Genomic DNA, 72,089 nt, shown 5'->3' with positions numbered 1-72,089 from the left:
CAGACATCTTAGCTTCTTAGCTTCTTAGCTTCTCAGTTCTTTGGTTTTCTTTCTCAGTCTCTTAATTAGTTAGTAAATTTGTAGGATTAAAAAGTGCCAAATACTTGACGCATAGGGTGTTTCCTAAGCATATTAAACCCTGCAGCAGCAACAGGGGTTACTTACTGAAAAATAGCTTTCCAATAGCTTTCCATGTCTCCTTTAGAGCACTGGAGCTTTTATGTGGGTGCCATGTAAACCTGTCGATATGTAACTTATGCCAATGAGCGCTCTAAACAGTCCATATGCACCTTAAAACATACCCCATCCCCTGCTCCTCACCTGCAGTACATACTGTACATACTGTCATATGTCTTAAAGGAGTCACAAAACTCTCACTTTGGCAGCATTGAAACCCCTCCTGTCCCCTCCTGCCAGGATCCAATTCCTGCTTACAGGTTCAGGGGTTTAAGTAAACTCCTTCAGGGAAGATCTTAGCGCCACGCCACTCCTTGCTACCACCGTGCAGCGCTTCTCTAGGTGGTTCTAACTCATCCGCTGCTATAGCGTCCTTCTCCCCTCCACGTCAGTGTCTTTAGGAGGCCGCGGTGTGGAGCTTTGTGGTTTAAACGCCACACTGCAGTTCTCACATTACCGGCGTCCTCACCCGTCTCCTGGCTCCGCTCGAAGGAGGGAGAGAAAAACTGGAGCCATTCGGGAATGGTCACGGGCGAGTAGATGCCACCAGGCAAAGCTCTACAGCTTGCTTCAGAAGTTCAGGGGCAGGCAGCGATTTTAGGGATACTTTAGATGGAGTTGGTGCTGGTCTCAGCACCCATCGCACAGCAGCAGCTCCTTTTATGGGCGGGGCTTAGCAAGCCAGGGAACGCTGCGGCGGCGTGTGTGGGTCACGTTTGCCGCATTCCTCCTTATGTGATAAAAGATGTAAAGAGTGATGTAATATTTGGGGTAATTAGCAATGCATGGCAAGGGCGTGAGTTATGGTTACCATAGGGATGAGCTATAGTTACTTTAGATAACTATAACTATAACTGCTGAATTTCTCTGGTTTTGTTTGTGTAAAATCTGAACCTAACTAAAATGCCACTGTAACTTTTGGCTTTTTTGTGAATTTCACAGTTCCTTTTAAAATAAATTGCAGTACGATTTGACCCATAAGTTCAATTTACTAATATACATTTTCACAAGTTTATAAAAAAACTTTATTTGCACTATCATTCTAATTATAGATTTACAATTTTTTTTAATTAAGCTAAGGTAACTTATGTAGCCTTTCTATAAATGCAATGCACCAAGTTTTTCTTTCTTTAAATTCATTCATGTGGATTTGTAGTGAATCATCGGTCAAATAAGGGGTCTACTGGTTATATTGCACACATTCAGTACTAAAGTAACAATACATTTAATACGAACATATGCAATTGAAATTTCTTTAAGCGTATCTATCCCTGCGTGGGGGGTGTGACCGCCTGTGTGAGTGTGTAAGTGAGTGCAAGAGTGGCTGTGTAGGTGTGTGAATAGATGTGCCTTTTCTGTTGTGTTTCTGTGAGTGGGTGTGTGAGGGAGTGGCAGTATGGGTATGTGAGATAGTGTGTTAGTGGTTGTGTGTGTATGTAAGTGAGTGTGTGAGTATGTAAGTGCATGTGTGAGTGGCTGTGTGAGTAGGTGTGTGAGTCTGTGAGAGGGTGTTTGAGTTGTTTTGTGGGTGTTTGAGTGGGTATGTGAGTGGCTGTATGGGTGTGTGAGTGGGTTTGTGAGTAGTTCTGTGGATATGCAAGTGGCTGCTTGGGAATAGATATTGAGGGCTTTGTGGGTCTCTGAATGGGTGTGTGAGTAGTTTTGTGGGTCTAAAAGTGGCTGAGTGAGTGGCTGTATGGGTACATAGGTGTGTGAGAGATTATGTGGGTGTGTCAGTGGGTGTGTGAGTGTGGCTGTGAGTGGGTATATTTTTTTAATTGGGGTCTGAATCCATGGATCCACCCAAATCTGTGAGGATCCAGGAGAATCCAGATGGTCCCTCTGACAAATCCTTGCCCAAGCAGGGTTTACCACAGACTCCCCCATCAGTCCCATTGGGTCAGGGTAACTCTATCCTGACCCCTTCTATCACTTTTACATTTTATTTACCGCCCCGGGAACCATGTCCTGATGCACAAAATGGTGGCTGCAACTTTCCTCACAGGTCTTGCCTAGCCAATAACAACATTACTGTTGGCACGTGGATCCGTAAACGGCCCATATCCGTGGAGGATCTGCGGCAGATCTGCATCTCTAGATACACATGCACATAGGAAAAATTCCAGCCAAATAAAGCATTGCTGTTGTTGTGTGTATCCACGAATCGAACCATATCCATGAACTGGGACCGCAGGGGCCCTGAAAATCCCCCAGCATTCCCAGGGATACCAACAAGCAGAAAGAGGCAGAATGAAGGTCAGCAATGAGCAGTAAGAGCAAGATAAAGGTCCGAAAAGACCAAAAAGAAGCAAAACTGGGGTCAGAAATGAACAGCAAAAGGCAGAATAGAGTTCAGAAACTAGCAGAATAAAGGTCAGAAATTAACAGAAAGAAGCAAAATATACATCAGAAACCAGCAGCAAGAGGCAAAATAAAGGTTAGAAACAAGCTGAAAAAAGCAAAATAAATGACAGCAGTGAGCAAAAAGAGACAAAATAAAGAAGAGAAACAAGCACAAAGAGGCAAAATAAAGGTCAGCTACAAGCAGAAAGAGGCCAATTAGAGGTCAGAAACGAGCAGCAAGAGGCAGAATAGAGGTCGCAAACCAGCAGAAGGAGGCAAAATAGAGGTCACAAACAAGTAGAAAGAGGAAGAATAAAGGTTAGGCGTAAGCAGAAAGAGGCAAAATATCAGGCAGAACCAAGAGAGACTCACAACACTCAGTGGCCCACTCAGAGACTCACACACCTACTCACATACTCATGCACCTACTCAGAGGTTCACATACCCACTCACACACTCACTCAGACACTCATTACCCATTCACAGACCCACTCAGAGACTCATGCACACACTCACTGATCCACCGATAGACTCATGCACCCACTCACAGTCCCACTCAAGCGTGTAAGGGCCCACTTACAGACCCACTCTGAGACTCACACAATCACTCACAGGCTCACTCAGACACTCACCCACCTGCCCACTCAGAGAATCACACACCCACTAACCTACCTAAAAAGCCACTCATACATTCACTCTCAAAGGTTACACGTTACAGTTAGGTAATAACATTAAAAAGACTGTGGGCATTCACTGAAAAACACAAAGGTTACTGAGACTTTATAGTTAGGAAATAGAATTTACAAAACCTTAGTGGGGGAGGGCAGTATTAAAAACCCAAACGATTTCCCCATCTAATTATTTACTCTGACCCCTCTGATAACACATTCACAGTGTAGGTACAGATAGAGGAAATAACTGCACTGTCTCACAGCACACTTTAGTCCTTCTCTTTTAGTGAGTCGAGTTGCACACCTACTCACGACCAAGACTCAGCACCTTTCCACTGCTAGACTGTCTGAATACAAGATCCTACTGTTATTCATCTCTTATATTTCCTTGAGTCTATGCCCACCTAAAATCTTGCTCTCTAATACCCACCAGCAAGGAGGGAGAACCTTATTATTGTCATGTGATAACCTAACATGTGACAAACCCATGTATTGTTCTTATACCAAATTATGAATTAATCTACTGATTGGTCATGTCTTAGAAATGACAAGGTTGACCTTATTGCCAGATACACTGTATGTACTGTATTTCAAGTTGTGAAGAGCTGCCATTTACCCAATGTAAGTCTGCCCAGTTTGCTGAGCTCATTGCCCTAACAAGAGCTTGTTTGCTTGCTGAGAATTTTTTTTAACTGTATTCACATTCTCACAGTATGTGTTCAAATTCACATATGACTTTGTCCTTCTCAGGATACAGAGGGATTTTCTAACTTTTGCAGGCAGCCGATCAAAAATGGCCTGTAAAGAGTATGCAGTGTGCTTTGCGTTTATCTCTTAAAATTGCAGTTCTCAAATTGAATAATGAAATTAATATGTATGTTGTACAGACCACTTTGTGTCCTGTTCCCTCTCTAAAGGATATCTCTTTGTTACAGAAGCAATCCTCAAAATTGAGAAATAATAGTATACAAAGTAGAATTGTACAAGAGACCTGAAAGGAGTGTGGAGAGATAGCTCAGTCCCTGTTATCGCACCAAAGTTTCTGCTCCCGACCTCGCTTGGTTGTATCATGAAGCTGCCCAGTTTTTGTAGGAATGGTATGATTCATGCTGCATCAACTCACTGGTATGTGCCCTTCTTTCATTCCTATTGTCACTTCTAGGTCATCTGCTATTCTCATAACATTTAGAAAGGTATCAAAACCAACCCCATTAACACACATTTTAAATATACTGTTATACTATTTTTCAGCATTGCACACTTAGCATCACTGTAGACAAGTGAAAAACTGCCAATTTAGTGGCAGCTTTTTCACATTCTTTCAACAAGAAGGGCTAGGCACATAATCGTTACCAGCTATCTCGAGTAACTTGTGCGTTGTGTTCTATCCCCCTCTTGCTGTTTTATAGAAAATATATAAAAGAAAGTCAAAATGAACTTGAACTTAGCATTGTATGTTCCAATGGCTTAGGCTGCAAAGTCCTGCTCCATTGAAATAGCAAATTCACTTTTATAGTATTTTTGCTGCTTGCTACATGTTTACATTAAATACGTACTGTACTTCAGTGGGTTTCTTTTCTTCCACAAGTTAACATAGTTGATTGATCGTCTTTGAGAGCAATAAAAAGACAACAATTACCTTTTAAACACACTTAATAATCTAAATCAATAAATCATGACAACTTTCAACTTTATGATCAAGTGATATGTAAAGCATAATACCACCTGTGTGATCCCTACCTGAAAGTAATGCTGCGCACTTCTGATCAGGTGTGGAAAATTGTGTTAATGTTTCCTAGCATAATTTTCCATGAGAATTTGAAATACAGTCTTTAATCATATTTTATTTGGCAAATAATTCACATGAAAACAGAGACGTTCATGATCCTTTTCTATGTTATGTTATATTATGAGTATTTGTATGTTGCACTGTCATTCATGAGGGCATCCTACCACGGAGCTGGTGTGTGAGGCTAGCATTGTGCATGGGAGGTAGGACTAGTCAAAGAGCCAGGTCTTTAACTTCTTGCAGAATTCAAGAAGAGAAGAGGAAGTTCCAATGTGTAGTGAGAGGACACACATTAGTGGCGATGAAAGAGAAGACTCAATCTCCTGTTCTACTTTTGTGAATGCTTGTAATTTGTGCTAATGAGAGTCCAGCGGATAAAAGGTGTTAGGAGAGTTGATGGAAGTGCAAGCACTTGCTTAAGCATGCTGGGCCTATGTAATGCAGTGCTTTGTGTGAGTGGGTGAGGAGTTTGCATGCCTTTGTGTATCAGAAGTCAGTGGAGTTTCACTCAGGTGTGTTGTCATGTGTGACCGGGGGGGGGGGGGGGGGGTTGTTGAGAATACTTCTGGCTTCTGAATTCTGGATGGTCTACAGTCTCTTTGTTAGATGGTTTATGATTCCATTCCTGGATAGAGAGAGTTTCCATTGTCCAACCTGCTGGAGATGAGAGCTTGGGTGGCGGTCTTTCAGATGTTGTACAGAACCCAAGTGTAGATCTTTTTCAGCATCTTCAGTGTGTAAAAGGAGGAGGAGGTTGCAGCGTGACTTGGGTGGACATGTCCAGCTTGTTATCTATGATGATCCTGAGGTTTCTTGCTTGTGAGGATGTGGTGGAGCTAAGATCGTGGTTTGCAGGCCACCAGGTGGCATTTCATGGTGAGGCATCCTTTATGAAGATCATCACTTCTGTCTTGTCAGTGTACTGCTCAAGACAGTTAGATTTTATCCAGGTGCTCACTTAAATCATGGTAGCAGTGAGATTTTTGCATGTTTTAGGGAGTTCTCCAAAAGGGTCAGTATAAGTTGCCTCTAGTTTGCTTAGAAGAGGATTTTGAGCTGTGGGCATGGATGATGTCGGTCAGTGGGGCTAAGGTGGATGTTGAAGAGTGTAGGGTTAAGTGAGGAGTCGTACGGGTCTCCATAGAGGAGTGGCTGGCTTCCAGATAAGTAAATATAATCAAAAGGAACTAGCCAATGTAAAGGAAGCATCAAAATCTGTGTTTTGCAAGGAAAAGAAATACTATTTCTTATGAAAGCCCTCACCCGCCAACCTAGTTGGTGCCATGCTTCATCATCGGGCCCCACCCATTGGCACCGAGCGTGCCCCAGGTGTGCTACGACGCCTGTTTACAGCAGAGCGGGTAGGTTGGTGATTGAGTGTGCAGTGATGGTGTGTGAGTGTAAATTAAAAACTGTCCTCGGGTCCCACTACCCACAAGGGTTATTTTATTGGTGGGCCTTTGGCAGTATTAAAAGCAAGGTGACGGATGTGTGCGCAGTTAACTATGGTCTACCACATCCATTGTGGTCAACATGTTTCAGCCAGGCCTTGGATATGATCTGGCTTTCTTCAGGACCTTTATGTGTAAAAAGTGATTATAGTGAGGTCAACTAGAAGTGTAAGTGACCCGATATGTGCTGCATTCATTAAGGTGCAATATGGGTAAGAGGTGGGTTCCCTCTAAGGTTTTATACCTGTAGTGAGATAAAAAACACAAAAACAGAAGGAACAAACACACAATTAACAAGTTTAGCTTCAATAAATGCACATATGACTTATGTGCTTCTATGCCATCGTGTCCGTGCTATAACTGGAAAATTATGCAGCGGTGGTGTACGAAATGTGATGGGATAGTTGTTTGGCTTTGTCAGCAATATGCGCTATTATGTACAAAAGTTCAATAGCAGAATCATAACATGCTTCAGTTGACAATTGTGCAAAGAAAGCGTAAGACTCTTACTCTTGTAAATATCAGAGAAAACCTCATGAGTATCAGGCAAAGGGGTCTGGCTTATAGTCACACTCTATTATGCAAAAGAGAGACACATAAAGTATGGTAGTATCACCTTTAAGTCTACGAGAGGTTCCCCGTGGTCTCGAGGTTTCTAATCCCCACTATCCCCACTTACTTCGTCAATGCTCAGGACCCTCATCAAGACCTACTAGGTTGCATCGGATCTCCGTTGTTATGAGCCCTCGATCGTCTCGAACCTTAAATACCAACCACGTCTGCCGTCTGCTCAGAATGATGTGATTCTTGTCTAATGCGTGTAGCGTCTGTGGATAGAAGTAGACAGAGAAGATAGACAGGAAAGCCCTCGCTGTGTGTATACGTGGGCTGGTTGTGCCCGTAAGGAGCGAGCGTGTCCCCCATCCGAAGTGAAAGATATGTGGCCATCTGTAAAATTGACTGTGTGGAAATTATGTATAATTAATTGCGGATTTGCATGTGCCCTGTTGGGAGTGTTTGCAAATGTTTAATAAAAAATAAAAAGAGTAGCAGACTATGGGTTTGTAACTTCATAAAAACGAGTGTACAACCTACGAGGTTTAGTTTGTAATGTTTGCAGACTGAGAGAGCAGAGAAGAAAGCACTTGGTGTGTATAGTTTGTGTCTGTAATTGTCACAATCACCACCTATCAGTAGGTGTTGTATTAACTGGCAGTGTTGCTTGTCACGCTGTCTATGTTTCTTCACTGTATTTAAATTAAAGGGGGCATTGTGCCACTGGGGACAGTTATGTTATCGTTTTGCCATTGGTGTACATGTATTCAGGCTATGTGTGTGAAATGTATGCCTGTAATTGTGCCAACCACAATCTACCAGTAGGTGTTGTATTCATTGGTAGTGTTGCTCGGCTGTCTGTGTATCTGTACTCTATTTAAAGCATAGGAGGCATTGTGCCAATGAAAATAGTGATGTTATCCGTTTGCCCTTGGTGTTCTGCTACGACTATAGATTTATTTGTTCAGGCTATGCCAGGGAATATTATCGTTCAGTCTATGAGACTGGGCTGATAGACGGTATATCTACCAATGTACTTTGTTGAGTAGAAATGTATCACTACTGGTGTTATTGCACTCAAAATGTTCTACCATTGTCCAAGATATGTCGTTGGGGTGTGTCCTTGTTGTAGGTAATGGTTCATCAGTTTGCTGATGTTCTTCTTGCACTGAATAGTACTACTTGGGTTCCACGCTTCTGGTTCTTACTTTGCGTGTTGTCATGCCATTGTAGCGAAGTCCCCAAGGACATTCAATCAGGTAAACTACATTGGCTGAGTTGCAATTAGTGTGCTTCAATTGCATCCATGTCATGCTGGGTTCCAGGTCAAGTGTCTTGGTAGGTTGTGTCAGATGACAGACACTACAATTATCACACGGGTAATGTCTGATTATGATTGGTAGGCTCCAGGCATTGAGGATTGAGTTTGTAGTTGTATTCTTGAATAACCTTGGTTGTGTGGATACTAGTTGGTCTTTGAGGCTCCTGGCTCTCTTGTATGCAAACAGAGGTTGATCCCAGTTCATTGTTCCTGAATTCAAGATGCATCAGTTTTTGCGTATTATTTTGGACACCATGTTAGAGGCCTCATTGCAGGTTGTAACACATGTTAGGGGGGCTGTTGAGTCCTCACATGTTTGTCCTCCTGGAGAGCATCCCTGTTCTGGTTTCGGGCCCTCCAGATAAGTAAGGCAGTAATATGTAGATCCTTTTGTTTCTACCCATTATGAATGTGGAAATCCATGGGGGGCAGGTCCCTGAGTGCCAGCCCTATACAGGAGTCTGGTGGTGGACAGCTGCATGCTTCTAGTGTTCGCATATTGTAGCTGTGTCAATGGAGGTGTTGCAAATGCTGGTGAGACTTTGCCAAATGAGATGAGTCCTTGCTGAATGTGTAGTGCGGGCAAGTGTCTGATGGAACTCTGGAGCAGATGGACTTCATTTTTGTGGTAGGTTATCTGGGGAGATGGTGTTTGGGAAGATGTTGTTCCCTGTGGTGATGGTTTATTCTTTGTCTGAGATTAGCAGAGTGTCTGCAAGGTTGCTGAGGCTAGGTTGAGGGGAGAGGTTGTCGATTTCATTCCAGAAGATTTCTGAGAGGTTATTGTATAGTTTTTGAGTGGGGTAATGCTAATGACGGTTGTTGTAGGCGTGGTGAAATATTAGGCAATTAGGAAGATTTCTTTGTGGCTATTGCCACTGGTGTAAATGTAAATGTAAATGTAAATGTATTGGCATTTATATAGCGCACTACTTACCCGTAGGGTCCCAAGGCGCTTCGACCGCTGCGAAACCCTTCCTGGCTTCCCTGAGAGATGGTCCCTTAATGGATATCTCCAGGGTGAGACCAGGCATCCCCGGCGGTCTGGTGGGGCCGTTAGTGAAGATGAGGCAAGCTAATGCCCAGAGTTGCCGAGTGTGATCGCTGATCAGAGTGGGCACCGAGGCGAGAGAATTATCGAGTCCGCTGACCCTGGTCCAGAAACCTGCCGCGCCGGGAATCGAACCCTGGTCCCGGGCCGTCCTCTGCTCTCGGGTCTGCCGCCTCTAACCAGTGAGCCACACTACTTCACTAATATGGTGTCAATGTGGTCTGCTAGGACCTTTCGTTTGGTCTGGATTTATAGGAGGATTTTAAGGTGACACTATCTGTGGCTTTTTGGCTTAATTTCCACCTGTGTTCTAGTTGCTTGCAGTGCTGCTTGGTCATCCTGAGATCTTCTGTGTACCAGATGGCTTTGGAACGTGTTATTGCTATTTGGCTTTGTTTTTGAGGTCCCACAGCATCGGCACAGTAAGTGATCTAGTGATTGAAGTTCTTGATATCAACTGATAGGTTGCTTGTATGTTCGGGTGGTTCTAAGAGAAGGCAGATGCCATGTTCTTCCTGCTACATTTGCCTGGGCCTTTAGTCATAGATATTCTGCGGTGCAGTATGTTGATTTTGAAGCTGACAAGGGTGTGATCAGTCCACGTGATGGTGGTTTCTTTGTTGATCGTGATGTTGGTAAATGAAGTATTGTATTGTATTGTATCTGTGCTTATATAGCGCGGCTGCCACCCTACGGGTATCCTGGCGCTCAGATATAATAGCACCCAAATCAGCAAGATGATGAGAGAGCACAGAGCGTACTAGTCAGAGGTAGGAGCATACTGATCAGACTTTCGGGAAAAGCCAGGTTTTCAGGCTCCTCCTGAATTCAATCAGCAAGGTAGCCTGTCTGATCCTCTGCGGCAGCTCATTCCACAGCTGAGCTCCTACCATCCTGAAGGCCCTCCCTCCCATCCATGAGCGTTTACATTTCGTGGTTGCTAATAAGCTAGCACCAGAAGACCGAAGCTGTCTCCGCGGAAGGTACCAAGAGAACCTTTCTTGTAAAGGTCTCCGCCGGCTGTTTTGGTGCAGAACCCGCAGCGTTTGCCGACCTCCGACGCTGCCCCTGAAACCCACGCCGATCACTGCCGCTGAACACTGCTGGACGTTGCCGGTAGGGCGAGCTGGGGAGGTGTTGCTGTCTGTGGGAGCGCGATCGATTACGGAGGTTGACGGGGCTGACCCTTTCCTTCATACTGGACCTCCCTTTGGCGAAGGAGTGTGTATTTGTGAGGCTAGTACTTCGAGCGGCGCTTCCCCCTGCTACGCTGATCGTAACCTGGGCGGACTCCATCTTGTGACGCCTTCCTAGCCGTTGACCACCCGCATCAATAGGAGGTGAGGGGGCTCTCATTCTGCGCGGCCCCCTGACTGTGGGCCGCATTTTTTACGGTGACTCGAACGTTCATGCTTCCTGGTAACGAGATCGCCCCCCTCCCTCCCCTGTGGACTCACTGAAGAGGTGGTGAAGGCGCTTGCTTTCCAGGACGGAGTGATAGCTGCCCCGCTATCCCTAGTATGTGCTGCCCTGCCTGTCCTCGAGCGGGATACTACACCGAGGGTATCGCTGCGCAGTACAGACCGGCTGAGAATGCAGGGGCACCCGACTTGTGATGATGTTCTGGTTGCCCTTGCGGATCTACGGGCAACATGGCGGCGAAACGTCCGAGAGCTGACATGGAAGATTGAGGGAGCTGCGCCTGGAATAAAGCGACCGTGGCTGGCTGGCCCCCTGGTGCCGCTACCTACTCCCGCATTGGATACAATGTTACAGAATGAGACTGCGGAGGAGCGACGTGTCCCTGGTAACAATGTTGAGAGTTTATTTATCGAAGAGACTTCAGATACAAAGTCTCCCTCCACTCCAAACACTGTGACTCTGCCTGCGCAATTGATGTCAGGGGCTCGCTTTTCTATCCTTCAGCTGCTGACCCCCTCAGATACTTCTGCCTCTAGAGCCTCTTTTCTGCATTGGTGGAGTGTGTATCATCCTGCGATGAAAGGGGAGTTCGTCACTTTGGAAACTGTACTAGTTGATGACTTGAGACTCTCATCTCCTCCTCCTCTGCTTCTTCTTTGTCGAGAGCGGCCATCTTGCTCCTTTGTTCTGCCTGAGGCAGGCTCGCAGCGGTGGACATACTTGGAGGGTTTTCAGCGTTCGGGCCAGGGATGAAGGGGTCCTCCTCATTGGTATAGATTGATCGGCTGGCGGAGACCCGGACTGAACTTCATTTTGGCTATGTTTATTGCGTTGTATGTCCTGCTTTTCCCACATCATACTGCAGTTGCTATGTCCTGCTGTCTACTCTTGCTGATGGGGTGGCGGTTTTGTGATGGCTCCGGTATCTGGGTGTTATTGATTCTGGGTTTTTTGGGTCCAATGTCTTCCGAATTTATTGCTGCACACGGCGTAGGAGCTAGTCACGGCTGGGGAGTCCGGGAGTTCTGATATTGGGTGGGCTCCTCCTCACCTTCCTTTTCCTGGGAGTCGTAGATTAGTTTATTCTTTTCTCACTCCCTATATTCTAAGTGTTATAAACTCTTCTTTCTTCTCTCTTTACATACCCTTTTTTCTTTTCTTCCTTTTCTTGGTCTATATTTCGGATTCTTTAGTGGGCGACAGACACACTGCCGGGGGGGGGGGGGGGGGGGGGTAGGCCGTAGCCTCCGCATTAGTGTAGGGTGGGGGGGGGGGGGGATTTCATTTTCTACATTTAGTTTTCTATGGGCCTTATTTTTTCCTTCTCTGCGCTTTTCTTAACTTGCTTCTGTTCTGGGTCTGCGATAGGGGTTAGTAGGGAGTGGGTGACGCTGTAAGTGGTGCGCAAAAACTGACTGAAGATGTTGTTGTTTTACCTTGCACCGCCATGCTATCTGGGATGTTCGGTTACACTGTTGGTTCCAGGTGATGATGCTGCCTGCTCATGTTGTGAAGCTAATGTACGGACTCAGTTTTCCTTAGTTCCTATTCTTCACCGATTATATTTAGGGGGGGTAAAATTTTAAAAATTAACCTTAACTGCTCCTTCTCCTCGGCGACACGATTTATTCAGTCTAACGTCAATTGCTTATTGTTATGTCGCCTGCTGCCGCTGGGGAACTGTATTGCTCGCACTTGTGCCTCAAAAGTATCGTGGCCGGCCTGACGGTTGTGGGCCATATTTGTTCTCTTCTTCATGCACAATAAAGGTTTATAAAAATTCAAAAAAAAAAAAAAAAGAATCATTAGGAAACAAAAAATGTAGGGGCATCTACGGAAGGATGAACATAATGGGTCTTTATAAGAGAGAAGTTTCAACACAAAGCTCTAAAAATCAAAAGACAATATGAAGAAAAACAAAATATGAGATGATACATATTAATGTCTATGTGAATTCACATAGTAGACTACTGCCAAAATGAAAGGATATTTTCTATTTTCTTTAAACGTTTTGTTTCACTAGTGAAACCAACTCAATTTGCACCAAGATATTCTAAAAACATTTGCTTTCTTAACAGTATGGTCTTTATTTGTATGAGCTCTGTGGTGGATGGGCTCCTAGTCAAAGGCTGCCAATGGCAGTGCTACCCAAGAGTCTGCTATCAACAATAGAGCAGTTTATCCATGTCTAAAATGATGTGGGAAATGGAGGTTTGGCAGGAAAATAGTGCATCAAATTTTTAGTAGATGTATCACCTTTACCATAAATGAAATCCTAAGTCTTAATACTTCACTTTCTCTAGACCCCCCCTGATTTTCCAACTTACTTCACCTACAACTTAGACAATCTTGTTGCTTCATTACCCCAGGTTTCAATGTCCATACTCTGTTCAGTCTATCAAAGCCCTTCTGAACCATCATCGTTATCAAATAACTCTAACTATAAACTCCTTCAGTGCTGTATGGCCACTATGAATGACCCCTATCCTCCACCTTAATTATAGCTAACTTTTCATTTCTAATATTCCTGCATTCAATATGCCTCTTTCTAACGGAATGGCCTCAGTCTCCCTGAAACATGCAACTCCTCACTTTATAATTAAAACTACATTTGGCACAGCCTCTCTCTTGAACATTCATCCATTCTTTTCAATTGTCTACCCCATATTAGCTCCTTGAGTCAGCAGTTTACAATCAACTATCTCAAAATCTTAGTTAATACTCTTTCGCCTCTTCATTCTAAATCTTTCAGGACCAGTACACTTCTCAAAAGGAGCAGGGCAGAGGCGTACCTCTGGGTGACTTTATGTAGAAAGCCAACAGTTATCTAAGAGACTGAGGAACACACCTGGAAACCATCATGTTGTTTTGATATTCCCCACTTGCCATCAGTATAGTCAGTGGTCTCTTTCCCCCATGGTTGTTTTGATTCCTCTTTGTTTCAGATCCTAACACTTATTGGGATTTTGTTGTCGCAAGTTCTGTTTCAGTGGTCTTCTTCTTGTACCTCATTCCTGATACTCCTAGAAGCCTTCCAGTGGCCCTATACATGGAGTAAGTTCCTGGTTTACTCAGGGTTCCTCAGGAGCCTCCTACTGTCATCCACTGATGAGTGAATAAATGGGTTGTGAGTTTCCATTACCTAGGGTTGCTGATCAGTCAAGTTTTTTTAATTAGGCATTATGCGAGAGTTCCTTATTTTTAATCCCCTTTTAGACAAAAAAGAGATATATGAACATTTGCAAATTGATGAAAATGCATCATGTCATGTGTACTAGATATGTATGTGTTTTGATTGAGGAATATAGCATTGTCTGAAGTAGCCTGAAATATAGTGGGAGTCACTCGGGACCTGATTCACAAAGGGCAAAGTGATCATTCTGGGCAGGTGGGAGAGGCTGTGGCAGCACAACAGATGACACAGGGAAGGAGCAGTGGCAGACCAATGGACCATGAAGGGCAGGTGGCAGCGGTTGCAAGCCAGCCATGCTGCAGGAAAGGCGAGCAATGGTGAACATGGAGTACTGGAAGATTGGAGTAGGAGCACAGACTCAGACAATGGAGGGCAGGAGGTAAGTGGAAGGGGCAGCAAGCTGACCACACATGTCAGGCAGCAGGGGTAGTGGCAGCACAATGAATCACGCAGGGCAGGCAGAAAGGCAGTGGCAGCGCAACGGATAATGGGGACAAGGAAAGAGGGGACATAGGCATGCACACAGACAATGTAGGGCGAGGAAGAAAGTAAGGCCAGCAAGACGACCTCACAGGGCAGGCAGAAGGGCCAGTGGCAGTACAACAGATCATGGACAGCAGGAGGGAGAGGGTAGGGGCATTCCAATTAGACATGGTGGACAGGACGGAGACGATAGGGGCATGGACTCTGACAACAGAGGACAGGGCTAGGGTGAGCCTATGAAGTGGCAGGGGCATCATAATGACCATGCAGGACAGTCAGAGAGTCAGTGGCATCACAAAGGTCCATAGAGGGCAAGAGTGTTGGGCTGTGTCAACACAATTGACCATGGAGGGCAGGATAGACTATAGGGTACAGACTTGGAAAATGGAGTGCAGGGGGAGGGGAGAGGAGCTGGAAGCTGACAGCACACAAAACGTGGAAGGGATAGTGTCAGCTCAACGAACCACACAGGGCAGGTGGGAAATCAATCAATCAGGGAATTTGTGTAGCGCGCTACTCACCCGTTAGGGTCTCAAGGCGCTGTGGCTGTGGCTGCACAACAGAGCATGGAGAGCAGGAGGGAGGGGGCAAGGGCATGCACACAGACAATGGAGAGCAGGGGGAGGGAGCAAGGGGCAGCAAGTCAGAGCACACAGTCAGGGCAGACAGATGACAGAAGCAGTAATTCGATCATGCAGGGCAGACGGAAGGGTCCCTGGGACTCTCCACACCAAGCCTAGCAGTCTGACTGAGTACCTGAGTACTAAGATTGCTGCTGCCACATCCTTGTTGATATAGGGGTAGCCAGTCAGATCTTACCTTTAGACCTGTTGGATCCATAGATCATTTGTCGTGCGAAAAATACATACATTTTTAACATTCATTTCTCAAACCCTACTGCACAGATTTATACCAAATCACAAAAAGCACGCTTCCTAGAACAAAGATCTAGCTTTCTGCTAAATTTGGTGTATTTCTGTTCACCACTTCTGGTTGTAGCAGTGTTTAATTTGCCATAAAAGTATTGGGGGTAATTCACATGTAAATCTGTCTAGCGAAACACACTGAATTGCGTGCAAATTCTGCAGAATTACAATAACAGTATAATTCTGGATTTAGTTCTATTTTCTTAGTGCTAAAATACCCCCTTGCCCCCCAAATGGACATGAGGGTACATTTTGCTCCACAAAATAGCATTAAATGCAATTGAACACAAATAGCAGCATCAGCAACCGCTTGTGCATGCGAAATGTTTTCACTTGTGGGAGGATTTTCCTCCCAACTTACTCCTAGCATTTAGCACTAGTTTCTAAGTGAAACAATGCACCTTTAGGTTCAAAATGGATGCGAGTATGCATTTTGTGCAAAGACATTAGCGCCAATCGCAAAACAATATAAACAGCAGTGTGAGGAGCTGCTCATGCTTGCTAAATTTATTGTTTCTGTGCTAATTCCTTCCCCAAGCTACTCTTAATTACAACACTGGGCATAATCACATAATTATCTGTAATTCTGCATCAAAGAGTAATGTAGAATTACCAAAATTACTCCAACCCCTCTGGCATAATTAAAATGACTCCAAGGCCTAGGCCATATCAGCTGTCTTGAGCACTTTAGAGTGATCCATGGTTGAAGAATGTCCGGCAATGGAAGAACATAACTTGTTTTAGTGTACAATGTATTTTGTTACTCAGTTCATTTTGAAGAGTTGTCCATTTTTAATCATCTTTAATCAAAAATAGGACATTTATAAAAATCTGTAAAGTGGCTTAGATGAATTGCATGCCCCAAAGTGGTGCCTGGAAGTGGGGAGCTAAAGTTGTGAAATTGTGAAGGTCCTGTTCCTTTCCTTCACAATTGAGGCACCCACAGCCGAGCATAACTTTGAGCTCATAGGTTCTTTAATCTGCAAAAAACATTTAAAGGAAGATTGGCTTAGGATGATGTGCCACTGGAGGGGGTGGACTCCTTTGTGTACCTGGGAGTCACTCTTGCTGACTCCATGTCCTGGAAACCTCAAGTTAGTAATGCAACTAAATTGCACAAACAAATAGCGGGGGCTATTTTGAAAGTGCATAGTCATTTTCAAAGGAAATTTCCAGTAAACCAATAGCCTCGGCCCTCCAGATATATGAATCAAAAGCATTGGGGTCTGCTTATAAGGGGCTGAACTCTGGGGGATTTGTAAACATCAATGAGCTCTCTAGGTCAAAGAATTCCTGTTTTAGAAATATTGCCCATCTTCCACCTAGCACCCCCTTATGCCCCTTGACATTGGACAGGGGCATAAAGATGGGTGGAGGATAAGTGCAGATTGCACCTGTTGTTGTTTTGGAGGTGCCTCTGGTCTATGCCAGAGTTGGCACACTATATTGCTGCTCTGCAGGATGTAATAAAAATCTGACAGCTCCCATAAAATAAAATGGTTTGACAATATCCAACTGTCACTTTGCTCTAATGGGCACGGTGACCTGTGGGAAAGCCCCTCTGCAGCTCTCATTCCCTTAAAGGAAGTATTAAAAAATATATACTGGGCAAAAGTAGAAGCTGACTAATTTCAAAAGCGGTAAATGCCCCCTGACAAATGATTTACAGATTTTAAGTCCCTCATGGTGTATGAACAGTTAGGGACTACATTACAGTATCACTGGACAAAACGTTATACATCCAGTTTAGAGTAGGCACATTGCCGCTTAAAGCCTTTACCTAAAAAAATTGATGTACTGTAGCAAATATTTTGGGAGCAATGTGGCTGACCTGCAGGAGGGCCCTCTTTCACGTATGTGATTAATTGCTTCTACCTATACTTATTCCCAAATGTAATATACTTTTAATTCTTGATGATCATACACCTGTTAAAATTGTTATATGGCAACATTATGAACTGTTAAACTTGAATTTTCTGCATTGGGTAGTGTCTAAAATATTCTACAATTGCAATTGCAGGGGACACAGTGGTTTAACAGATGAGTGAGTAAAAAAGAATAGAAGTTGAGACTAATCAGCATCCTGTAGCATGTACAAAACCATGGACAGAATTGATTGCAATTATTCAAGTGATCTGGCGAGGCGTTGACTTTCCTTGAGCAGTTAAAGTAATCACTGGCTGAAGAGTGACTGACTATAGAAGGACATCACTTGACTCTGTAATAGCTTATGTATCAATATACAATAATAGTTGGCAGCTTATGCTTTATTTTTGTTAATCTTCAAATACTGGTAATACTCATTGATTAACATACATATATAGAGAGGCTAACATTTGCATTGATTACATAGCCAAACCTCTTAAATCTTTTGATTAGCTTAATGCCTCTGCCCTACCTTACTCTTGCAGTTTGGTTCTAAGCTTCTGTATTTGGCAGCAGTTGTGTTTTGTTTGCATTTATTATGACAGAAACCCAGCACACCTCTGTGTTCAGAAGCGGGGCTCATAAACAAAAATGTAGTGTTATCAGAGTCTGAACATGTCTTTCTGTGTAATAATTAGCTTCCATTAATTCAAGAGGTAAATCCATTGGGCTATCCCAAACCAAGGGATTTGAATGCTAATCCTAAATTCCCGCTGTTGTGCCAGTGGGCTACATTACCTACCTATTTTTTCCTGGAGGTGTTTTCAGAAAATAATTGAAAAATTGGCAGCAATGCCATGCCTATTACCAACCAGGTCATTACAGAACAATCTGTGCGATCCTTATTATATAGTCATTTAACTCCCTTTCCTGATCTTTTGTGGTTTCCTAGGCTATATAGAAAATTGAAGTGTTTAATCTTTTCACCTAATAATATTATTCATGCAAACGATATGCTATGAATTTATGTGTTATGTGTGACATTCTAATTGAATGTACAGCTCCCTGTACAAAGAAAGAGTAATATTTATCTATTTTTCAAAAATCATTGGTAAATTAATAAATATGTGTGCCTCATGCTATGAATTTTTTTTAAATCATGCTGCCTCCACCTCCAAAAGAAAACAATAAATGTTTTTGCACATGCTTTGAATATAAGAGCAAAAACAGTATCCAAGTGATTGCAAAAAATTCAGAAAAGTTTCTTTCATAAGCAAACCATTTACACTCGCAGTGAAACATAGGAATCATTTCACAAACTTTGAAAAGACACTATGCAAAATATAATCCACACAAAGGGCAACACAAATGGGCTGATTCACAAAGGTACATATAGGCATGTAGATTTTATGGGTAGGTTAATCCAGGTAATTAAGTGTATCATACTCACACATAAATACCTAGGAATTCTGCGGGATTCTGCATAATTATGCAAGAAGAGTATTTCTGGATTGAATGCAAATTTTTAGCACAAAAATGCCATTCATGTCCAAAATGGGCACAAGAAAGCATTTTTCTATATAAAATATCACTAAGGGGCTGATTCTGATGATGGTTGGAAATGCTTCCCGACCGAATCGGGTTGGAAATGGTTTCTGACCCACTCGGATCGGGAGAGTCCGACCGACCAAGTACGATGCATCCGGATGCTTCCAGATACGATTTGGTTGGACTCCCATTGACTTCAATGGGAGCACATGTTCCTAAAAGCATCATAATTGGGCACTTGGTCACTCCCGATCCTATTTGGAAGGAGCAAATGCCATTAGGAGGCCTTCCTAACCGCATCAGAATCAGGCCCTGGGTGGGAATGCTTTCCAACCCGCATCAGAATCGGGCCCATAATGTGACAGAACATGAACAGAGAGCATCAGCGCCTGCTTCCACTCGTTATAGGTGCTATTTCGGTAGGATTTTCATAACTTAGTGGAAAATACCCCCTTATGTCCAAAACGGGTGCAAGATGTATTTTTCACTGCGAAATAGCACCAAATGTGCTCTTGGGGTAGGATTTTCCCTTGTGTTCAAAAAGGACGTGAGTATGCATTTTGTACTAAGAAATAGCACTAAATGCAGGAGAATGTGAATACTGAGCTCTTGTGGCAGGATTTTACCTCAAATTACCCTTAATTACACATGCAGGAGTAATCACACTATTATCAGTAATTACGTGTCAAAGAGTAACATGGAATTACTCTGATTACTCCAGCATAATTGAAATTCCGTCAGGGCCTATTAGATTTACTCATATGTAGATCTACTCCCACTCCCAAATGTAACTCTCTACTTTTTTCATTCACCCTTTCAACAGATTTAAACCAGGGTGTAGACTTTATGTATCCATCCTTCTAATAAAGTAAAGATACTACCAGTAGCTTGTCAACTGTTGGAGGAGCTCTGCACCACTGGGGTAAAGATTTTTAGAAAAATAGGTTTAAATAAGTTTTAATGTAAAATATATATATATATATATAATAATTTAGGAAAACTATTATTAACCTGGAATTAATATAATATACAATGCATTAAGTCCTCAAATTTAATTTGTATTAAATTACAAACTAATTTAAATATATAGGAAGAATTTTAAAAGACCACTTTCACAATGTTCCTGAAGAAGTCATGCTACAGTTAACTTCACTGCAATACAATACTGTTGCTTTCATATCAATCATTAATTATGAAAAAACTTGCAAAAATCCATCTCAAGCAAAAACACATGCTTTGCATATAAAATAAAAAAAGCCATTTGCCCTAGCATATGTAAAGCAAAACACACAAGCTACATTCTACATATTGAAATGCACTATTAATGAACAACTAAAAGGAAAACCACAAAAGTAGAGTATAATTTCAACTGACTTAAAATATAAATTGTAATATACCATGCTGAATAAAATATATTTCAAAGGACTACACACTAAATAAAATATCTGAATGATATACGTTCATTCAAATTGTGTAACGTTTGATATATATCCTGAATTTTACAATCAAATTGAAAGAGTTGTAACATTGTTTCTACTACTAATACTGCATAACAAATTCCATGATTAAATAAATTAGCAATACAACTGACCATTACATTTTAAATATAATATTTTCATTAACAGCAGTAATAATCATTCAAAAACAATACACCAAATAAAGGTCCAAATAATAAAACAAATATACATTAAGCTTTTCATTTTACAATTAAACTATATCCCATGCTACATGACAAAAAATTACATAAAATGAAAACATACTTGCAGTTCGGAGGCTAGAGATCCATTGAAGTTAAATCCCAAATCCTCTAATACAAATACCCCGTAGATAAATGATTTTTTATCAACAAGAGGTTTGGTTGTAGGGGAGAGCATGGCGGCGGCTGGTTGAGCCGCGGCAGCGCTCTGTGTATGGGCCTCCGGCGTTGGTTGATATCCGGTGAAATATACCTGTAATATCGGTGAAGCTACTTACAATTTTCCTGCATAGTGCGGAGCTGCTATTCTGCTAATGGGATTGCGGTAACAGAAACTGTAACTGTTCGGGCTTTTTTTCTTTGGTGTCCGGCGGCGTTTCTTCGCCATTTCCACCGAGCCTAATGTGTTTAGGGGAGGAGCCTGTGAAATCTGTAGCGTCTGTGGCGGCCGATCCGGGCGAGTGTGCACAGGAACCTGTGTGGCCTGAAGCTGCAACCCGGCAGTCGGCAGTGCAGAAATCCCCGCTTTTTCCGGCGGGGGGGGTGGATTTGGTTGCAGGCCGCCCTGGAGCTTAGGAGGGGTCGCCACACCCGTGCTGTTTTACTCGAGCGGCGTTCTCCAGCAACAGCAACAGCCTCAGCAACGGCACAGGTGGGGCAGTGCGAGGTGGGAGAGACCTTCGGGGAGCAATCTCTCGCCCAGCAGTCTGTCACCCAGCAGCAATGTCATCACAAACATCACAATGAGAGCAACGAGGGCAATATCAGTGGTAACAGGGGAAACAGGGGAAACAGGGTTGATGGTAGTAACAGTGGTGGGGGTGAATCTGAGAGTTTAAGATTGGCTGGGTCACCTGCATCAACATCAGCACCTACATCAGCACCTACTGGGGAGGTCACCCGGAGAGGCAGAGGGAGAGGGAGCACAAGAGGAAAAGGGAAATATGTTTAAAAAAATAATAATAAAGGCATTGACAAAGCTATTGAGTCCCTAGAGGGTATTCCAGTTCAAAATCTTGTACTTAAAGGCGCAAACGCAAGTAAGGTAAGGGACTGTTAATAGTGAGGAGGGGGGGTCGTCCTCAGGGGCTCCTGCAGGCATTAACACTAACACTAACACAGGAACATCTGACAATAAAAAATTGTCGACATACTTAACTGGTCAAGTTAAAGCGAAGCGGGCATATACCCCCAAGCTAGCAAAAAAAGCTAAATCAAAAAATTCGGCCACTGTGTCTAGAATAACTCCCTCACTGCGTTCCTATTTTAAAGTGGTGCCCCAATTGGTACTGTTGGGCAATAATTCTCCCCTTGCTTCTCAGAGTCAGGGTGGTGGAGAGCTTATCTCGGAAATACCGATGACCACTACCGAAGTTGAAAAAAACTTATCCATGGAGAATACAGTCAGCTCGGCGAGCACAGATGATCCTATTTCAGATCTTACACTAGAAGGAGTGGTGGACTCTAATGATTACAGTACTTCTGCTATTGTCAAGGGTAACATTGTCAGTATTAAGGATATGGGAAAGAATTCTTCATTGGTTCTGGCTCCTCCACTGGCTCCTCCACTGGCTCCTCCACTATCTTTTGCTCCACCCAGTGTTGCATCTGCGTTGAGTTTGCAGTCAGTCAGCCAAGATGTTGGTGCGACAGCACATGTAAGGGATGGGGGAGACTCTGATATTCCCCTTGATGCAACTCAGGGTTCGAATACTGACCTGGTCACCACACTCCAGGCCTCTTTTCAGGCAATGTTTTCAACTCTGGCCGCAGACATCAAAAAGGGCTTTGAGACCTCTGCCTCAAACCAAGCTGACATCCGTTGCTTTTGTCAATCTCTGGATAGTAAGCTTGGCGCTCTCACTACCAGGACAGAAGTTCTGGAAGATTCAGTCACAGAAGTTAACATTAATCTAGGTGCGACAAAAGCGGAAATTGTGAATCTTAGGCAGGAGAATCAGAGCTTGTCAGACAGGATGGAGACCTTGGAAAATCATGCCCGGAGGAATAATCTGCGGATTTTGAATTTACCGGAGGATAAAGAGGGATCAGATATCAAACAATTTATGGTTTCTCTGTTAAAAGAAGCACTGCGGTTAGACCTGACTGAACAGGAAATAGCCGTAGATATTCAGCGTATTCATAGAGAGCCTTTTTGAAGGAACCCCCAGAGAGTAAAACCCAGAAAGATTTTGGTTAATTTTCTCACCTATTCAGTCAAAGAAACAATTTTGAACACTGCGCTAAAACTGAAGGTGGTTAATGCCAAGGGTTTCAATTTTCAGATTAGATCCGATTTATCCAGAATCACTCTCGATAAACAATGGGAACTGGGTAAGAGGTTGGAAGCCTTTAGAAGCCAGGGAGCTGTTGCTCAGTTGGTATTTCCGGCAGCATTGCGAGTTATGTACAAAAATACTATGCATAACATAAGATCAGTGCAGGCTGCAGATGAGTTTTTGCTGACTATGGGAAGGGGGGAGAAGTCTGCTGAGTAATTCGTGATCTCTACATGCTCCCTAGGTCTCTTTCTAGTAGGTCTTTTTTGCTCCTCTCTCTGGTTCAAACAGATGTATTAATAGTTAACTTAGTTAACCTAAGTCTCTGCTAAATAGCACAGACCGTTCGCTGATCTTTATATAATAAAATAGAAAATAGTAAAGAAGAACTAGGAGATTCCTAGATTTATAGAATAGTATAGAATAAATGGTGGTGGGAAATAAAAAAAGAAAAAAAAAAGAAGAGAAAAGAAGAAATAAATAAATAAATAAATAAATAATAAAAAAAAGGGGCTTTATTAATGTTTATCACATCTTTGTTCTACCTGATGACAGGCCTGATTACTATATCTCACCACATTCACTTAAGGGGCATATTGAAGGGTGCAATTTCACGGAAGATAGAGTAATATCTGTTAGGGTCTTAAGTTTTGTCCTGTTGATATCACTTTCTTTCTTGGTTATCGTCCCCAAAAATTGTGTGGGTTGGCTACGGCGGGGGTCCATAGCAGGGTTCTATCTTTCTGGATTTCCAGATAGATAGAGTGGGGGTTCTCCGAGGGAGGGGGGTATGGAGGGGGTGGGGGGTCAGGGGGGGTGAAAAAATTAAAAACTGTCCTCTAAAACGTCCCTAAAATATCCTAGAGAGGTGAATGATAGATGTAGGGTAATACACAACTTATATATGGGAGTATGGCAGGAATGGCCTTTTGTCTTCATAATCATTTTGATTAGGCAGGAAATTCTTTACAATGAATAAACTCCATATTTTATCCTGGAACACTAATGGACTTCGAACCTGCCCAAGAAGAAACAACATTATGCAATATCTACGAGACTCTCCTGCACAAATAATAGTGCTCCAGGAGACACATTTGGCAGAAACTGAAATAGAGAATCTGTTGGCAAAGAATAAGTGGGTAGACTTTGGTGTTGTCACTTCACAATCATCACATATTAGGGGGGTGGCCATCCTCTTTAAAAAATCTATAAGAGCAAGGCTGGTTTCTAAGCAGGTGGACCCATACGGAAGATGGGCCATAGCTTCAATTATTATTTCTGGTGCACCATTTACTATAGTAGGATACTATGGCCCGAATCAGGATGATCCATCTGTCTTAGCCACACTTTTTTCACAATTATACCTATTCCCAGAGCCGGTCATCTTGGCAGGTGATTATAACGTAGTCTTGGATCCTGTATTGGATAAATCGCCTTCCAATAGGGCCATAACTTTATCTAAGACTAGGACTTTCTTGTTGGATAATATGAAAGCTCTAAACTATAATGACATATGGAGGACACTCCATGGGTCTCAAAGGGGGGTCACATTCAGGAATTATAAATTTCACCATCAGTCTCGAATCGATTTTATTTTGATCAGTTATATTTTGGTTAAACAGGTTAAAGCAGTGTCTCATCTACCTTTCCATCTTTCTGATCATACAGCTATTCTGCTTGAGCTCGAGGCTGGATCTACGGTCCCCTTGAGAAATTGGTCTTTTGACAGATCAATCCTTGCCTCTTCTGATATTATTGACGCGTTAAATTGTGAAGTTAAGCTTTTTTGGGAAATTAATCAGGGCTCAGCCCCACCTGGCATTGCATGGGATGCATTTAAAGCTACACTAAGGGGTTATCTAACTAACAAAACTGCATATAAAAACAAGATGCACAGGGAATCTGTAGCCTCGCTCGAATTGGAGATTGCGGGTATCCAAGCAGAGATTGATAGGTACCCAGCAACATCAGGGGCGTCATTAGATGACTTACAGGACAAGTTGACAGCTATAAAAGGAAATCTTTCCTCAGTCCTGAATGCACGGGTCCTGGAGAGATGGGAGGCTAGCAAACTGGCCCATTTTGAATACGGAGAAGGAGCGGGTAAGCTTTTGGCCTGGAAGGTGAAGACAGACAGGGTCAGAAATAATATTAGTTCTATTGACAAGGATGGAATGACCTACTCTACAGATGAGGGAATTAGTGGAGCTTTTAAGTGCTTCTTCAGCGAAATATATTGTGTGGATAAGAATATACAACCCAATCAAGCAATGGAATGGCTATCGGGGATCTCTCTTCCGACCTTACAATTGGAACAAAGGAATGCTCTGGAGGGCCCTGTCACAGAGGATGAAGTACGCTCTGCTATTTTCAAAAGCAAAAAAGGCAGGGCTGCAGGACCTGACAGGTTACCATCTGAAATATATAAAGTAATCTGTTTATCAACTCTTCCTTATTTAACAAACCTGTTTAATAGCATTCTACTGGAAGGTGCTTCGCCCCCCACCTCATGGGATAGGGCCTCTATAACCCTGATCTTAAAACCGGGCAAATCGGCAACTAACTGTGGGTCATATAGGCCGATTTCAATCCTCAACACAGATTACAAAATTTTCGTGTCAGTTCTTGCGAATAGATTGGGAGGGGTGGCGAATAACATCCTGCATCTTGATCAGAAGGGATTCGTAAAAAACCGGCAGCTCTACGAGCTGACCTATGATCTCATTGGTGCAGTAGACATCGCCACGTTCGCATCTCTTCCCTTAGCAGTTCTCACGCTTGATGCCACAAAGGCCTTTGATAGGGTTAATTGGGTTTACCTAGGGGAGGTTTTGAAAAAGTTTAACTTAGGCGATAACTTTAGACGGGCTGTAAAATTATTATACAAAGACCCTTCCGCCTCATTATTGATTAATGGCAAACTTACTGAGCCATTTAGCATTACCCGTGGAACCCGCCAAGGCTGTCCCCTCTCTCCCCTTTTGTTTGATTTATATATAGAACCTTTTGCCCAATTAATTCGTGACAACCCTAATATTAAACCTTTTATTTTTGAAGGGTGGGAGCGAAAAGTTGCATTATATGCCGATGATGTTCTCATCTATTCGTCCGAGTTGAGCTCGGCATTTCCCACTGTAATAGCAGAAGAGTTTGGGTCAATATCCGGTTATGAAGTTAATGCTTCTAAGACCGATATCATGGTTTGGAATCATGCGGTGCCAGTGGCAGAGGCACAGCCTAGCTCTATTTTGAGATACCTGGGTTTAAATATCTACACGGATATCAATGAGATTGCCCCTTTAAACTTTGCCCATGTGGCCAAAGAGGCTCTCAGATTGATGAGAACATGGTCAGCTCTCCCAATTTCCTTGATAGGTAGGTCCAACTTGGTTAAAATGGCTATTTTACCCAAGTTTATGTTTTTATTTAATACTATTCCTCTTTTCTTTGATCCACACATGATTGCAAAATTTCAAGCTGAAATAAACACATTTATATGGAATAGTCATACACCCAGACTGGCCTGGAAGAAGATAAGACGTCGCCGAGAAAAAGGGGGCTTAGCTGCACCAGATCTCCAATATTACGGTTGGGCCTTTCAATTTTCCCACGTTAGGATGCTTTTAAAGACCCCTAATGGGACGGGCTGTGGGAAACTATTCTCAGCACTTCTTAAGGGGGAAAAAGTTAGACCGGCGAATTTCATATTAAAGTTTGGTGACCCTAAATACTTCAAGAAGGTCAAGTTAAAGATACTGAGGGACCTAGCTAGAACATGGGGTAATTTTAGACGTGGACTCAAAATGGACTATTATCATAGCAGGGCTCCACTTTGGGACTCTCCAGGATCCCCATCCTGGCTCTTAGATAGTTTAGCTCTATCGGTAAGAGAGGCCGGACTCTTATCTTGGGGTGACCTGTTTGCTGAGGGTGTCTTACTTTCATGGGAGGCTCTGAGTTCAACAATAGGAACCCGTTTCTCAAGATTTAAATACCTTCAAATTCAAAGTTGGGCGCAGGCTTATAGTCAGGTTAGGGGCAGATTCAAAATAGGAGGGGAGAGTATTCTGGTAACCCACCTGATAGAAACCACCTTTCAAAAAAGAGATCACCTTTTGGTACAACCTTATGATAGACGAGACTGATGGTGAATTTTTGCTCCCCCACTCGCTCTGGGAAACGTATATTAACAACATGGATGTGGAAAGTTTGTGGCTAGAATCATTTAAAATTTTGGGGGACACTGTGAAACCTTCGTGGCTTCGCCGTAACCATCTGTTCACATTGCACAGGGCTTACTATTCCCCATTACGTTTATCTAAATTCCCCAATAATGATCTGGCTGCCTGTCCCAGATGTGGTTTGATAGCTGCATCAGATGTCCATATGTTTCTTGAATGTTCATCTTTAACATCATTTTGGAATGAGGTCTGCGTCTCCCTTTCTCTAGCGGTAGGATCCCAAATCAACCCATGCCCTGTGCTAGTATTTTTTGGTATTCTACCAGAATTATGTGGCATAGGAAAAAAGAAATTGGTCTTCTATGGTTGTTTGCTGGATAGAAGAGAAATTTGCAAACTTAGGAAAGATAAGACACCTCCTCTCTCTACAGAGTGGCGTGCTTCGATGCTACAGACGTCAACATTGGACATGATTAGGGCTGGGAACCAAAACAAGAGAAGATTTTGGCTACTATTGAATTGGTGATCATGGATCAGACCATCATGTTTTGTTTTTTTTTCCCCCATGTCCTATGATTACGCTGCTTGGAGGGGCATCTCTGTTTGGCCCCTTTTTGCTATACATACCCTACAAGGGTGGCTTCGGCTACGAAAGTGGGTATTATACTGCAGAACGTTAGCCTAGATTGTACCAAGTGACGATTAAAGGGTTGATGTAATGCACTGCGGGATATTCCGGCTTGTACCAGTATAATCCCCTACCAGTAAATCTGTGTCAGTGTCTCTATCCTCTCCCATATCTTCTCGTTACCATATGGTCACCAAGGGCGAATATGAGGACAAAAAAGAAAATTTTTGAGAAAAATCCATCTCAAGCAAAAACACATGCTTTGCATATAAAATAAAAAAAGCCATTTGCCCTAGCATATGTAAAGCAAAACACACAAGCTACATTCTACATACTGAAATGCACTATTAATAAACAACTAAAAGGAAAACCACAAAAGTAGAGTATAATTTCAACTGACTTAAAATATAAATTGTAATATACCATGCTGAATAAAATATATTTCAAAGGACTACACACTAAATAAAATATCTGAATGATATACGTTCATTCAAATTGTGTAACGTTTGATATATATCCTGAATTTTACAATCAAATTGAAAGAGTTGTAACATTGTTTCTACTATTAATACTGCATAACAAATTCCATGATTAAATAAATTAGTACTACAACTGACCATTACATTTTAAATATAATATTTTCATTAACAGCAGTAATAATCATTCAAAAACAATACACCAAATAAAGGTCCAAATAATAAAACAAATATACATTAAGCTTTTCATTTTACAATTAAACTATACCCCATGCTACATGACAAAAAAGTACATAAAATGAAAACATACTTGCAGTTCGGAGGCTAGAGATCCATTGAAGTTAAATCCCAAATCCTCTTATACAAATACCCCGTAAATAAACCCCAAAAAATTCAAATGTGAACTCCATTTTACGAACAAAAACATCTTCTAAAAATCTATATCAAATCAATCAAAACCCTCAAATCCATCAAAACTCTCAAACGTATGAAAATATATATTCTTTTTATAAACAAACGTTTCAGGAAACTAAAAAATATAAACTACATTTTGGAAAAAGCTTGGACATTAAAAATGTCAAACACTTCAGATTGGCATAAGGCAGGCATATTGAAACTGGGAGATCTCATCACCTGTGAAGGGGTAATTCCCTTTTCTGACTTATCTGCTAGATATAACCTCAAGAATGAAGACACTTTCAAATATCTTTCTGTCTTTGATTTTCTGTCTAGGAAAGCAGGGGGGCCTTAGGATTCAGGGACACTGACCTTCTTGACACCTTACGTAAAACATCAGCCCCTCGAATTGGCCTGTTGTACAACAGTATAAACAAACAGAACCCCTGATGACTTACAGAATATAGCCGACAAATGGCACAACAAACTCTCTTCTCCCAGCAGCACTTTCTTTAACTCACTCACCTTATCACAGAACATTTTAACTTCAGCCAAATTACAGGCACAACACTTCAAAACTATTTTTTTCTGTATTTTACTCCTAGCAAGATTGCGAAGTGGGGTTCTGGCCAAAGTACTCTTTGACCTAGATGCTTGGAATATGGGGCCAACTCCATTCATATTTTCTCCACATGTCCAAAGCTTTCCACTACTTTAAACAGCATACAGGAATTTCTAAGGGAAGTTACAACTCTGCCTATAACATTAAATCCTACTATCATCATGCTGGGAACACAGACTGAGACCTCATGGCTGAAAAGAGATGGCTTAATTTTCATTGCGATGACACTCTGGAGAATCTGTGTGGCCTCCGCCTGGCTTGACCCTGAGCCCCCGTCACTCTCACGATGGTTAGCCAGATTTATCGCTACTTATCACCTAAAAATCGCTATTTATGCCAGGATGGGACGTAGAGGCTAGAAAAAGGGCCTTGAGGTGTGGGATAATGTGAACTCCTGGCTGACACAGTCAGGATAATCATCATTTCGCCTTGCTCTCTTTTTTTCTTTTCTTCTTATTCTTAACGCTTCTTTTTTTTTCTCCTATTCGTTGTCAGGCTCCTTCTTCTGGTTTCTCCGGGGCTGTGCTGAATTGCCTATAACTTCCCCTACACGACTCCCCCAGAGCCTGAAGTTGTAAACACAGGCTACTAGGATATTCCCACAGGGGAAGGAAAGGAAGGGGACAGCTGGAAGGGAGATCTGTAACGAGAATAACAGACAATTAGAATACACCCCGCACCACCACATGAGAACCACCCACTTTCTTTCCTTTCTTGTGTATTTGGTATTATGATGTCACCCCTACCTGAAAAGGAAAATACAGTGGACCTGAAAACTTAGGAGAAGAGATGCGACCAACTGTAGTGGAAGACACCAAACATAAAATGTAACTCTCACTTCTATGTGGACTGAACTAATTTACAAACACTCCTTCATCATACAAAACAATGTCTGTTCTCATTTCTGTGGTTGTACCAATCCCTCTGATATGCAACCCCTAAATCGTTTCTCCTATGTAGGGATGAAAAAGGTTGAACAAATGTCGTGAAGACAATTCATAAATGTTCAGCAGGTATGATTAATACCCTCTTAATGTGGTCTGCCGAACTTGCACAGCTCCTGTGCTCCACAGGCGTCTAATGACTCTTAGACGAATATGTAATCCAGATTCAAAGCAAATAAACCAGTAACAGTCTGAGCCCAGACCGTTGTTTTTTCTTTCTCAAGGCAGCATAAAGTTACACAAGGACCCATGAACAAAATGGGTATTTCCCAAAATCAACTGTCGCCGGATCTTTTGTTTTCCCCCTGCAATGAGATGGCTAGCGTACGTCTCTTCCAACAGGGAGAAAGTAAATGTTCAGAGAAGGGAACTTAGTTGTGCCCCAATATCCCGCTAAACAGCGAGTCACAGCTTGGAGCGTCTCAGGTAGTGTACCCAACCCAGAGCGGGGTACCAATCTGTCCGAAGGTATATGAATAGAGAAGGGTCTTACCGGGATTTCAGCTTACCAACCATTACCGTCATCCGGCAGGAATAATCTACAATGCCGGCGTCTCTGGCAAGTTCTTTATTTCCTGGTATTGCGTTGCGTGCATCACGCACGCAACGTCTCCCACGGAATGCTGGGAAATGTAGTTCTCTGCTTGCGCTGCGATCACTGTCGCAGCGCTGCTTCGTAACAGCGATCCGCGGATGACAGTAGTCCTGACATTCGTTTCCCCTCAAGAGCTGGACAATCTAGACTCTCTTCTTTTCAGTTGACTCCTAGTCCTAGTGTGTTTTCTTCTTTTTTTTCTCTTCTTCCGCTTTTTGTATTTCTTATTAGTCTACGTTTTTTATTTCCGTGTATCCTGTCCTGCTGTGCCTCCTTTTCTTAAAAATGTATACTTCGATTTTCTCTCATTGAGAAGGGGGGGAGGGGGGGCGGGTACTTCAATGAATGTTTTATGTCTTTTTTTGTACATTGGCAAATGAAAATTAAACAAAAAAAAAGTCAAACACTTTTTTAACAAAAATAAAAATGTTTACTCTATTTGGAAATCTTCTAAATCACAGCATCACACCTGTAATAAGAAAATATACACTCCCACCTACAAAGAATAATCACAAAATGCAAAAACATACTACACAGCCTAAGAACCTAACTTTACAACTTTACAATACTAACTACAGCTGAATAAACCTAACAACTTCATACACAATAGAATAGGCATGAAATAACTACAAAATCAATTTGCAATGAATTAATAACTAAACTAATAGACCACGATTCCTAAATTAATTAAACTCAACTGACCTTACTCACAATCCCCTAGACTCACTACTACTAGTTGGAAAGAGCAAAATAAATGGGCTTACCTAAAACGCAGAGTTGCACCCCCAAATAGCCATCTTCAGTCAGTCAGTCCAAATCTCTTTATTTGGTTATTTAAAACCATAAAAGCATGTTAAAATATCCATTCACATGTGGACCACACATTACAAATTCATTGAGCAACGATCAATCATAATTAATATACATTTCAGTTTAAAAATACACATAAGAAGAAAAACTCTAGAATGTTCGGATAGTACAATATAAAATGCATTTTGTAGAAGGGAACAGCAGTTTCGCATAAAAAAATATATAGCCATTCCATTATCTGCCTCTTCAATGAAAGAAGGAAAAAAGACTGCAAATTGGAGGTACAGAGAGGAACATTACAGCAAAATGGAAATAAAATAAAGGTCACCTCTTTGAAAACAATCAAAAATATGTCTGTAAAAATGTAACCATAAATTAATAATGTTTATTGTGTTATAAATATTACCTAATAATTATATTAAACAAAAAAGTTCACTTTTGAGTTTGTAAACAACAAATACTGTTATAAGCAATTTTTCATTTTCAACAGTATCAGTTCAGTAAGATGTATGATATTTATATATTATATATTATATCTAGGCTTTCCTGTTATCAATTTCTATTTTTGGTAAATTCTGGTGGTTTTTTTCCCAGTGTTTTGAAGTGATTTCAATACCTTAAAAAAAGTTGTTATCAGTGGTAACACATTTTTGTGCCATTAAAAACAACAAAAACAGTGTTTTTCCGGTGTTTATGGAACTTTTTGCTTTTATCATTGCTTGCTTTCTGCATTGATAGTGTATGACATATAGACAGTGTACGTACAGTATATATGAGGGGAGAGAATGTGGTCCGGTAGCTAGACTGCCGACTTTGGTGCTGGAAATCAGGGTATGAGCTTCGGGGTCTGGGCACATCCTATGATTCTGGACAAATCACTTAATATCCCCGTGCCTGAATGCGTAATGTAAATACGGTGCTCATGTAAAGCACTCAAATACCTTCGGGTCGAGTTTGAGCTATATAAATATGCAACCAAAACAAAAATAAAAAATACATTTTTACAAATCAATCTTATCATAGTACACCATACAATACTTCTTCAGTGAGTCTTTGGTCATGCACGCTAGCTCTTTCCTTCCCATGTCAACTTTTATCTGTGAAAAGGCCCACCTCAACATTGGCACTTGAGACAGGCAACACCAAAATAGCCAGTACACAATTTGCTAACTCTGGCCACTGACATAGCTTTCCATGTCAATACTGGTGCACCTGAAGAGTGTGATTCTCTGCAGCAGGTTCTGCAACATATGTGTTGAACCGGACGCCTATGCCCTCAGAGTGTAGCCCAGCCTACTCTCAAGGAGATGTTTCACATCTACACCAATTATGCTGAACACTTGATAGACAAGGGTGTGTTCAGATTCTAGTTTTTTTTATTATGTCCACTACAGCAGTCATGCTTTCCTGTAAAAATCTAAGAATGCAATAGAGTGTACTTTTTTAAAAATCACTATCAATATGTGAGCAAAGATCCTCACATTTCTTGCCTTTGGCATCATCACTCAGCAAAAGTTCTGTAAACAGTTGCACATGGATAATATAGCGTTCATGACCTCTAGGACTGAGAACCACCAGCTAAGTGACACAGTTGAAATTACTCTTTCTTTGATGACACACAAAGCACAAAATGAGAAATATTTGTGTTTTAGTTTCCGCGCCTAACAAAACTGCCCCAGAATCGACTAAAAAGTCAATAGCATTCTTCATTAACTCTGAAGATTGTGAAGATGCTTTCAGCATACCAACAAACAAGAGGCAAGGATCTCTTACAGGGAAGCACTTCAGCTCAGGTATCAATTTTGACAGTGTTCACACAACCTTTTCATATACATAGCTGAATCACTGCAAATACAAACATTGTCACTCCAATCTTTGTTGAACTTTGCAAGAACTTTTTGCAGCAGCATTCCAAGTGACACTGCGTTCCATGTTCTCCAAAAAGTCTGGTGTCATGTTTTCACCAGTATCCCAGATACTTTGTGACTGCACTCTTTTCACATATACCTTTCACTATACCTTGCATTGAATGTTTAAAGTCTGGGCTGTTTGTCAATTCACCCACTGTCACTACTGACTCACTAGAAAAGGAGGTTGATGTTCAAGGGGTTTCACCCATTCTCTGTGGGTAAATGTGATGGCACATATCAGGAAAGATTCTTATAAAACCCTCATTTTTCCTATCAGTGAAAGACTCAAACGTAGCCAAAAAATCAAATATGATTTTGATATTTCCTGATTCTCAACAGTTTATAAAATAAATAAACACCTAAAACCTGCTTCTAATCCCTGTTTCATTAGACCAAAGACCACAAAACTGAAAAAAGGAAGAAGAAACAATATTTTAGTGATATTCCTAAACAACAAAACTCAAGCAGAAGAATGTTAGCCCAGTCTTCCTTACTGCTACCTTATATAACAAAGTTACGTTGTACTGGCGCCTTCAGGAAGAAATAAAAATTACTTTTTCACTTTCCTTTTCCATTCTTTGAATGGCATTTACTTTGTGGTTGTGCAGGCGTGTTTCAGTGTTTATATGTTTACGCTGGTGAGGGTTATTTCCCTTCCAGTGGGGTTTTATCAGTTATCAAAGGTTTAAACCTAAAACCGGGCAGCCTAATTATATCATATTATTTGAATGGTATTATTTTCAAAACATGTACATAATGCTGTCTATTGTGTTTTATTCTGTGCACAAATGTAATAAAATGTTATTGATTTTAAAAAAAACAATTGTTTATCTATGTGAAAGATAAAAATAAAATTAATTCTGCACAATATATTTCTCTAGGTTTTACGTTGTTTTTCTTTACTAATAGTTTTTGAATAATTGTACAAAATAAAAGTGTTATAGGATATATTTAATATTTGCTTACTAATAGCTTTTATTTAATAGAACTCAAAAGTGTAATACATTCCGAACTTCCGCACTAATTGAAAACAAAAGTTTGTTGAGTCTCACTTTCATCTTATTGTTTCCTCCACTCATTACCTCAAGCTAACCTGGCTGGCTGTATTTACTGGCTCACAGAGAGTCAAAATGGTTGACCACACCAAACAAAAGAGTGAAGGATGCACTCCCCACCACTGATCTTTATGACCTGAGATAAACAGTAACCCCTGTGAATCCAAAAAAACGAATCCTGAAAAACAGAAAAAGGACTAACATCATTCAAGGCTGCATGGAAAGTGAAACAGTGAAACAAGACTACACTGGGAGATCCACAGCTAATGGAAAAAGACATAGGACTGCACAGCTGTTTATAAGGCTCTCCTCAATGAACTCGCCGGAATCCTTACCTCAGCTCATGGACGCAGACTGAGTCATCAGGACTGTAGCCAGCTGATAATCCTCAGTCCCTGATTTAGTGGTACCCTAGCCCTAAAACGAAACTCCCCAGCCCTTGCCCCGTCTAGGTGATGATGATCAGGGCCAGACAATGACTGGAAAGCATGTCAACTAGATGACATGGGCCAGAATCTGATCAGAAGCCGGGTCCCCGGTCTGTGAAATGATTAGATTGGTCTGAGCAGTTGCCCCACGCGCCTTCCTGAGACTTCTTGTTCCCATGACCACATTGAAGCACACTGAGAACTCTTTGGACAATTAACTACCTCACAAAAGCGTGAGACTATCCAAGTGGAAGAGCACCTTTCTACAACACCTCCCAGTATCGAGCGCTATCAGAATTCCCCACGGATTCGAACTTGCCATGTCTCCCTCCATGTCTTTCCCTTGTGACATGACCATCTCCATCAACAAAATTGGAAATATCTTGATCCAAGCCTCTGAACAACACCTCAATATATTTGAACTCCTCTTCAGCACTCTCTCTAACCAACTGACACTACCATCTCCCCTCTCAACACTCCCCTAGTCTCTAAATCCCTTTGTACACACCTTTACCGACACAAATCCTAACCCTCTCCCTAACCACAATCCCCCGGCAACAACTATTACTCTTACACTCTCTCCTGAACCATACCCCACCGTAATACTATCCCCTCCGCTGAGTCCAGCTTCCAACTCCACACTCACCCAAACCGTCCTCACCCCCAGAGCATCACTCTATTACCCCTTGACACTACTTCCCTCTCTGACTCACCCTACCCAATAATCCCTTGCCCACCCTCCTCTCAGACATCATCCACCCTACACACCTCTAAGACCCTCCCATACACTCCCTTTTCCCCCATAGACCGCCCTCCTTCTACACTGAACCACCTCCCCAGTACCCCTCCTCCCCTTCTAAGCTGTCCCTCAACGACTAAAACCCTCTCCATACATGCCCTGGCCCCGGCCTCCACAAATGGTACCGCTATGTCACCCACTCCCAAACCCTCCCAAGCCGCCTTCCAGTCCCCTCTCCCCAATCTAGCTCCCTTCCACGCCTATGCCCAACTCTCCTCCACCGCCATGAGCCTAACGCCACACCCCCCCTTCTCCGCAATCCCATTCTTTCAAATTCCCTTATCCACGTTTGACCATCCTCTTCCAACACCCTCTCACCTCTCTTCCACCCCCTCTCCTTCCAAACCTTCCCCCTACGACCGTTTCCCCCAGGGTCCTGGCCACACCCTCCTCTCACCTCTCTCCCGCCCACATCGCCTATACCTCACCCCCCTGCTCTCCTCTCATGCTCTCCGCGCCTCCCCCATCCCCTCCACCCCCCCTAAGCCTTTGCCCGTCATTCCCATCCCTCCCCCTCACAGAACCGCATTACCCTCCCCTCCCCTGGCCCCCTATACTCACCCTTCATTTAAACACAGACCTACCCACACCACCCCATCATGAACCACTCAAATCAAGTTATCAACCTCTTCTCTCCAGTCACTCTGCCTCTAACACCCCCTCCACTCCAACCTCCTCCGCCCCCTTGCTTCTTAACTAGGGGTGGGCGTAGTACGGGTAGTCGCGCTACGCGAAGCTACTCGAAGATGTTCTCGCACTACGCAAGCTTCGCAACGTGCATAGTAGCTTGTCGGACCCTTTCGTGAGGCGTTTTTCTTGCTCTGGAGCGCATTGTGCGTGTTCAGGGCGCTGTCTGCTTGCTCGGGCGATCGTAGCTCGCGAACTTACCCCTGTCGTGGGCTATGGGCACGGCCATATTGATTTTTCAATTGTCCCGCTCGCTTGCGTTACCTTCTTTCCTGTTCCGGGTCAAATATAACGTGTTCGCGTTGCGCAAGTCATGTTCGGGAATGCTATCTACTTGTTCGCAACGACTAGCCGTGTTAGTGAGAAATATCACCTAAACTTATCTACGTGTTTGATGTGGCCGGGCCATCTTGTTTTTCACTCTATGCTATGGTTCTGGGCCTAGTTTTCTATCCAGCTTTAATCTTTGCAATCTTTACTTATTTTCACTGTTTTTCTCACTATTTTTATTTATCATCTCTGTCTTTCTGTCCCTAAGTTTATATTGTGTGATTTAATTCTACTTTCTCTGTGTTTTTGTTACTTTTCCACTGTTTTATTTTACTTCTTTATTCAAACTCCTACTTCTTCCAGATAACTTTATTTTTAACTTCTTTTCTTTTCTGCCTCCTCCCCAGAACCATGGCCAAGGGCAGCAGTACCGGCTCCAAGGGCAAGGCGCCTGCGCCCAAGAGCCGGCTGCCTTGCGGCAGAATGCACCCTGCAGGGGTGCAGGCCTGAAAACTGTTCGGAGAGGCGGAGGTGGCCACACTGGTGTTCTTCATCCAGCGCCACCTCCCCTTGACCTTGGCAGCAGGCGGCAGGCCAGGCTCCGGGTACCTTACCCAGGAGCGTCACCGCCGGTGGGCGAAGGTGCACCGGTCAGTCTTTTGCTACTCAGGCATCCGGCGCACCCACCAGCAGCTGGCCCACCGGTGGTCCGACATCCTGGACCGGGAGCAGGACCTGTTGGACCTGCTAGGTGTCAAGGTGGTGGGGCTTGGTGAGTAGCAAGTAATATATAGTAGTATAAGTATTGTGTATAATTCTTGGACGAATAACACGATTACTGGTGCGCTTAGTTACATTGCAGATCAATTCCATTTCAAAATCTTCTGTGATTGTATGACACAGGTGCTGCTCGGCACTTCTCTTACTTGCTTGTAACTTTGTGCTAGCTTGGGCGGATTATTGATGTTTCAGTTTACTTTAGAGAACTGAAGATAGTTAATGCTATTGCTAGATAGAGACTAGTCCTTTGATTGTCCTTCAGTGAAATAGTGGTGGATGGATAATAGGTTTACTTAGTATTAGTTCATATTTCTTTTATGGTCTGCGTGACACCTCCTCTGTCACTGAATGCTTCTTACCCCCGTCCTCTATAGAAACCTTTTTGCAGTTTGTTTAGTTAGTGGTAGGCTTAGCAATAGCATTGTCAGTCAGTAGCAGAACAACATATGACGCAACAAACTAACAGTTTGGTGTATGCACAAATTTATGCATGTATCCTCCATCTCATCTATGCATTTTTGCTGGCAAAAATAAAATGGAAATGCAGACTTACTGAACAATTGGTCCGTTTGGAATAGGTGGTGTAGGTCAGGTGGTGCTGGCTCATTAGTATTCTGCAATCAGAATAATTATGGAAGATTTGATTAGTGTTCATATAACTAGACGGTGCGTGAATCCTGCAAGCCAGTAGTCATTTAGATAGGTCAATTTTATTGCAATTGTTGTTTCCTAAAATGTTTGAGCGTTTTTTTAATGGTTTATTTGCTTCACAGCACTCAATGTTTCTCTCTTTCTTTATTATTTCTTACATGATCAGCACCCAGGGGCAAGAAGACGGGGTCCGAGTCGGCGGCACAACCACCAGAGAAGCACTCCTCTACCGAGGATACTGCTGCTGGCCCCAGTAAGTCCTACAGTGCTTATATTATTAACAATTATATTTCCCTAACTTTTAACGCACCTTATTTTTTCCGAACTAATAATTACGCTTTCTCCTAATTCAATTTTTAACAAAAGCTTCTTTGAACTTCATTATCGGTTTTCCAAATTTTAGGTATCCTTGCCTTTCAGTTCCTTCAAACTGCCTCTGCCACGTATACTCTGATTTGCCTGTTGTAAATAATTTGTAAATAATTGCATTGTATATATTTTATAATGTACGAAATGTTTTTATCTCTTTGTATGATTTTTAACTAAATCGAATAAAGATATTTTGACTGACTGACTGATTGACTCTCTGTACTACTATTAGAATGTCTGTAGCTAAGCTTTCCCTGTTGGCCACTCTTTAGTTAAGGTTTTCTTTTGAATAGATGCTTGATAGAACAATAGCTGTAGCCACTAGGTCCACTCCTGTCCTTTGTGTTGTCCTCTTTAATCTCTAGGCTTTGACAATTCCCACCAACAAAATGCGCAACCAGATGTTTGTCTAGTATTTTTTGTTAGGGTAGTAGTACATACTACTACTACTGTTGTGGGTATTCTGCACAGCCACATACAGAACTATGCACAAGAAAATAGGATGTTGGTGATGGGCGGTTGGACCTTACTTACATTCAACAAAAGCATTTCGGACTGTTGCAGCGGGAGCCTCCGTTAAACAGGATTAACCAGCACAGCGCCTGCAGCTCGCCGGACCCGCTTCGCGGGTCCCGCAGCGCGCTTACCGAGGAGGGGGTTGTTGTTGCCCTTTCGCTAATCCAGTAAGGGGCTACCAGGGGCAGGCGTACCAGGACCGGCAGGGCTGCGAGCACAGGCAGGGACTCCGTGGACCAGGAGTCCCTGCGCGCCCAATAACCATCAGCTGGGCTGCTCTCCCTGCCGGCCACGCCCGCCAGTCACCCACGGATAAAGTCTCCCTCTGCCTCCAACCTGGTGGGATTCAACAAAAGCATTTCGGACTGTTGCAGCGGGAGCCTCCGTTAAACAGGATTAACCAGCACAGCGCCTGCAGCTCGCCGGACCCGCTTCGCGGGTCCCGCAGCGCGCTTACCGAGGAGGGGGTTGTTGTTGCCCTTTCGCTAATCCAGTAAGGGGCTACCAGGGGCAGGCGTACCAGGACCGGCAGGGCTGCGAGCACAGGCAGGGACTCCGTGGACCAGGAGTCCCTGCGTGCCCAATAACCATCAGCTGGGCTGCTCTCCCTGCCGGCCACGCCCGCCAGTCACCCACGGATAAAGTCTCCCTCTGCCTCCAACCTGGTGGGATTCAACAAAAGCATTTCGGACTGTTGCAGCGGGAGCCTCCGTTAAACAGGATTAACCAGCACAGCGCCTGCAGCTCGCCGGACCCGCTTCGCGGGTCCCGCAGCGCGCTTACCGAGGAGGGGGTTGTTGTTGCCCTTTCGCTAATCCAGTAAGGGGCTACCAGGAGCAGGCGTACCAGGACCGGCAGGGCTGCGAGCACAGGCAGGGACTCCGTGGACCAGGAGTCCCTGCGCGCCCAATAACCATCAGCTGGGCTGCTCTCCCTGCCGGCCACGCCCGCCAGTCACCCACGGATAAAGTCTCCCTCTGCCTCCAACCTGGTGGGATTCAACAAAAGCATTTCGGACTGTTGCAGCGGGAGCCTCCGTTAAACAGGATTAACCAGCACAGCGCCTGCAGCTCGCCGGACCCGCTTCGCGGGTCCCGCAGCGCGCTTACCGAGGAGGGGGTTGTTGTTGCCCTTTCGCTAATCCAGTAAGGGGCTACCAGGGGCAGGCGTACCAGGACCGGCAGGGCTGCGAGCACAGGCAGGGACTCCGTGGACCAGGAGTCCCTGCGCGCCCAATAACCATCAGCTGGGCTGCTCTCCCTGCCGGCCACGCCCGCCAGTCACCCACGGATAAAGTCTCCCTCTGCCTCCAACCTGGTGGGATTCAACAAAAGCATTTCGGACTGTTGCAGCGGGAGCCTCCGTTAAACAGGATTAACCAGCACAGCGCCTGCAGCTCGCCGGACCCGCTTCGCGGGTCCCGCAGCGCGCTTACCGAGGAGGGGGTTGTTGTTGCCCTTTCGCTAATCCAGTAAGGGGCTACCAGGGGCAGGCGTACCAGGACCGGCAGGGCTGCGAGCACAGGCAGGGACTCCGTGGACCAGGAGTCCCTGCGCGCCCAATAACCATCAGCTGGGCTGCTCTCCCTGCCGGCCACGCCCACCTGCCTGTATTGCAATCTGCAAATAAAAGTCAGCAGCAGATCCGCTGCGCGGGAGCGCGCGGGAGAGCGCCGGGAGAAGCCCGGGACAAGGGCGGGACCGTTTGAGGCCGTTCGAGGCCTAAGAGGACTGGCCTGGCCCTCTCTCTATCGCCCTTTCTACTCCATCAAGTTCCCACTTAGGTCTGTGATTTACTACTGCTAGCTTATTTATAATCTCACTGTTTTCCTCAACTTTGTTACGACATGTGTTCTAGGCAAACTAGGAGTAAAACCTCTAAAGGTGGTCATCCAATCAGTGGCCCCATGGACGATTTCATTACTCGTACCAACTTCGCTATAGATCAGGAAATATCGAAACTTCAAGCTCGTGTATCCTTAGAGTTGGTTGCGGCTAGAAGACTGTCGGAGGTTATTGCTACCTCTAAAAAATCCTCCCTAGGCCCCATAGCTGCTGCGGTCACTCCAGAGCGAACATCCATACCCCGTTGTGTAATTACTCAGGCCGAGGTTCATCCAACCTTGCTCCCACACACCCTTACCTCGCAACCTATACTATCACCTAAACCTAGCGATATGATCGTACCTGCCACTGCCGGTCCCGAGAATCCTACTTCTAACCTTCCTCCCCCAGTGATATTTAACGCCCCCAGTGTATCCCAAACCAAACCAAAACATCGTTCCCGTTCCGCTTATTCCCGGAAGAAGGCGAAGATCGTTGCTTCACACGATCTGGTATTGCCGGAAGACCGGAGCACTTTAATCCAAGGTGGTCAGGCTCCGGCGGAACAGCCTAAAATGGTGGAAGGTGGGGTTGGGATCACTGCTGTGTCGGCCAATGCGACTGTAGAGGCTGCGGGCTTGCAGGCGGATGGGTTGGGTAAGAATGACAGAGAATTCATAGAGCTGGTGTGGGAAACCCTAAAAAATCTTCTCTCTCCCCTAGATCTCAGACTCTCGCGGATCGAAAATAATCTACTAGAGATGGAAAAGAGCATTATTGCTCTTGCCACTCTCGGTCTGAGAAGTCTTGAGAATAAGGGCGCCACTGTCACTGATGTAACACCCTCAGCTCCCACACCGCAAGCCCCCCAACCGCCTCTTACTATTCCACGTACTACACGCCCGGTCCCTAAACCAAGGACTGTGGCTGTGGATAAAATTCCAACCATTTCAAACCCTAAGGCCCCTAAACGTGCCCCTACACACCCTCCGGTTAACCCCAAACCTGGAGTCCCCACCAAACCACATCCTAGTAAACCGGCCATCCCGCCCACCCAGGACTTCCCAGCTAAAAATAACTTTAGAGGGGGTTACATTGACCTTCCACCGGAGGCCAATGACTTTGTGGTTGTCCTGACGGGAGTTCCCCAGTTAGGTATTGATCAACATGAGAACCACTGGTCCCTGAAAAATAAAATAATGCATTGGCTTAATGTCAATAGACCCATCCCTAATGGCCATAGAAGTAGAGTCCTGATGGTGCGCAGAACGTCATGGGTGGGCCCAACTAGGAAAACCAATTCTGGGGACTGTATAGTCGTAACATTCGATGACCCCCACACGGCACAGCATATATGTTCATGGCCCTGTAGCGAAGGTTCCTCTGTTATCCCAAGGCCATTGTCCTTTTTTTATCCTCCACGCCCCTCTCACAACCAAACTAATAACTGGTCACTAGCCCACCACCAACCAAGGAAAGGCCATTTTAAGAACGTGGACCCCTACTCACACTGGAACGGCTTCCCTACCTCTAATAGATTTGGAGGCCTAGAGGAAGTAGATTGACTCCTTAAGCACTCCGATCACTACATTGAGGGGATCGTAATATCACCACAAGCCGGAAGGCCTTGTGAATCCCCCTATGTTTCTAAGGAATCCTTAGCCATTGATCCCCCTCCTGTCTCAATAGGAACACCTAACATTCCACTGCTAGAGGGTGGGTTGACAGATATGAGCAAGGCTGCATTGGTTGATTCGTCCATCTTAGGTGAGCCTTGTCATTATGGCAGGGAGTCCCAGTTGGTTCCTTCTCATTTCCCACTGTCTTCTTTACCCCGGCTCACCCCAGCACCAGCTTACCCATTGGAGGATACTATGGCCCCTAACAACTCTATAAACAAGCCCTTAGAAAGGCCACCGTCATTGGCTGTGTCCTCTCCACTTGCACTTGCCCATTCCGTTAACCATTCCTCTTTAGAGACATCACTGTTAAAGATTGTAAGCTGGAATGTGGCAGGGCTTGCTCGCAACCTCGATAACCCGGAATGGAATGCGTTCTTAGAGCCTTATAACATCTGCATCCTGCAAGAAACCTGGTCTCAGGAACCTAAATATAAGGTAGGGTTCACAACCTACTTTGTCCCAGCTCACCAGCAAAGCGGATCTAAGGGTCGTCCATCTGGCGGCCTGTTGATATGGGTCAGTATTGCTTTGGGCCTAAAAGTGAGCCATAGGCCCACCCAATCTCCTGACCTACAGAGGATTTCTATTCATTGTGATGGGGGAAGGACGCTAGAGGTTTTTAATCTGTACTTGAGAGGTGCTAGAAATGGGTCATCCAGTTTGCCATCGACAGGCCTAAGTAAAGATCTAGCTGCTTGCAATATCAACTCCTATGTCCTCCTTGCAGGCGATTTTAATTGTTGCTTTGAACCATTGGCAAGGGAGGACATCTTGGAGTCTTTCGATGAGGACACTAAAAGAGGAATACCGATTTTGACTCTCGACCCAATTCCAAAATGGACGCAAAGTGCGATAGACATCACTGCACTTTGCATGGAACACAACCTGCGCTCAACGAATGGTCGATCCAAATCGGATCCTGGGGGTGCCCACACATACAACAGGACGGGCCATACCTCCAGAATAGATTTCATCATGTTGAACTATAACCTCTGGCCTCTTCACCATGACATGGAGGTCATCATGTCTTCCGACAGTGACCACAATCCCCTTTCTCTATCCTTGTCTTCCCCGTGGCAGATGAAGAACCAGGTCAGGCCTTCCCACATCTGGAAATCATCCCATAACATTGTACCAACGAACTGTGGCAGACGATTGAAGTGGGCCAAAGTTAAAGAAGATGAGGCTAGACTGATGCTAGCTGGGACCATCTTGTCTGTGGTGGCATCCCGGCTTGACACTTTATGCCCTCCGAACACTAAAGTGTTACCATTATTCACAGAGACCGTAGCATCCTTGAGTGATTTGTTTGTTATTCCTCAACCCAAGTGCAGGTCTGTAGCTAATGGTGCCAACAAAGCTAGAGCTAAATGGTATTCCGCCAAATGTAGAGCTGCTAGGGGGGATCTGATCACTGCAGTAAAGAATAGGGATCCAGTCATTATCAAATCCGCAAGGAAATTCTATAAAAAAACGGTGACTGAGGCCAAGGAGAATTATGAATATCACTTGTGGTGTGAGTTAACTGAGGCAAGTAAAAAGAAGGACTCGAAGGGGTTTTGGGATCTTTTGAGAGCAAGGGACAAGCCCATTGACCAGCTGATAACTTGCAATATTCCCGGTGATGTTTGGTTTGCTCACTTCTCCAAACTATACTCTGAGACTCAGGGGATATCCCTTGCATGCCCGGGCCCGGGCCTCTTGATTAGCCCAACAGTTTTCCCCCCTGTCATCGTCGACCCCTTTACTAACCAGGAAGTTGATATGGCAATCGGTGGTATTGTTTCTAACAAGGCACCGGGCCCCGATGGAATCCCAGGCGACCTATTGAAGTCCCATCCAGTAGTATGGAGCAGATTAATTGCTTCTCTGCTAAACGAGGTCTTGATGGGAGGCTCCTTTCCTGACTCTTGGAGGGGCGCTGAAGTTGTGCCAATATTCAAGAAAGGCAGCAGGGACGATCCAGCTAACTACCGTCCCATCAGTTTGCTGGATTCAACCCAAAAGGTGGCAGGCAAGGTGGTTTTGGGTAGGATCCTGCAGTGGGTTGACGAGGGAAAAATTCTGTCTGATTTTCAGGCAGGATTTAGATCAGGGACAGGCACCATCGAGCAGACATTCCGTCTCCTAATGATATATTGGAAGGTGGTGGTACTGGGAGGGGGCAGTTTGTACCTAGTCTTTATAGACTTGCGTACTGCCTTCGACCTGGTCCCACGGGCACTACTCTGGAATGTCCTTGATGGGCTAGGTCTACCACCCTACTTGCTGCTTTTGCTTAGAAAATTCCATGAAGACAATTTCGCCCAGATCAGATGGGGTGTCCAGGGAGAAAAAACATCTCGTATCCCAGTAGACAGGGGCGTCCGCCAGGGGTGTGTGCTTGCCCCACTCTGTTTTCTCTCTATGTAAACGGAGTGGTGGAGCATCTCTTGGAACATCCAGCAGATGCACCTACCCTGGCGGGCAGAAAAGTTCCAACTCTCCTGTTTGCGGACGACACCCTCCTGATATCCAAAACACCTGCGGGCATTCAGAAATTGCTCACAAACTTTAAATCTTTTTGTGATTCCAGGGGATTGGCAATAAATATTGGCAATAAATATTGGCAAGACTAAATTCCTTGTCCTTAACCCCCCTAAGAAATCCGTTATCCCTCCTGTCCTAGACTCTATCCCCCTTGAAAGAGTCAAGGAATTCGATTACCTCGGAATACGGCTCTGTGATACCATGAGCTGGAAGGCACATCACCAAAAGGTATTCCTGACTCACAAAAGGGCCACTGGAGCCTTACTTAAGGAACAGCGAGCCTCATCCTTAAAACCAATCGGGGCATTGATAGATATCTACAGAGCGAGGGTTGCGAGTGCCGCCCTGTATGGGGCTGAACTGTGGGGCTTACAGAAAGTTGATACCCTGGCCCACCTTGAAAATAATTTCCTCAAGGATTTGATGAGGTTGCCCCACAGTACTCCTACAATCCCACTACTGTTAGATACAGGCACCCGCCCAATTTGTGAGCAAGCTAATTTACGACCTTTGCTTCTCTGGTCCCGGATTTGGAATGTCCCCGAATTGTGCACCTTCTGTCGCTTCCAGGTTGCAGTAAGATACCCTGGTTTAGGGAAGTCAAACGCCTCCTTTATGAGCTGGATTTGGGTGACGCCTGGGTCGACAAAACCGCACCCCCTAAACAGTTCCTGAAGAAAGTGTATTGGCTATGGGTACACAATAAGAGAATACACAACTCCAACCACTGCAAATCTGTCGCCAAGTTCTTGTTAGTCAAAGAGTTCCCCTATAGGGAACCCTATTTGGACCTGATTCACAATTCTGGAGACAGATCTCTGTATTTTAAATTTAGGGTGGGAGTGCTTCCCCTAGGCTCGTTTACCTCTACCTGGAAACCTCCACTTCAAACGCTTCCACATTGCCCGTTCTGTGCTTCAAGGGTTGAGTCCATCGCCCACTTATTGTTTGAGTGTAAGGTTTATGCAGCACCCAGATCGAAATGGCTAAAACCATTGTGTAGGAGCCTAGGAACAAGATCACACTCAGAAGCCCTACGCATACTATGCTCAGATGCCCGCCCATTTTTTGCATGTTGTATGGCTAAATTTTTAGGTTGGGCCTGGCGTATAAGAACCTCAAGCAAGCTGCTACTCCAGTAAAGTGCCCCTTGATGAACTATATTTCGTAAGGGTGCTCAAATGTTAATGTATTCTTATTTGCACATCTCGCTCTTATTGCTTTTACTCTTAAATCTGAAGGTATTTTATATGATGTAAATTGTATCGTTTTACTTGATGCTTTGTATTGCTTTTATGATATGCACTGTATCGAAATAAAGCTTACTTACTTACATTTCAGTCAGAGAACTCAGAACGCACAATTCACTGACCGGCTAGCTATAGTGTCTCAGTCATTAGTCATTATTATCTCAAGACCCCTCACAAGAAGATACCCAATGATTTTATTACACAACCCAGAACATAACAGCCTTTAGCTCACTCACTCGTGTAAGTTCACTACACCACAGACACTCCAAATATACCACAGAGTCTATGTGCAAGTTCAAAAGCTTTATTTTTTCAAATAATAACAAGCTTTGTAAGTTGTTCCATGAAATTACATCCAGCGTCAACATGCAAAATAAAGAAGATTAAAAGTAAACATTTGTACAACTAGAGCAGGATAGACATCTGTGTGAATTGTGGGAGACCCCTCACCGTTGAACGTATACTGGTTACATGCATCTTTGTAAGTTCTGCAAATCTCTAGTTCGTAGATGGCAAACTTCTCATCTGCCTATTATGAGAAAAATGGGGCACGTTAGACAGTATAAAATAATAGAATTCTGCAAGCTTTTTGCAGTCATGCCAAAAAGTGTAACATTATGGCTAAGCAATAGGGACTAACCGAACTCCATAAAAAAGTGGCTTCTTTTTCAACCTCTTCACTTGTATGCAACACTCAAATGGCATCAAAGGCGTCTTACTGCGCAACAAGCTGCAACAACTACAATAGGAGTAGAGATGAGATGACCCTAGGGACCATATAATAATACTACTAATGTCTGTCTACTGACTCTGCTGTAGGACGCATTTTGGACTAGTTATGATTTATGTTGTACTTTAACTGTTTTTTCAATCTTCCTTCCTGGTGAAAACAAGTAAAATAGGGGGAGGTGTACAGGCATCTAAAAAGGTGTACTTGTTTTTATAGGTACACTACCAGTACCAACCACCAGTACCGACGGGGCAAGCGTCAATGCCAATGCTGCCATCCAGGAGGGGGCAGGAGATGCGGCACCTGCAGGAGCACCAGTGGGGGAGGAAACAGTAGCGGTGGGAGGTGGTAAGTTATATTCATTACTTATTGGCATTACTAGCTGGAAGGGGAACACTTCACTCACTGTCCTGTGAGACTTATTAAGTGTGTATGAACTTGAAGTTGTACTGAACAATATACTACGATTGAAGAAGAGAAGACACCCTTTACTTAGCATTACCAATGCATTAGCAATAGCATTACCAGCGTGAGTTGAGTAAACAAAGGCCTCTTCTATCAGACTCCAACTCAGCTGTGAAAGTTATGGAGAAGACTAAAAGTCAGATCAGATGACCTTGATGGATGTGTTGAACAAAAAGGGAAAGAACGAGGGTGGAAGGAGGAAGGACGAAAGAGATGTAATACGACTAGCAGAGAAGGATACTTTGGAAGCAGCATGCAGGTGGCTGATAGGAATCAGATGCATGGGTTGTTGAAGGATGGGTGGAAGGTGAAAGTAGATACCTGCCTGGTTGGGCGACACAATATGGGTGGATAGTGGATAGCAAGCATCATCAGCGGTGTTTGTGTCAAACCCAAAGCCAAGACCAGGAAGGAAGGAGTGGACGCATGGGTGGTTGTTGGTGAAAGTGAAACCAGCTAAGGTTTGTTAAGCGATACCTTTAAACAAAAGAATGATAGACATTTACTTTTAATGGATGGATTCCCCCTGGATGGATTGTATTCATCATAGTTGGAGACTGTCACTGGATGCAGACGAGTCTTACTTTGAAGATAATGTAAAAGAAACTGCGCCAGAGTAGCAAAGCAGAGGGTCATCATATATTATATAAAAGTAGGATTTCATTTCAGAATACAGTTGATGACTCAGTATTTTGCAAGAACATCATATATATTATCAAGCTCCTTCCTCTGAATCCAAGGACCACTTCCTACCTATGTTAATTTTTTCGGATTTTATTTATATGTTTACTTACCAGTGATTGTCCACAATCCATAGTTTGCTCCCCCGCACCCTGCCCCTCTCCACGTCACCGCCCGCCAGCACTCCCACCTCTGACCGCTACTGGACTGATATGTTGTTCCATATAAGTAATGATCATTGGATCATAAGTATATTATATTATTATTAATCTGCCTTTTTGTAGTCGCCAGACGTCAGGGCACAGTGAAAGTGAAATTGAGCAATTTCCCTTCATGTAACAGAAAGAGTATGACCAGTTCCACCCATAATCGAAAAATATACAAGCTTCCCCACGTGCAGCTTAGTTAATAAAAGTAACAGGCGTCTGTGTATTGACTCGACTGTTGGTGTTGGACGCAAGCTTAGCTGACTGAGCTGGCTTGCCGGCTACAGCCTACAACATGGTTATCTAATTTATGTAAACTAGAGAGAAGAAAAAGACTGGTGCTCTTCAGTGTACTGGAGTCCATCCGGAGTACTAGGGCAAGTATTATGCTGGAAAAAACTCCAACAAATGTTAGAGGCTGGGAAAGCAGGAGGATAGTGTGAGAAGTTGGCCTGATATTCAGTGTTCACTATTCTAGTGATTACTATGTATCAGTCCAAACAACCCTTATGGTGATTGGTTGTAAGTCAACCAATAGACCAGCTATCCTAGTAGCATTGACAAGAGCAGTCTTCTGGCTAAACTCTAGAGGGCGTGTTAAGCCAGCTGTTATACCATCACATATACCCCTTGAACACCAAGTGAAAGGACACCACACAAGTGTTATGAAAATAAAAAGTGTATGTATTTAGATCACAACAGCCCTGTATTCTTTATGAGGACAGGGTACTAAGCACACAACAAAACTCTTACGAAAATACTTTAAGTTGCACAATTTACACAAATGCCCGAGGGGCACGGAAAACCATATACTATGAAAGTGGAATGCAAAATTACTAGCAGGTAAGTACTGGACTAATAGGCTTGGAATCGCTAGGACTACGTTACTGAACCTTCAGATTACTAGTAGGAGGCCTAGGGGACTCGGGTGCAGAGTGTGCACTCTCACGCGGGATGCGGGACAAAGTCTATGGGAGCTAGTAAAAGCAAAGCTAGTGTTCTCGGGCGAACCCGATAAGGTAGGTTGAAAACGACAGTGGATCTGGACCCTTGGATAGTGAGGCTATGCTGGGGTACCGAAATGCTGAAGTTACCTAGCCCAGGGGCTGCGGCTGCATAGGTCTGAAAAGACGTCGGGAATCCTCGTTGACGAACCAGGAGCCTGAAAGAAGGAGTTGCTGGCAGGCGACCAGTGAAGATTGTTCGATGGATCCAAGCCTGGATCGAAGATGGAAGACACCTGTAAGCAGAGGGGACCAAGTCCTGAATCACTAGCCAGTGATCAGATGGGCACCAGGATGGCACCGGAGGGAGTCACCTCGACCAGGTAAGTGGGCGATGCTGGACTCTGCAGTCTCACGGACCAGGAGGCGTTGTCGGCGACCAGGATGGAGGTGCGAGCTGTCCCACGATGGTTGATGCTGTCGACGTCGCTGGACCCAGGATTGGGGCAACAAGTCTTGGCAAATTCAAGCCCACGCGGTGGACCTAAAATGGCGTCTGGAGTGGACTAGGAGGGTCCGGGGTGCTCCTCTTTTGGAAGGGAGCAAGGGCCAGTCTGGAGCAACCAGACTAGCAGTGGTGATGTCGTTGGTCGTCGTCGGGAAGGCCACAAGCCAGCGGGCTAGTAGCCAGACAACGCGGTGAGCAGCCAAAAAGCAGAAGGGCCCCACGCAGATCTCGTGGATGCTGGGGGGCTGGACTTCGGCGCTGGAGCTGCTCAGGGTCGGGGCTTCTCGGACCCTAAAGCACTCACCAGAGGATCCCTCGGCGGTCGTGCTGGAAAGAATGACTTCGCGATATATCTGCGTGTTTGCTGAGATTTTTGACATTTTTGCGAGGAGTTGCGTAACTCGATTACGCACTTTCCGCCAACCCCTAGTTCTTGTATCTGCATATTCAAGCTGCGTACAGTGCTACCTTCATGAATCATGTCACAACTGCACCCTATTACATAAATTACAAATCGTGTGTAGCAATAAATAAAGTGTCTGATGACATGTACCTCACTCGTATTGAATTTGAAATCCTTTTGTTTATTTTTTCCATAACGACACACACAACAGCCATTGCAAGTATAAAAAGCCAAGCAGTTTTGATGGTAACCATGTGTTTTTTATATGTGTTGAATACATAACCTGGGCATAATGCCTTTCTTAATGTGCGACCCCTTCTGTATACCACCCTGGGTTTGCCATTGATTTTGTTGCGTAACCCAGGAATGTCAAGAAGGAGATGCCAATGTCTACAAAAGATACCATAAGTCTTCTCACTGTTTACAGAATATGTGGTAATAAATACTGGTCTGCGTAATCCCTGTTGCTTGCTATTCTTTTTGTTAGTGGTTTTAGATGGCGATGTGGACTCTCTTGATACTAAGAGAACTTTTTTCTCAGTCAATGCCGGATGTCAATGCCACCTGTTCAGAAAGCTGGTTTTGGTCTCCGCCATATTATTGATAAAGAGAACCGTGTCGTTGTACTTCCGCCTGATGCGGATCATTTCACCATATGGGATATTTTTGATCACAGAAGTCGCATGTGCACTTGAGGCATGGAGAATACTGTTGCATGATGTTTCTTTGTGAAACATGGTGAAATTGATTATACCATCCCTCACATAAAAATGCAAGTCCAAGAAAACCATTTTCTCTTTAGGACAACTCATTGTTAGTTTTATATTATAAGAGTAGTCATTCAAGCATGAGAAATATTTCTGCAGAGCCCCAGTGGAGCCTGTCAGGAGATAAATGATGTCATTAATGTACCTCCCCCAAAAGACAATGGCCCTCATTTTGATGTCGGTCAGAAATTCTACGACCTGTGGTCAGAGGCTTTCTGACCGACATCTTCGGTTTCACTTTCGACTGCTGTATTACAATGATGGCGGTCAGAAGTGAACCCAGCTGATCATTCTGGCTGGCTACCGACGGGCTCAAGGAGCCCGTTGGCAACCAGAACCGGCATGTAATCCCTAATGGACGGTGTTTTGCCATCTGAATTGCAATGTTGGTTTCCCACAGGCTTTTCATGTCAGGTTTTCCGACATGAAAAGCCTGTCAGAAAGCAAATTTGGTGACCCCTATCAGGGACCCCATGCCTCCGTGGCCTCCTGTTGGGGGCCTGGGGTCACCTAAGGCTCCCATTTCCCCATGGGAGCTTGTGCTGCTGTTGGTTTCCGACCACAGCAGAAGTTCCCACAGAGAAATGGGAGCTTGCGACCACACCATGTGCAGTCACATTGTAATTGCGGTGTCATGAGACTGCAGCGATGGGGGTTGGAGGCAACTCTGACTGACATTGTAATGATGCCCTATGTGTTCAGTCCAGGTGGAGGCCCCTTTGCCCCAGGCATGCTCCCTCCCATACTAGCCCATAAAGAGACCGGCATCAGAGGAAGCAAACCAGGAACCAATTGCTGTACCTTGATGCTGATGGTACCAACATCCATCATGGATAATGTAATTCCTTGACAATATAATCTCAATCATCTCCAATATCATGCAATTCCGTTAAAAATTCTGATCTATGTTGATCTATGTAATGTCTCACTGCCCATAGTCCAAAGTCTTCGCATATTGACATATATAAATTAGTAACATCAAATGTTACAAATTGTAGATCCACTGACCAAAGGACATTTTTTCGTTTGGAAAGGATGTCCCCGCCATCCAAAATATAGGATGGCAAATTAAGGCCAAATTGTTGGAGTTTGATGTCCACAAATTTGGACAACCTCTCCATAGGGGATCCCACACCCGAAATAAGCGGTCGGCCTGGATGGAATCACTTTCCCTTTTGGACTTAGGTAAGACATAGATACATGGGAACCTCACATTGTCCACCATCAAATATCGATATTCATCATGGCACAACAAACACATATCCTTCCATTCCTCCAACTTCATGTTAACGAACACAGTGAGATTTTTCATGGGATTGGTCATAACATGTTCGTAGCACTGCTGCTCAAGTTGACAGTCTATTTCACCCATATAATTCCCCTTATCCATGATGATGGCATCCCCCCCTTTATCTGCTTCACGGATAACAATAGTGTCATCATCTCATAACCGAGCAAGTGCCTGTCTTTCATCATAGGATACATTGTGCTTTGGCTGGGGTCAGGATTTGGATGGAAATTCCAATGAATGCAATTCACATGTGACCTGTCTGCTAAATTCATCTATGCTGTGGTGGTGTGAATGGGGAACACATTTAGATCTAGGCCAAAGTCCCCTGGTCTCGTTAAAAAACTCTCTACTGTGTTTAAATCACTCAATAATAATTCAATATCCCTGGTACCATCACTTTCGAGAGATAAAGGGCATTGTACATCCTGTATATCAGCAATACTATGTTTAGTGGGGGTCTGTTTATTGATATGGTTCAAAGACTTGCACAGTTGCTGATTAAATATTTCCTTTAATTTTAAAGTTCTAATGAATTAGTACAAATCAATGTGTACACTAGTCATATACCCTTCTGTGATTGACAGAAATTCAAGCGTTTATACAGTACAATGATCTCACCAGCATGCAAACTTCTACTAGATAAGTTGAGGACTTCCGAACCCTTATGTTCATCTCCACAAATAGTTCCATCATTGAAATTAGCTTCATCATCATTCATGCATCGCACAGTACAATTGGTGGATAACACTTCTGTCAGATATTTTTGGAGCATGTTTGCATCCTCATTTTTCTACCAATTTTTCCTTTCCACCTCCTTCCACCCCTTCTTGATGTTTTAGATCTTTTTTGTATTGCTCGTTGCGCCTCCTGAGTCTTTCTATCTCCCTTTTGAAAGGAGGACTTTCCTTCCCCCAAAAGGTTGTCAGATGTTACATGACTAGTAACATTACTGCTTATTGATCCAATAGAGATATTGCAAGCAGATTTGAGTTCCTCACTCTCTTGCTCTTTTTCTATCCTCAACTAAATTAACATGTCATACTTTTTCACAAAAGTGTAAATGCGGCCCTCCCTATTGTCCCGCTCATCTTATTTTTCTCTTTTTTTATCCTTAAGATATTGCTGATGATTCTCTATTACCTTTTTGTGGATCTCATAATTGTTTTAAATTAAATCCCTACACTCCATCGCGTCAATGTCATTTTCAAGATTTTTAATTTCGGATTGCAACTTAGTACCTTTGATACTGGTGTGTTTAATTATTATGCACATCACTGTATATGATGCATCCTCAAAATCGCTTTCAATTCCCCCAAAAGGTACTCACTTAGGTGTTCAAACGTGGGGAATAACAAAATATGTAGACATCTAGGATTTGTTTTTGTTATCCACATATTGTTAAGATAGTTATTACACCTTATAAAATCTAACTGTCCCAAGTTGGAATTTATCAAATCACTATCACCCGATTACAAGTTTTGAGGGAATACCATGTGGATTTTGGTGTTTACTGCACAAAAATATGCATGTTCTGGTCATCTCCCTGTAAATATCGTCAGGTTTGTTCAGCTGCTTTTCCACAAAACCCTTAATTGCTATACATGCAGAAATAGCAGTTACCACACATATCACAATAAACTGGGCATTGTAAAGGCTTCTGTAAGTTGATTCAACCTGTACTTGATTGGCAGTAAAATGAGAATTTATATAGGGATTTAATTACATTTGTCCGTGGGATATTGCTGCAGTGGTTGATGTGGGTTGCAAGGATTGGAGGCACGATCCTCAATGGATTACCTCCTTTTAGGAACAGATCCAGGAGGCACTAATAACATGTGCCCAGTCTGTTGGCCAACCTCCATCTTGAGGCCCATGCACCTCTGCATGTTCTCTGCTCGTTTGCAGACCACTTGCTCTAGAGGAGACCCTCTTTCCTGATAAAGGCTAGAATTAGGAATATTAGCTAACATTGGGAGCATTTCAATCTAAAATTTGAATCAAATTATATGAATTTTAGTAGATCCACAGCAATAGTTGCAGATGTGTCCTGACTAAAGCTCCTATATTGTAGTCTTCTCAATTACTTTAAATATACTACCTCTTAAGGGCTCTTTTGTCTGTCACTGTGCTACACTATGCACAGAACATTTTTCATACCTTCTTCTGGCAATTTAAAGGTGAATTACAAAATACTTTCATCCTTGGTGATTCTCATCTCAGTTTTTACAGCCTAGAGCAGCATGCCCAATTTGTGTTAATGAAAGGTAACTTAAGTGTGAAGTGTGAAAGATTACAGGTAATGTAGATTTGAACTCTTTTGGATCGGGTTTCAAATACTGACTTTTCTTTCCTTCAAGACCCACAATCATCACTTCTGTCCCAATGTAATTCTTGGTGGTAAGGGGATACTCCAGTGCAATGGTTATGGAGTATCCTAACTGCCGAGAATGTGGTCCGTTCACCTCATTTAGATGTGGATGGACCTTCAGGTTAATGATGGCAGAGGCTTATCTTTCTCCACCGTGATTTATCACGTCCAATGACCGTGGAGAGTAAAGGCAGTTGAAGAAATGACTATACGTCCGCCCCCCAATTTTGACAGGTGGACATGTAGTCATTTTTTACTGTTCTTTACCACCAGGTTGAAACAGTAAAGAGATGTGTAATGCTACCACTCCCATGGGAAAAGCCTTCCATGGTGAGAGAAGCATTACTTTTTTCTTTACAAAAAAAGATTACTGTTTGTTACAGGGCTTCATCCTTTTGATGCAGGCATGTAACAAACAGTAAAATGCATTGACAGGAAACACAGTGACAGCAGTTCCTGCCAAAGATGTTATAAATGACCGCCTGCAAGGTAGTCATTTATAAATTTGGCTGACAGAGTAATCACAGCCTGGTGCATGTAAAGTCCTGCACCTGGCCAATGGTGACTACTCCGTCCACCAAAAACTAAATCTGGCCCTTAAGCTCTAAGTGGTCAGTCTTGACTCTTTCCAATTTCTCTAGGAATAGTCTTCTGCACTTTTACCTTCCATCTAACGAAGGCAGAATCTAGTCAACTGAAAAGCACCATACCTTCAATTTCAGGGAATTTTCAAGAAGGATGGGGTGAGCATTCTAAGATCAGTGTAAGGTGTTTATGGTTAATTTAGCATCTCTGAGTGAATAAATAAGGTTGGTAATGTTGTAGCAGCTTCATTTTGTTTTCATTTACATGTTTAGATGTGTGTGTCTTGCCATCACTTACTACCAAGAAACTGTCCTCTAAGTTATGCCCAATTGTACTGTTGATTCAGTACAGGTGCCTTGTAGGTCAGTACTGACACGATCCATTTAGTTCTTTTTCAAAGTGAAAAATTGTTCTTTCATGCTAAAGTGAAAAGGCTGGCATGTCAAAGGCTGGATAGAGTGGAAGTCTGTCAAGTTTCCTTCTTGATTAACTGAAGAAACCGTGACTTCTCTCAGGAGCCCCGGTGCCACCCTGACCGTAACTGTACACTTCAAATGTGCCAATTACCTTCTTGAGACAGACCCAGATATCTGTTGACTGCATCACCCAATTACAAATCCGTTAGTAATGGAATTACTGGCTTCTGGTATCCCAATGGTGCACTTACAACCATCACATTATCTGATCTGCCCACTGAAGGACTGGGTTTTTCTAAGACCCAGTGGTGCCAGGGGACAACACCTGAAACCTTCGTGGGTTACCTGTTCCGGCGTACAAATGACAGAGACACGGGACACTTCCTTCGGCGTCAAAGATCGAGGTTTATTTACTGCAGGGAACACAGAAGTCACAAGAAGTACAGCATGTGTAGGTTCTAGGAGACTGCTTCAAATTGCAAATGTGGATCGCTCCTTTTATACAGATTTCTGTCATAGAACAACATGGCAAACAAAAGGTTACAACCCAGTTCCCACAGTAAATTTCAAAGGGGTCGCTTTCATGTATTCAGGGTCCCGGAACATAATTACAGTAGCATTGCCGGTTCCCAACTCTAAAAGTACATCTTCCCATCATTAGTACATTCCATTCCGGCTGTAAACGAGTTAAGGAAGAGTCAGAAACAGGTGTAGAGGAAGACAAAGATAGTCAACAGATTGAAAAGAGTGTAAGGGGGTGATATCGGAAACACGATTGCAGGATCAAAAGAGACATGCCTAATGAATGCACGGCTGAAACAATAGACCGGCACGGCAAGATGAGCCTCGATCGGGGCCATCTGCCTTTGCAGTGTCATCCCCCTCGTCAAAAAGACACCCTCAAAGGAACACGTGTCTTCCGCAAGAGTTTGGGAATCCCAGGGTCACGAAGCGGACAGTGTCCGTTCGCTGGCTACTTGAGGGCAAGAAACAAAATGGATGCCGTATCTACAATGGAACCCGTGAGTTCAGATGGAGAAACCCACGAAACGGACGAACGGTTTGGGTCAGCATAGCGAAAACGCGTACACCCACTAAACTCATCATTTGCGGTTCATAGATACCAAACTCGTCCATATTCAAGCGAGTCGAAAACACCACTTACGATTGTCACGGAACCTCAGACGCTCCTTTTGCCCTCATGTAGGCAAGCACTAGTCGATATCAGAATCAATCTCGATATTCATCAGACCATCCAGATGTTGCTGCAACATCATTCTATTCATCAATGCTTCCTTGGTAACAGGTGGCCGTCTTATACACGTCGCAGCACAGAGGCCATATAAGGCAGGACCACACTGTACACAAAGACAACACGTGAACAGAAATGCTACAACAACCCCAATGATCATCAGAATCTTCCAACCCCACGTCAACATCAGGCCCCAAAACCATCCTAGTAGCGTCCAATCACCTACGTCCACGTGTATGGACTCGGAGATCTTATGCAACTTCGAGATGGCTTGATAGACAGTTGGAGCGTTATCAGGGATGAAAATGCAGCAACTCGAATGGATCACCTTACATACTCCACCTCTATCTGCAAGAACAACGTCTAAAACCATACGGTTTTGTAACGTCATAAGCCTATCCGCCTGAAGCTCTGCTGTCAGATTACCAAGGGCACTTTCAGTGATATTAGCAGTCGATTCCACCACTCGAGTCAACTGTCTCAGGTTCCTACTATTGATCATAGGTCCCCAAAATGGCAAGAAACCCTTAAAGAAGTCTCCTGCTTCTTGACCGGCAGTGTCTTCTTCACTAATCACGCCTCTCACAACTCTGGTCTTGTGATAATCCGACCCAATTGTAAAGGTCGGCGGCAACAGATTCGCAATATAACAGGTGCCTGAGAAGTCACGAGGCAACCATGTATATGCGCGGTCATAACATACAAAGTACGTACCCTTGGCAGTCAAAAGAACAGGGGAAGAGGCCGTTGGTAAAACATATGTTTCAGTACAGGCACTCCTCCCAAGCTGAGCTCGCGGGCTTCGGCCAAGACCTTTCAAACAGAAGTTACCGAGATGGGGTACGATCCAGATCGGAGACGAGCTTTTAAGCTGCTGATCACCCACTGACATGCTATACTCAGCCTCACTCAGATCTCTGTATGCTCGCACCTCTTCCTCTGGGATAAGCGATGCGTCAAAGATATCTCTATCTAAATCAGCAATCGCTCTTGCCAAAGGCTTGTGATACGGGCCAGGACCATGATCTGCAGTGCGTGGCTCTCGATGGGGGTAGGAATCTAGTGCGCTACGAAACATCGTTTGGAATGCTCGAGCTGACCCCTGGGAACTGTAAGGAAGGACCAAGTACGGAATTCCCCTATCCATGGTATGTGGCATTAAACCACACACCCAACAGTTGGTAGTATTCATCACCAACTGATGTTGATGAAGAAGCTGATCAAAGGAGTTGTTCATGAATTCCGCACGTCTAACCTGTTCGTGTTGAGGTAGAGGGTGAAAGGAATGAGGAGAAACAGTGGGAGTAGGTTTTGGTTCAGAGGAAAAAGTAGGTGAAGCAGAAGGCAATAACGATTGTATTCCATAATATACTCCACCCACCAATAGCATGGAAACAGTCAAGAACAGCAGGAACACCTGAAACAGAAAGCATTTAGTTCGTACAACCCTGTGCAGTACTGATCTTTGCGCTAGAGTCTTCTCCACTTCCGACAACTTTAAGAATTCCATCCTCTAAAAACCGTCCGCAACGTTCTTGGCGCACTTCGTTCTGAGCAGCGATTATCAATTCCCAGGAGTTCCTAGGAATCGACAAAAGTACCGACCTAGTGTCAGGAACCTGCTAAACAGAAGGAAGTACGGTCAACCCGGATGTAAGGTTCTTTAATCAAACAGTCAGTTATAATACAAAATCTCCTAGCTGTGGAAAAACACACGTGGAAAAGAACTCAAAATTAATGAATGTTGCAATTGTTCATATTATCCAAGATGACAATAAGGGGGGTAACGTGGATTTCGAAAAAGGGAAAAAGCAAAAAGATATTTATTAGTCTTTGGTATGGGAACGAAGAAAATAGCTGCTTCTTCCAGGACGAGTCTGTTCTTCAAAAAATTGTTCAGGTTGCGTAACAGAGTCCTGTCGGTCAGATGATAGTTCAAGTCTTGAGTTTTCCAATGATAAAGGTTCAACAAAGTTATCTGATTGCACTGAAGTGTCTCCTACAGGCTGAGCATCACTGAACGGCACAAATTTCACTGGAGTTTCTGTTTCTGATGCGGCGATACCGGTTCTCACCCACGAATCCGCTGGTAAAGGTATAGGCACCTTCTTTGTGTGGGTGGCGTGCACCCAATGTTTGCGGCCCTCCAGACGAACTGCAGTTCTCGTGGCGAGTAGAACCTGGTAAGGTCCCACAAATCTCGGCTCCAAGTTCCGCTTCCGGACAAAATTTCTGGTGACCACCCAGTCACCCGGTTGGAGCCGATGTCCAGGACCCTCTGTCTGTGCCGGCAGTGCTTCAAAAACCTGTTGATGAATTAACCTCAGTTTAGCAGTCAGATCATGAAGATAATCAATTAACATTGGGTACTCAAGACTATCGAAGGACCTAGGTCTAGGGACCCCCCAAATGTTTGCAGGACGGCCGAACACAATCTCATATGGGCTAAGCCCTACTCGAGAGTGTACAGTCGCCCTGGTCGAAAAAAGAGCCAGAGGCAAGGCATCAGGCCATGACAGACCAGTTGTAGCCTGAATCTTAGCAAGTTTCAGTTTTAGAGTACCATTGTACCCTTCAACCACACCTGCTGACTGGGGATGATTGGCGCTATGGAATTTTTGTGTGATTCCAAGGCCCTTACACACACTCTTCATCACACTCCCCACAAACTCACTTCCGTTATCAGACCATACAATCCGTGGAATTCCATACCGAGGAAAGTATTCCTTCAGTAGGACTTTCGCTGTGGACAGGGCAGTATTGTCTTTGAGAGGATAGGCTTCAATCCATCTGGAGAATGCGCAAGCCACAACTAATACGTACTTCAGATTATTACATCTCTCCATATGGATGAAGTCCAGTTGGATAACCTCAAAGGGACATGTAGGAGGAGCGAAATGGCCAGGTGGGGGAGGAGTGCCCTTGCCAGGATTGTACATCATACATACCATGCAATTCTTAACCACTCTCTCAGCACACTTAGCGATACCATCATTCTTCCATACATGGGACAGCAACTTGCAGATACCTTTCGCGCTAATATGTGACAAGCCGTGTGCCATAGTCACAACAGCTAGCACATATGCATCCGGCAACATCCACTTCTGATTTTCCGACAAATCAATCCAACATCCGTGCGCATCTAACTTTCCTGTGCTCTCCTTCCACTTAGTCTTTTCAGTTTCGGTGGCCTCATTCTGAATCGCTTTCACGCTCTCAACAGTGTCCTCACACATACCAGTTTCTGCAGGCTACCTTACCGAACTCGTCACATACATTCGGGTTGCAAGGTTTCTAGCTGTCTCTTTAGCAATCTCATCCGCAAATGCATTACCACGACCAACATCATCCGTCACCTTACGGTGCGTACTGCATTTAATAATCGCCACCTGCTTGGGCAATGTAAGTGCGTCCAAAAGATCGTTCACGAGCTGTCCGTGTTGGATCTTCGTGCCATGCGATATCATAAAGCCTCTCTCTCGCCACAATCGCCAAAAGCATATTGGCTATCAGTAAAAACATTCACTCGCTTTCCCTTCGACAAAACACACGCTCTCGTCAACGCAATCAACTCTGCCGCCTGCGCAGAATTCTGATTCAATCTCGCAGTTTCCACAACCGTACTCAACGTTACCACAGCATACGCAGTCGTCACATCACCATTCGGCAACTTAAAACATGAACCGTCAACATACAAAGTACCATCAGGATCTGCCAAGGGAGTGTTTTTTAGGTCAACACGACCCTTCGTTTCTTCCTCAGTTCGCAAATAACAATCATGTGGTGGTACCTCGTCTGATTCCATATTAGTTGGCAACAACGTCGCCGGGTTTAGCACATTGCAGCGCTTTATTTGGCTATGACTCGCCAAAAGCGTCAACTCGTAACCGGACAACCTTGCGCTCGTCAAGTGTTGGGTTTTTGTACGATTTAAGAGTGTCAACTGCATGCGGAACCATCACCGTAAGCATATTATCCATGACCAATCCTGCAGATTGTCGAATGGACACCGCAGCCGCCGCTGTCGCTCTTAGACAACTCGGCAAAGCTCTAGCTACTGGGTCCAAGGTCGAGGAAAAATATGCACATGGACGCTGCTTACCGCCAAATTGCTGCGTCAAAACACTCAACGCACAACCCTCTCTCTCGTGAACGTATAGTGTAAACGGCTTGCTGTAGTCAGGAATACCTAACACAGGAGCCGAACACAACGCATCACGCAAATCAGAAAAACTTTTCTGACACTCTTCCGTCCATGGCAAAGGAGTTGGAACATCCTTGCACGTGAGGGCTACCAATGGTTTCGCTAGCAATGAAAAATTTGGAATCCATTGCCTGCAGTATGACGTGATACCTAGAAAGGCACGCACATCTCTCTGAGTTGTTGGCACAGTCATTCAAGCAATCGCTGCAATTCTCTCTGGGGTCAACCTTCTTCCCTCCTTTGACAATAAGTGACCTAGATAGGTGACTCCTTGACAACAATATTGCAGTTTAGAAGGTGACACCTTGTGATGTAAGTCACAGAGATGCTGTAAAAGTGACACCGTAGCAGTCTTGCAGATCTCTTTTGTGTCAGCAGCCACCAACAAGTCATCAACATATTGGATCAAGGCCGCACCAGCCGGTAACACAAACGCATCGAGTTGACTCTTCAGGGCTTGGCTGTATATCGATGGACTCTCACAGTAGCCCTGAGGAGCGCGTTTAAACCTAAAGCTGCGACCTCCTAATGAGAAACCAAATAGATCTCTGCTCTCCTCAGCAATCAGAATGCTAAAGAAAGCATTCTTCAGATCGATCACTGAGAACCAAGAAGCAGAGGCTGGAATCAGAGTCAGTAAAGCAGTAATGTCAGGCACCACAGGAAATTGTGGAATCACAATTTTGTTTACCTCCCGTAAATCAATAACAAAACGGTAAACAGGAGGCTTGGATGGATCAGTACGTTTCAAGATAGGTAACACAGGACTATTACACACGTTTCCCCGAGTCTCCTCGATAACATCTTTCTCGATCAAATCATAGATGATCGCTAACAACGCTCGTTCTCCATCAAGGGAGATACGATACTGGGGAATACGTGGCAATCGTACATTCGACTTCAGTTGAACAACATAAGGAGAGATGTCAAGCAGGCCCATGTCATTGGGACCTGTTGCCCACAAAGATGCAGGGAGAGAACTCAATTCCGGTGGGAGTTTATCAGATGACAAGTACATAGGAGAGATCACTCTCTGACCCAAAGTAAGCTCCACTCCCGCAGGAGAACAATACAAAGTCGCATATGACCGTTTCAGCAAATCCAGGCCCAAAAGATTTTCACCACAACCAGTAGTCAAAATCAAGGGAGCTTTCAGCTCACGAGGCCCAATTGTAAGGGGCAAAGGGCTAGAAACCGGATTGCTAACGGGGGCGCCAGAGAATCCAACGGAAACATTCGTTAAGCCAGACAAAGGTGCGCCAGGGAGTTTCGAATGCATGATGGAACTTTTCGCTGCACCAGTGTCCAACAGAAAAGGCTCAACTACGCCCGATGTGGCAACTGCGACGTAAGGCCCTCTCTGATCAACCGGAACTGATACTACTCCCTCTCTTTGTCTATGGCTGTCCTAGTAGTTACCGTCATCAATATCATGCTCAATGTAATAATCATCCACTTGATACTGTGCAGATCTACCTGACGATGACCCACGCTGATCAAAGCAATTATTGGAATCAGACGAATTATTAGAACGCTCATTTTGATTCTGAGTAACACCACAACCTCTACCTCGAGAAGCCTGGTGAGGACCACTACGACCTCCTCTAGCCGAACCACCATTATTTCGGTCGCGCAAAACCGGACAATCAAACTTCAAATGGCCCTCACCTCTACAATATGCGCATTGATTATATCCAAGCATAGATCTCTGCGTGGAAGAGTCGTTCCGCGACTGTGACCTAGCAGATTGTGTTTGGGATCTATTCCGCTGTTGAGAATCATTTTGATTTGAGCGCGGAGGATACGCTTGCTGTAACAGAACTTTTGTTTTGAGATCTTTCGTCTTTTTATCCGCACGATCATTTTCCTCCTTCTCCCTATTTTCATAATATTGAGCCATGCCCAATATCTGAGCAGAGGTAGAAACAGCCCACAAACTCTCAGAATTTTTCAATTTGTTTCTAAGGTCAGGCAACAAATTCGATACAAATTTATCTACGAACTACCTCTGACCTCCCTCGGTGCTCATATCTTGACCACTGTGATTGATGAATGCCTCCTCAAATCTCATAAAGAAATCGGAGACACTCTCGTCCTTCTTTTGCTTACACGCAGACAGTTTATCCCAATTAACTTTCATTGCTGGCATAAGTGTCTTCATTAGTGTAATTATTCTTTGAGGCAAAGCCGTAATTAACTGCTCAGGCTTAGCCCCACCAACCTGCAATCCGTCAGCCGCTGTAAGTGCCGCCCAATCACCACCTAACTCAGCTGCGTGATCTTCGTGACGTATTTTCACCCAAACCGGTTGAGGTACTACGGTGCCGAACAACATGTCGATGTCGGCAAGATTCATGATAGTAGCATCCACTAATTGGGACAACTCTTTATAGTATCCTGCAGGATTTTTGCAAGGATCAGGCAAAGATTGTTTCACCTGCAAAACTTCCGATCGCTTCCATGGGAGGTGTATCCAAACTCTCTGGAAGTGTGGCAAAATCGGAGGAGCGACATTAGCATCACCTGGCATCCACACTGGTGGAACTTCACGCATGGGATACTGACCAGGCGTTGCCATCCACTCCTCATTTTCATCTTTAAACAATGCTCGAGGTATTACAGTAGGACGAAAAGATAGAAGATGTTCTACAGCCCGTCGAACATTACTACCCACAATCATACCACTCGAAAACTGAAGCTGAAGTTCAGTTATGTCGATCGGTACTTCGTTTACCTCATCATTTGATATCGCTTCACGTAGATATTTGCAACATTTCCTCAAACACAAATCTCTGTGTGGGCTCATTGAATTGAGAGAAGGTCTAAAAAATTATGCGCGGGGTGTTTTTAAGGGGGTACCTGATCCAATTACGCGCCATCCTAATTAACGTATCACGTTCCCTACCACCAGGAAGCTGACTTCTTCGTTCAGGAACATCAGAAACCTCGGACCCAAGAATCGGTCCCAAATGAGAATAAAGGTTAGCAACAGCATTAGGAATGCGTCTTCGAACAGACGGAGAAGAGGAGAAAAGTACAGGAGCAACAACATGAGGACTAAACACAGGAGCAGCAGGAGCAGTAGAAGTAGCCACAAGAGCAGCAGTAGCGGGGACAGTAGGCTGAGAAGGTATAGGCAGTGGAGCAGTAGGGACAGTAGCAGGTAAAGGAATAGGAACAAGTGGATTCGCAAGGACAGGACCAGCGAAAGGCTGATCAGCAGCTGCTGGCACAACAGGTTGAGGAACAGGGGGAACCATAGGCGCTGTAGTATCCTGCGCATATGGAGGTGGTGACTTCAGTAGGTAGGACAACAAAGGGTCCTCTACTGCTTCCTCTCCCTTCTTATCAGTACCCGTCGGTAAAACGGGATAACACTTATCCACTGTCATACGTTGTAATCTATCAAAAACTTCCTTTTCCTTCTCTTCTTTGTCTCGCTGAAACTGCTCTGCATTTCTCATCGTCGTAACGATACCTTCTCTCATATTACGTTTAAGCTGTTTGATTTCTTTCTGCTTGGCTTCTTTACGCCATAACCGAAAGGAATCGAACATGGCCGGCCTTGCTTTCCTTTGGAACAATTTAGCTTCGAGATTATCCAAAATTGGGGTTTCGAAACTACCATGAGGTGGCCAACTAAGGACACCGTCATCTTTAGTGTAGCGGATCCAGCAATCATTATATGCAATAGGACCCACTCCATGTCGACTATATAACTCATAGACTGGAGTTCCAACTGGAGGTATCGGACATGAGTCCTCCAATTGAGAATCCGTACCACAACCTTTAAAGCAACTAAACAAAGTACTACGGCCAGGCATCGTGCACACTAACCGAGTTTCACAAACGTCAAGGGTTATTGGATTACGATGTCCTCACAAAAATGCAAAACCCTCGGTTTTTGGCGATTGCAATCGTCAAATAGAACAACTAAGAACAAAATACGAAGGACCACAAATGTAATGGAACCATGCAACAACTAAGCACCAACAACAACTAAGGACTCTGGGAACGACCCACAAATACTTAACTGAAAGGGCAATGGCGTCACCAGGAAGGCCCGTCAATCGCCTCGCTGTACCAAGGACTACGCCAGGCGCCAAAACAGGTCGACAGTCAGGGCATCAGTCCGTCGCAGCCGTCAGGAGGCGGGGATCTTCGCGGGAAAAGTCTTCGGGCCACTTATTTCGTCAACAGGATCGATGAAGCGGGGTGCACCTTCCCTCGGAGATTTCACACGAAGTTCCTCACGATCGTCGGGATTTGGACCGGTACCGCTGATGTCGCCCCACGTTGGGCGCCAACTGAAGGACTGGGTTTTTCTAAGACCCAGTGGTGCCAGGGGACAACACCTGAAACCTTCGTGGGTTACCTGTTCCGGCGTACAAATGACAGAGACACGGGACACTTCCTTCGGCGTCAAAGATCGAGGTTTATTTACTGCAGGGAACACAGAAGTCACAAGAAGTACAGCATGTGTAGGTTCTAGGAGACTGCTTCAAATTGCAAATGTGGATCGCTCCTTTTTACAGATTTCTGTCATAGAACAACATGGCAAACAAAAGGTTACGACCCAGTTCCCACAGTAAATTTCAAAGGGGTCGCTTTCATGTATTCAGGGTCCCGGAACATAATTACAGTAGCATCGCCGGTTCCCAACTCTAAAAGTACATCTTCCCACCATTAGTACATTCCATTCCGGCTGTAAACGAGTTAAGGAAGAGTCAGAAACAGGTGCAGAGGAAGACAAAGATAGTCAACAGATTGAAAAGAGTGTAAGGGGGTGATATCGGAAACACGATTGCAGGATCAAAAGAGACATGCCTAATGAATGCACGGCTGAAACAATAGACCGGCACGGCAAGATGAGCCTCGAGCGGGGCCATCTGCCTTTGCAGTGTCATCCCCCTTGTCAAAAAGACACCCTCAAAGGAACACGTGTCTTCCGCAAGAGTTTGGGAATCCCAGGGTCAGGAAGCGGACAGTGTCCGTTCGCTGGCTACTTGAGGGCAAGAAACAAAATGGATGCCGTATCTAAAATGGAACCCGTGAGTTCAGATGGAGAAACCCACGAAACGGACGAACGGTTTAGGTCAGCATAGCGAAAACGCGCACACCCACTAAACTCGTCATTTGCGGTTCATAGATACCAAACTCGTCCATATTCAAGCGAGTCGGAAACACCACTTACGATTGTCACGGAACCTCACCATCTACAAACAACTCTGATATCATCCGACATTCATCAAATTTCCAATTCTGAAAGTTTGCCTCCTCCTCTTCTTGACCATTCTACCACAATAAAGAGTCAAGCCTCCCTATAGTAGCTGAGGATATTTGGAAATGGCACTCCTTATCTCTTAGAGCTCTAAAATTCTTCCCTGACACATGAAGCAATTCAGAGCCTGCTGAAGGTTGTCCAATATTTTCTTTCCTATTTTGACTGAAAAGGATCGGATCCTTTACAGCAACCTCAGTATTATGTTCTTTGTAAGCACTGCCATGCACCCCACCACATCCTTTATTTCCTTAGACTGTTGTGGGTATATTCGCCAAGTACCATCGAGCAAGTGAAACCTTGAGATTTATTCTGTTATTAGACTGGCTCTTTAGTAATTTTGAAAGACAGCCTTCTGTTTAGCTCTAGAATTTCCCTTTTTGAACAGCAGCTCTGATCTATATTTCTTTAACTTGTACCCAGAATCTCTGCCATACTCATCCGGCACCCAGCAGCAGCCTGTGCAAGTAAGAGCCGTGGGACTGGGCAGGGGGGATTTTGACAGACGATGATGAGGTAAAATGTATTATTTAATTAATTTTCCCTCATGGTCGTATTTTGAATCCCCGCAACCCGGCCCTATCACCCACTGTTCTTACCTGCACTGGCTGCTGCTGACGGCACCTAAAGTAGCAGCAGCGATGATGCCCTATGAGGTCTACCTTCAACAACAAAATATAATCTGAAAATATTGATCTTTTGCGTTCTGCTCCCACAAACCCAATCCTTTTAATGTTGTTGTCTGCGCTTATTTTCATAGTTATTGGTTCTGTGACCACTACACGTAGCAGTAGAGGCAGCAGTCATCTCTATTTAGTGTCCCTAAAAAGGTGGAAGTGCCCCAACAAGATCATATTATAATCAATCTTGCTCTCAGCATTCCATTGCTCGCCATATCCTTTTTGATGAAGGGTCTTTCCAGTACAAATCTTTCCATCCCCCCTCCATAAAGGACCAATCCACCCTGTCAAAGGCTATTTTTTTATGTATTTGCCAGTAATGGTGATTTAATTTTTTTTACAGCATGCTTTTTTGATAAGGTAGGTCAGCTTTTGGATGTTATGAAATGTCTTGTCTATCCGCTAGCAACCCCGATTGATTCTCATGAATCTGGGGATCCCGGTTCGACCCCCGGTGCTGGCGGCAGATTAGCCCAGCACCATGTGACTCTGGACAATAGCTTGCTTAATCTTCCCGACCGCCCCCAGCGCCTAGAGACCCTTACAGGTGATTCTTTGCGCTTTACAAATGTGGATTATTATCATTGGATGGGACAGAAGAGCCTCCAGATGATTCTCTAAAACTTTCATATAAGCTTTTATAGCTAAATTTACCAGAGTAAGCTTGCAGGTTGAGCAGTCGGAGCTCTCCATCCCTGATTTAGGGAGTACCACAGCCTGAGGGGGGTGACTCTAAGATTTGCTATGGATGTGGAGGAATGACTTTCTCCATGGTGAAAAGTATGTTCCTTAAGGTAAAAAAAAAAAGAAAAAATATGCTTTTGAGCATTTGGCTGCCCATCCTTGTTTGCGGAATTGTATGCTGTGTAAAATTCCGCACAGGAGAGGAGGCAACTTTCAAAAGTCATTGTACCATCTGTGCTCGCGGATTGTTTGACACCATGGGCCCCATTTAAGAGAAATGACGCATCGCTTCTCAGTGCGCACTCCTTGCGACATTCCTGATGCGTCATATTTAATGTATGACGCATCATGTTGCAAGGAGTTACAGATACGTCAGTATTTTTGACGTATCTGTATGGCGCAAAAGTGACGCATTGCTGGAGTGTATCACAAAAGTGATGCAACTCCAGCAATGCGTCCTTTCACATGGGGCAAGCCCCATGTGAAAGGGCCTGCATCAGTCTTACACCTGCTGTGAGGCAGGCGCAAGATGTTGACGCAACGGCATCTTAAAAGTGACGCAGTGAAATCTCATAGATTTCACTGAGTCACTTCTATGACCCTTCCTTGCGTCAATACGCCCCCCTTGCATATATTATACCTGGCGCAGGTATAATGTGGCGCAGGGGTTTACAAAGTGACGCATCTACCTAGATGCGTCACTTTGTAAATATGGTGCAACAAGGCGCATTTATTACGCCACTGGTGCATCACAAAAAGTGACGCACCTGCGGTGTAAAAGTGACGCACAGCCTCATAAATGAGGCCCCATGAAGGCAATCAAGTTGCCAAAGCGCAATTCATGTGATAATTTCTTTATTCTCATACACAGTTTTTTGCTTGTCGTGCCGCTCGTAGGCTGAAACTGTACCTGGAGAGCTTGTCCCTGCACCGGAGTGCGCTGCTATCCTAGGAGGAGGAGAACAGGGACTCGGGACTGCGAGATCCAGCGGGCCTTGCAACAACATCATCAGCCGCAGCTGGGGCCTCTTCCCGAGCCCGCCCACTGACCCTTCATCACGCCTCGCGGCCCCCGCTTCGGGGGAGCCACTCGTAGGCTGAAACTGTACCTGGAGAGCTTGTCCCTGCACCGGAGTGCGCTGCTATCATAGGAGGAGGAGAACAGGGACTCGGGACTGCGAGGTCCAGCGGGCCTTGCAACAACATCATCGGCCGCAGCTGGGGCCTCTTCCCGAGCCCGCCCACTGACCCTTCATCACGCCTCGCGGCCCCCGCTTTGCGGGGGCCGCTTGTAGGCTGAAACTGTACCTGGAGAGCTTGTCCCTGCACCGGAGTGCGCTGCTATCGTAGGAGGAGGAGAACAGGGACTCTGGACTGCGAGGTCCAGCGGGCCTTGCAACAACATCATCGGCCGCAGCTGGGGCCACTTCCCGAGCCCGCCCACTGCTCCTTCATCACGCCTCGCGGCCCCTGCTTCGCGGGGGCCGCTCGTAGGCTGACACTGTACCTGGAGAGCTTGTCCCTGCACCGGAGTGCGCTGCTATCGTAGGAGGAGGAGAACAGGGACTCAGGACTGCGAGGTCCAGCGGGCCTTGCAACAACATCATCGGCCGCAGCTGGGGCCTCTTCCCGAGCCCGCCCACTGACCCTTCATCACGCCTCGCGGCCCCCGCTTCGCGGGAGCCGCTCGTAGGCTGAAACTGTACTTGGAGAGCTTGTCCCTGCACCGGAGTGCGCTGCTATCGTAGGAGGAGGAGAATGGGGACTCGGGACTGCGAGGTCCAGCGGGCCTTGCAACAACATCATCGGCCGCAGCTGGGGCCTCTTCACGAGCCCGCCCATTGGCAATTTAAACCAAGGACCTCACGCGCACGCGGGACACGCGCACGCGGGACGCGCGCAGGCGGCGCCGGGCAAAGCCCGGGCCAAGGGCGGACCCATTTGTGCCCGTTAGAGACCGTTATAGACTGGGCTGGGCCACCCCCCTAAAAAGTTTGATCATCCAGTTCTACCTCAAAAATTCTAGGTATTCTCCCCCACTGTCCTATACCAACCCTGGGGTTCTGCCTGTATACTCACACGCCCACTCCCTTTGTTCTAAGTGAGGCAGTACCCTAATGTCCATCATGTCTACACGAGGAAGTAGAAGTAAAACTGCCGCTAAGGATGGGCAAATTACAGGTTCCATCGATAACTTTATCACTAGAGCGAATACATTTATAGACCAGAGTATTTCCCTGATAGAACGTAGAGTGTCCCAAGATTTAGCTAATGCAATTCAATTCAATTCAATTCAAAATTCCTTTATTCGACTGTATGCAATACAGACATAAAAGTACAATAAAATACATATATATACAAATCAAAGATTAAAAAAGACAGTTCATCAGGAGCAAGAGATCACAAGATAGCATGTAATTTCACACACAAATATAAGTATACTATTTATCAGAGACAAATTTACAGGGGTAGGATAGTTCAAATTGGGATTAACCTTCCATGCTTTTTCTAAATTTCAGGGCTGTTTTTAAAAAATTACATATGAACAAAGTGCTTTCACAGTGCAGCATCTGGAGATAAAGTAGTGCTGGCCTTATTTGCACAAAGTTCAGTTTTTTAAAAAGAGGTTTTAAAAAAAAATTCCGTGGTATCATGTAATAGGAGCATACAAATAAAAAGTGTGCCAGATCTTGCGGAGATTATTGTCGCAGCCGCAAGTTGGCAACACTTGTCCCCTATGGGCTCCACTGGGCACGGCTAGCATCAAGTGAAATAGGTCAAAACGAAATCTAGTCAACAGGAAGCGCTCATATCTGGAGATAGGCCAGGATAGGTATGGTTCAATTTGTATACATGATTTAGTTAAAACATGTCTCATCACGCTACCCTTCTTTAGTTCTAACTCTTCCCTAGCAAGCTGTCGGGTCAACAGAAAAGTATCCTTTACAAATGTTACGTCTTGCTTGGATACTTGCTGCGGTGTCAGGAAAAGATCCAGCCTACCCAGGTCTTGAAGACAGTTTCTGATATATTTTAACCAGGGTATCTTGAGTTTCCCTTCCCAGTTGAGTGCTTCGAGGAGGATGTTTTGGGTAAATGATATTTCATCGTTCAGCCAGCAGTTTAGCCAACACAACAGGGAATTTACAGCAATCTTGTCCCCTAGGTGTGGCATGCCCAGTTCCTCGTGAGTGGAAAAATTAGCTGTGCTCTTTGGTAGACACAAAACTTGTTTTAAAAAGTTGTTTTCAGTGGTTACAAGGTCGCCCACTGGGACAAAGCCCCAGAGATCACTCCCATAACAGGCGACAGCGATGCTTTTGGCTTGATATAGTTTCATCAGAGCAACCACTGGTGTGTTTCCCATTTTGCGCGCAAAGTCAAATATTGCAGCATTGGTCCTTGTTATTTCTCCTTTCTTTTTTCTTAATGCGGGGCCCCATGTGAGTTTATAGTCAAACAATACACCAAGGTATGAAAAAGTTTTTGTTATTGGTATTTTTTCCCCGTTGACAGAGAAGGGGTAGGACTTTTTTGAACCAGATCCTACCTTCATAACAAATGACTTGGTATTGTTGATACACAGGCCTCGTGAGTTCATAAATTGGAAGAAAGAGTCAAGTAGTATTTGGAGGCCAAGTGCGGTTCTGGAGATAAGGACGGCATCGTCTGCATAGAGCAGAACAGGTACGCCCTTTTCCCTATATATGGGTAATCAGTATTTGTTTTTAAAAGATGCTCCTCAAGATTAATTAAAAAGAAATGGCACTAAAATGCAGCCCTGCCTAACCCCCCGATTTATTTTGAAGTCTCTGGATACTTTCAAGTCTTTAGTATAACGAACATTTGCTCGTGTATCACTGTAGAGGTCGGCTAAGAAGTTAATCAGATTTTTTTCAACCCCCATTTTTGACAGGACATACCAGAGTTTGCTTCTATCAACGCAATCAAAGGCCGATGAAAGGTCCATAAAGGCCATATTCAGGGTTCCATTTCTAGCCAGAGTGTACTTGCCACTAATTAGATATAGGTTCAGGCATTGAGTTATTGTTGAGTGCCCGGGTCTAAAGCCGTATTGGACGGGTGACATTACATTGTTGTTTTTGGCCCATGTGGTCAGCCTGTTTAAAATAATCCCTCCCACTACTTTGGCGACTGAGTTTATCAAAGAGATTGGCCTGTAACACGCTGCGTTGCTTCTGTCACCCTTCTTATAAACGGTTACAATAGTTGAGGCCCCCCAAGACTTTGGAGCCCCAATTACGGCACCAGCATTGACAACCGCCGTGAGGATTGGGGCCCAGAAGGAGATATTTGATTTAAATAAGTCTGGGGGAAGGCCATCTGGACCCGGGGCCTTGTTACTGGTTAGACTCCGGATCCCCTTTTCAACTTCTTTGACTGTGAAAAGCAAGGGTGTTTCTTCAGGAAGTTTGGTTGCTTGTATCCTCT

Source organism: Lissotriton vulgaris, chromosome 12 (assembly GCF_964263255.1).
Source record: "Lissotriton vulgaris chromosome 12, aLisVul1.2, whole genome shotgun sequence".
NCBI lineage: Eukaryota > Metazoa > Chordata > Amphibia > Caudata > Salamandridae > Lissotriton > Lissotriton vulgaris.
Note: the sequence above shows the minus strand (reverse complement) of the source record.